This window comes from Chlamydotis macqueenii, chromosome 2, assembly GCF_036417535.1.
Source record: "Chlamydotis macqueenii isolate bChlMac1 chromosome 2, bChlMac1.mat, whole genome shotgun sequence".
NCBI classification, from domain to species: Eukaryota; Metazoa; Chordata; class Aves; order Otidiformes; family Otididae; genus Chlamydotis; species Chlamydotis macqueenii.
The window spans coordinates 129,749,419-129,821,179 of NC_141557.1; the positions used below are offsets into that span (position 1 = coordinate 129,749,419).

The 71,761-nt window shown below is 41.6% G+C and overlaps 2 protein-coding genes across 2 annotated transcripts; one reads left to right on the plus strand and one right to left on the minus strand.

Annotated features, from left to right (window-relative positions):
• Positions 1-11,763: 11,763 nt before the first annotated feature.
• On the minus strand, positions 11,764-18,214 carry RPL7 (ribosomal protein L7). The gene is made up of 7 exons (XM_086740930.1): positions 18,162-18,214; positions 17,133-17,235; positions 16,515-16,681; positions 15,726-15,863; positions 15,063-15,172; positions 13,720-13,930; positions 11,764-11,826 (listed from the first exon to the last, which is right to left on the minus strand). The coding sequence occupies exons 1-6, from the start codon at positions 18,173-18,175 to the stop codon at positions 13,722-13,724; spliced, it is 741 nt and encodes a 246-aa protein (XP_086597056.1). The 5' UTR covers positions 18,176-18,214; the 3' UTR covers positions 11,764-11,826; positions 13,720-13,721.
• A 1,926-nt stretch (positions 18,215-20,140) lies between these two features.
• Positions 20,141-46,652, plus strand: RDH10 (retinol dehydrogenase 10). The gene is made up of 6 exons (XM_086740931.1): positions 20,141-20,711; positions 21,223-21,461; positions 41,295-41,393; positions 42,776-42,921; positions 43,274-43,405; positions 45,337-46,652. Exons 1-6 carry the CDS (start codon positions 20,426-20,428, stop codon positions 45,458-45,460), a joined length of 1,026 nt encoding a protein of 341 aa, XP_086597057.1. The 5' UTR covers positions 20,141-20,425; the 3' UTR covers positions 45,461-46,652.
• The last annotated feature ends 25,109 nt before the right edge of the window (positions 46,653-71,761 follow it).

Sequence of the window (71,761 nt, forward strand, 5' to 3'; positions counted from 1 at the left end):
AAGAGATATGCCAACATAAAATCAAATCTAGAGGGCTACTAAGGTATTCAGGGGGATGGTACATACATGATGAGATATGGAAGGAACTGTGTTTGTTTAGCCTGGAGGAAAGAAGGCTAAAAGAGAAGAGACAGGGGAATCTAACAGCAATTTTGAAGTGCCTAAATGGAGGTTAGAGAGAATGCAGCCAGACTCCATCATCATGGAGGCACACACCAAAAGGAACAAGAGGCAAGTTCCATAAGCTGCAAGAGGGAAAATTTGTTACATGAGAGTAATCTGGTATCAGGGAGAAAGACTGTAGCATCTGCAGCCCTGAGAATTTCAAAACTCAAGGGGCAAGGCTCTGAGCAACCTGACCTAACTTTGAAGTTACTGTACTTTGAGCAGGTGATAGACTTCAAGAGCTTCCTTTCAATCTATTTTTTTTTCATGATTCATCTCTCACAAGTTCTCATTTACTTTAAAGTTAGCTCCTTGTCATTTTTCTGTTCACATAAATCACATTTCATTGTCGCTCAGAGGCTAGAGATAAAGTTCTACTATTTGACATTTCACTATTAATGCTTATATGGCTCTTGTGCTTTGCCAGGGATGAGGGAGGAATACTGTGGTAGAACTAGAGCTGCCGTATCATCTAGTGCAGTTATCCGTATTCAACCGCAGATAATGGCAAAAACGCTCTCTGCATACATTAACTGGATCTACTTCATTCTCTCTTTGCAGGTCACTACGATAGGAATAAATCACTGAAACAGTGAGTGGTTTTATTACCTTGACAAAGTTCCCATAATCGCTTTCATGTCTTCTGTCTGATGGACACCTTTCATCAGCAACAGACCAAGCAAAGGTGGCTCCTGCCCTACAACTAAGTCTGCAGAGAGACGCACTTGCAGTTCTTGCCTCAGTCACATGTTACTGATGGTTCTCAACTTGCTGCACTGGGTATTCTGCAGTATCTGTCAGCGCAGTCACCTTTGGGATCTTCTCTTTTTACCGAGGTAAAGCAATTGCAAGGCTCGGAGCACCCACCAGAGATCATGCAGTCATTCAGAGGCAGCGCAGAAAGCTGTATTTTTGAGAGCTGTAGTTTTCTCTTAATACAATATGACACAAACTCACTACACTTTGTTATAGGATTGGCTGGAAAGGTGCTGTTCTACAGTGCAGCTACCATCAGCTCCAGTGAGCAGGATAGAGGCGGTTCTGTGCCAAAAAAAAAAGGGCCTTTATGGCCCATGAAGTTGGTTTTGATCAATTTGCAGATAGTTTGATCAATTTTAACACAGATGCTTTCTGACTTTTCCACATTCAGCAGTTACCGTTGTGAGTCTGTGCAACCATGTGTTTCTGTAAGGTTGTATGAGGGGAAAAGAAAGCAAAAGCAACTTCATACAGTCTCTTTATTGCAATATGGTCTACATTATGGAAATAGCTATGAATAACATATAGAACTAATCTAGGGTTATTTTTACTCGGTGTTATATTTGCAGTATATTTTGCAATTTCTTTTCTCAAGGAAAAGAAGAATTTCAAGCATCAGTGTTTCCTAAACTACCAATAAGCACTTTGGGCAACAACAGTGTTGGGAGTCTTAAGCCTATACATGTAACATAGTTGGGAAGTGCATTTCTAAAGCAGAGGGCAAGTAAATGACTGGCAAACCAGACATTACACCATAAATACAGCACCAAAAGGGAGCATGTGTGACTAGCACTTGTCAATGCTGACAATTCAGAAAGTCATTACTGTGCAAGTAGATATTGGAGGATGCACCATGAGATGGTCATACTGCTTTTGTACATGTAATGGATGCACAGGTGCAGATTTACTCTGAGATAAGGGATTCTAGCATTCCATTAGCCATTAATGTGTAATAAAATACCCTGATAGGCAGTTGTTTAGACTATGGGCACTGCAATTCTTTAGGCTTTAAACCCTAAAAAATCCATAAGGAACCTGGTTACAAAGATCTGTTATGGAATCAGATGTTTTCTCATAGCTGTAGGCCTTCAGTAGAAAATCTTAAGGTTATTTCCTTGTTTGCAAAACTCATACATTAGATCTGTTTTGGCTCCACCTAGAGATTCATTTACAAATCGACTGCGGTACAGTCTTCTGCCACGTCCCTACAAGCTTTGTGTGAGAGACCAAAAGGTACATGAAGTTGAGTACTTACGACTACTTTTAAGGCTTAGATTACTACTGGTTGTAAACCACGTGCCTTGTCTTTCCCAGCCATTCCTAAAACGTGGACCCTCACAAAACATGCATGCTTAAAAAGAGACTCTTGGTCTAAGGGAACTTTCAGAAAGTGACCAAAATTTTCTGCAGAAGTTATAGTTTGATGTGTGCTCTGATACATTCTACTTCATAGGTATTCAGCAGCATCCAAACCCATAAATTGATTACGAACTGTACTTCACTTGTGAAGGCTCCAGCTGGGTAACAGGCAGCTTTTGAACTGAGTGCTATTTTCTCTTCCCATCCAAAGCCCGCTCTGGACGCAATTCGAATGAAATTTCATGTAACTAATAGTAGTATTGATGGATCTTGGTCTAAGCACAATTGCTTGAAATAAAACAGTTTGAAACTACTAGAGCAATTGCCTCTTTGTAGCCTTCAGTTATGTGTAGCTTTGTACAGGGGTGTTACCAGGAGGAACACTTCCACAGCGTGATACTGCAAAAGGAGCCTTTCTGTCTGAAAGAGCTGTCAGCACCATTACTTTTGGCATCTCAATACGATCCTGAAGGTCTTAAAGACCCAGAACTACTCATACTACTTCTGTACTACAAATACAAAGGTTTAAGCTCAGCACTTCAAGAGAAGACATTGCCAATAGTTAAAGAACAGGAATCCTTGGGAAAAATAATCTGGGGAGGGAGAACTTCACCACTCTGATTCCCAGCTGGAGTCCTGCTTTTTTTCAAGGATACACAGACTTTTCTTAGATTTCCTTGCATTTCCCATGTAGAACAACTGTTACCCACACACATTTATCTGTTCTGTTAAAACACATCATATAAAAAACAGGAAGAAAAGTTGAACATCTTTATTCTGATTTTTCAGAAATGACAGCTTATCATTGAAAAAAAATTACATTCACTTGGAAAGCTGAGCTTCTGAGCAAAAGTTAAGATAAGTTTATTCCCTTTGCAAAATCTTGGTTCAGGAACACTCACACTGAAAACATGGTAGGAAACTAAATACCATCAAGATTTGTGTTCTGAAAAGCTTAATTCAGGCAGAAATAGCCCCTTTTGCTCAAGTAAGCATGTTTTGTGAAAGAAGAGAAGAAAGAGACAAGGAAAAGAGCAAAACCAATAATAATCTAGGCATTTAGCAAGAAGTGCATTTAATTCTAATTACATATCAATGTTTTTAATGTAACATGCTTCACTAAGATTTATGTGCCACCACTTGATTTATAAGCTCAATTCATTTTAGTTTATAGTTTTCTCAGTACAAGAAGTCTTCCAGAAAGTGCTAGTAAAGCATCCGGAATTAAAACTCTGCAAATTTATCTCAGGTCTTGGCTTGCTACTCCAGCATAACTGATTACTATTCTAGATTACTTGTACAGCAGAGAATCAATGGGCTTGGTGAAAAGAAGCACATTAAGGGAAAGGACAGAAATTAAATTGTTATTGCATTCCCATTCCCTGTTTTTTCACAGCTTAAGTTTTTGCTGAGCCCAGCAGTAAAAACTGTAAGAAAAGAAGTCAATTTAGATAAAAAGAAGCAAGTAGTGACTTTCAAAAGAGGGCCTTGCTTATTTGAATATATGAAAAACAGCAGACCTAAGAGAGTAGTCAAAGGACATTGCCCTTCTGCTGGTCCAGCCAACCCTCACTCCAACAGAAAACGCTGCTGGCTCAGATCTGGCCCTGGACCCAGTTCTCTTTGCAGATAGGCACCTGAACTGGTATTTCAAGTGGATCTACAAGCTTAGTCCTGCAGGACTACAAGATCCAAAACTGTTTCCTAAAATAATCCTACTGTGCCTGTTCAGAGTAACAAACATTTTGGCAGGGCAAAGAATCTCTGCATTTGTATCATGTCTAAATTTATTTAACATCCACGATAGATGTCTATAGACCAAAAGACACTCACGCCAGTAGGATAACTCAGACCATACGTAATGCTGAGTTCAAAAGAAAGCATAGCCATTACTCAGAAAAACTCAATTTCTAAGAAGTGTAGGTCATTTTTGCTGCAGACTGATATATACCCATCTCAGTCACAAAAAAAAAAGTATTGAGTACACACAGACAATCTCTTCGCAGGTAAGTGTGCTAGACTAATCTGTTAAAAAGAGCACAGACTCTCACCAACTTTCCAGGCATCTTTGAAAAACTGAGTAGAGGATTTGTGTTTGAGAAGACTAAATCCAGGACAGGATTTTGGATGGTGAGTCCCAGCTCTGCTTGAAAGGATAGCTCAGCTGGGGAGTTATGGGGTGAGAGACAGCAATCACAGTTTTTTAACGGTAGTTTCTCAGCTATATCTCCCCCCATTTGTGATTGTAGCGATCTGGCTTCAGAGCCCTCCCTGGTCACAGTATGCCAGCTGGCACAAATCCCATTCCCAGCCACAGCCACTGGCTCCTGGACGCCGCTCAGGGGCTTCCTTCCAGGCTGCAGATTCCCTTCCTGTTCCCGAGGGCTGAGTGCTGGCTTGGCTACCAGCCTGCCAGGTAAACCTCGGCAAGTCATTTTGTCTGTGTAGGTCTGTTCTCCCAGCAGAAAGAAGAGCGTAATACAGTAGTTAGAAACATTAACACGTGGGAAAGCCAGGGATTATATCCAACAGAGTAGAAATGAACACCGCCACAGCAGAAAGCCAGATGTTAGGACAGAGAGGCTAAAAGGCAGTGTACTCAGTCCTTCTTCATAAGGTTTTGGAAACGAGCTAGCCTGGAAGTACTACTCAAAATACATATTCTCTGGAGTCATTCACTTCTTTCTACGTTGAGCCAGCTAATTTTAGCTTTATCTACTAAGTAAAAGCAAATAAAAGGATTAAAGGAATATTGCGGGTTTGTTTTCTCGGACTTTCGTCTACCAAGTTTCATGCTCTCAAAACACTTACTTGAGAGCAGTAGTTTCAGAGATGGCAGTGAGAAATAAAACAGGAAAGGTCATGCAGGAGCCTCAGGAACCACCAGGTTCTAAACTGATAAAGCAATCATTAAAATGAAACCATAATAACAATAATAAAAGTAACATAATCTACTAGTTAACACTGTACTCAAGTCAGAGCTAAAACTCCCTCACCTTCAATACTTTGGGTTGTAAATAAATGTAACGTTTACATCCTGGGTCCTTTAGGCTTCTAAGGTAAAGAAAGCTATAGAGCTAGACACTACCTAATTAGTTTAATTTCTTCTTGACACATAAATAATACTTCCTATGCCTAACTAAAACCAACTGAACTGTCACCCACTATTTATAGAATCATAGAATCATAGAATGGTTAGGGTTGGAAGGGACCTTCAAAGGTCATCTAGTCCAACCCCCCTGCAAGGAGCAGGGACATCCCTGACTAGGTCAGGTTGCTCAGAGCCTCATCCAGCCTGGCCTTGAACGTTTCCAGAGATGGGGCCTCCACCACCTTTCTGGGCAACCTGTTCCAGTGTTCTATAACTCGCATCGTAAAAAATTTTTTCCTAATTTCTAATCTAAATCTACCCCCCTCTATTTTAAAACCATTACCCCTCGTCCTATCGCAACAGGCCCTACTAAACAGCCTTTCCCCATCTTTCTTGTAGGCCCCCTTGAGGTACTGGAAGACCGCTATCAGGTCTCCCTGGAGCCTTCTCTTCTCCAGGCTGAACAGCCCCAACTCTCTCAGCCTGTCCTCATAAGAGAGGTGCTCCAGCCCTCTGATCATCTTCGTGGCCCTCCTCTGGACCTTCTCCAACTGGTCCATGTCCTTCTTGTGCTGGGGGCTCCAGAACTGGACACAGTACTCCAGGTGGGGTCTCAGCAGGGCAGAGTAGAGGGGGAGAATCACCTCCCTCGACCTGCTGGCCACGCTCCTCTTGATGCAGCCCAGGATGCGGTTGGCCTTCTGTGCCGCAAGGGCACATTGCCTGCTCATGTTAAGCTTCTCGTCCACCAGCACTCCCAAGTCCTTCTCCTCAGGGCTGCTCTCAATCCATTCCCTGCCCAGCCTGTACTTGTGCCTGGGATTGCCGTGACCCAGATGCAGGACCTTGCACTTGGCCTGGTTGAACTTCATGAGGTTGGCACGGGCCCACCTCTCCAGCCTGTCAAGGTCCCTCTGGATGGCATCCCTCCCTTCCAGCGTGTCGACGGCACCACACAACTTGGTGTCGTCGGCGAACTTGCAGAGGGTGCACTCTATCCCACTGTCCATATCGCCGACAAAGATGTTGAACAGGGCCGGGCCCAGCACGATCTTGATCTTGGTGGCTTCTCCCAAAAAGCCCCACCCAATTTTTCTTTAACCTTTCAGAAAAATATATTTCACTAGTAGGAGGGAACAGCAAAAAAAAAAAAAAAAAAAAAAAAAAAAAAGATTCAGGTTTAAAAAGGAGTTAAATGGTTAAATGTACAAAATTAGATCTACTAGTTAAAGTTGTTCTCTTACAGTTCAGTTGTGTTAAATAATACCTGGCAAAAGAAGTTAAAGGAAAAAAAAAAGTTTACCTGTTTTATCTGTTTTTCAAACTAAAACTAGAGATACTTAGACCCTTCCTTGAATAGCATTTTCCTACTTGTCTTGGCTTACTGTATCTTATTTTTTTCTATCTTGGAGGCCTTGTTATAATGATGTGTGATATCAGTATTAGTATCAAATATTTAAATATGCATTGTGTTGAAATTATTAGGTACTACCGTGGTATTCTATACATCAGATAGTCAGAGTGATCAGGACCCAAAAACATCTATTGAATTTTATTGTGCAATAAAAAAAAAGAGCTTAATATTGTGGATAACAGCTGCCATCAGATATGGCGGAGTGTGGTAATCCTTGCATAGCTCCTAACAAAGGGCAGTAGGAGCGGAGAAACGTGCCGTGGGTAGAGCTTCACAACAACGCTGCAGGGCCGGGGCACCACACGTTCACCAGGAGAGAGCCAGCGCTCCAGGCAGGCTCCAAAGACTGGTTCAGTTGTACAGAACGCCTCTGACTGCCAGAACAACTCAGGATGGGAAGCATGTAAAGCATGTGGCATGCTGGCTAGTTAAACTGGATTTACAGCCTCTCTGCGTTGCCAAAACAGTGCTAAGCAAGTGAAGAGCAATACTGCTGCCTACACCTCCCTCTGCTCCCTCTTCCTCCTCTACCCTAGATTTCACTTGTAGCTTCTTCCCCACATCCACCCCACAGCCCTGTGACTGTACACTCCCTTATTTCTCATTGTTTTCCTGCAGTTAAATATCTCCTCACTTAATTAAAGATATTTGGTGCAATGAGTAGTTCACATGAAGAAATACTTAGCAGATAAAAAACTGCTTTTGTGGAGTATTTTATCTTTAGAAAAATTAAACAGGGAAAATTGCTTACCACTCTGAACTTCAAAAATTTGCTCATATTTGCAATATGACCACGCTCACAACTAATTCTCATTTTCACAGGCAAAGCTAGAAGTGGCTAGTGTGTTCACCTACAGACAGGCTGAAAAACAACACGAGCTTTGTGCGGAAAATTTTTTCTGAATATCCTTGTTCTTTCTTAGCACTTGCAATTCATGAGCTCAGTACTTGGTATTTCAGACTCTTCAGTCAAGAAAAACTGCACCATGTAAGAGCCTACTTACATCTAAACTCGTATTTAGGTAGGGTAAAGGTATTTTTGGGATCCTAGATGCCTGGAGTAGGCTGGTATGGTACAAAAGCTTTCAGCAAAAACAAGTATGCACAGAAGAATGTCAATGTCACCAGAGGGAACTGGCACAGTCACATTAAAGATCCCTGAAGACAAGGAAATTCCCACTACAACTTACATCTGACTACTTGAGCAGAACATTTCGCCTGGGATTTGGGAGATGAAATTTTTGTTCCCTTCTAAGCTCAACTGTCCTATCTGTCTGCTCTGCAGTTTCCTAAAGCTAAAATCTGGACCTTCTCCCTGCCTTAGACTTTGGCACAGCTTCAATAAGGAGCAACATGGAGAGATCTTCTCACCTGCAGTCCTGTGGAAAGGACAGTCTTCTGGAAACTGGGACACAGAAGGAACGATTTGAACAGAACAAACGCATCTAGTTTCCTAGGTGTGAGCAAACCAGTTGTTACATGAAGCAGAGACACCACGTTGCTTGCTGGGGACTCAGAACTGACAGCAAGCCCTGCTTAATTGTCTCAAAAACACATGGGTCTCAGTCCTCAGGAGAGCTGTGAGATCCAGATTCCAAACGGGCAGAAGCAGCAAAGCCCATAAAGGACGTGTGAAGTCCAGCCATCCCTCTGCTGAGCGCTATTTAAGCTAAAGTTTAGTTGACTTGCCACTTTGTGTGCTGCATTATTGCAAGTTCTCTTCTGAAGTACATAACACCCACCACCCCTGTTCTGAATTTCACTCTGGGTGGCCAGACATCTTAAAACAAGGCTCTAATTTGTATCCCTCGAGTACCTGAAGAGTCTACATTTAGTAACTTCTGCTGAGTAAGAAAGAGAGGCTCTGGGACTGCCGTCAACAAATCTCTTGGAAGTATAGCATATGCTTTAAGGGAAGAAAAACCTCAAACCTCAATTTAGAAATGACCACTGACAAAGAATCTGGCACACCACTGGTTAAGTGTTCCAGTATCTAATTATGTTCCATTAAAATTGTTTGCTTAAAGCCAAAACTTATCTGGCTTCAATTTCAAGACATTTCATCCTTTTATAGCTTTGTTAGATCAAAGAATTCTCTATTATCAAGCTACTTTTCTCCATGGAGGTAATTATAGGTAGATACTCATTCTGTAACCATGTCTGCCTTTAAACTGAATAAATTAAGCTCTCCAAGTATTATAAAGCATGTGCTTGATTTTTGGCAGAAGAACTGGATACTGCATTTGGCACTAGTGTAAGCACCACTGGAACAAAAGCAGTATTACCTCCCCCATACAATTTGATATTCCCTTTTTAATGCATCCAAGAACTGCATTTGGCCAAGTGAGAGCTTATGTTCCGCTGACTATCCATCACGTCTCCCAGCTTTCTCTCAAAACACTGATTCTTGGGACGGGCTCCCACTCCGTTTCCAGATGTATGACTTTACACTTGGTGATAGTGAAATCAGGCTGTATGAGCTGGACACCAGCAAAGAAAGGAGCACCAATTAACTGTAAAGCCTATAAACCTTAACATGCCTGAAAAAAATTGTGAGTTGTTAGCATTTCAGCCTCCTGTTGCTTCTCCAATAGCTATTAGGTAAAGCTTCTGGCTTCAGTTCTAAGGGAAAAAAAGGAAGATGTTGGTCGTTCTGAAAGGGCATGAGTTCATAGAAATTTTATTCCAGAATGTGTCAGCAGCTGGCAGTTATGGACAGTGAGAGAACAGCATGTTTGCAAGAACCTGAACTTCATCACAGAATGTTGACAAAGGATGTGCATTATTTATTGCTTAGGGACCAAGTGATTGTCATCATCATCTACATTAACTCAAATTATCTCATAAATGGTTCAAAATGTACTATTCATGCATTAAGTGGATTATGCCTCATTTACAGTGCAAATTCTGAATATCAGATCATGAGCTGCTTCTGTAAAGCCCGAAGAGCAATACCAAAATTCTGAAAAGCTGTTAGTATAAAAGGTGACCAATTACAAAGATTACTGCCTTAAACACAGCTACACTTTAATGTTAGTTTCCATACTACATACTAACATTTTGCAGCTGTTATCTGAAAGCGCATTTCAGAGAAAGGCAAGAAAAATTAGTTGCTTTGAGTACCATGAAAACCAAATTAACTTTCTTCTCAATAATGGTATAGCGTATGTAGTTTTTTAAACAAAATTTGAGACCTTCAAGGCATTATCAAACAAATAAGGTCCTACAGCACTGATTAACTTTGTGAGTTAACCTTTTATTCGCCATGTGTATCACAGAAATTTTGCTGTCAAGGTGTATGACTTCATTATATCCATGAAATGCTTTTCTGTTAAGCATGTATTAGAACGTATGTATGAATCAAGGGGAAATAACTGTTGTAGCCAAATAACGGAAGAACTCTACCAATTAAAACAAACAGGGATACTGTGTTCTTAACTCAGAAAAACTTTTCTCAGGTACATCCCCCCCACTATCTGAATTTTATTGTCCATTGGTGCAGTTTTACGCTGAAAGGAGTCAGATCATACTTCTACAAGATCGAAACTGAGGTTTCCAATTAAGCTAATACTGCAAAGTGTTTGTTATTATAATTTTCACAGCAAGGTTTTTTTCCCTTCATCCAGTAACTTTACAAAAAGTTTTTCCTTGTCAATGATACTGCGTATCACTTTACAGAAATGTCTAAGTACTTCTATGGCTTTCCTCTCATTCACTCAAACTCTTTTCAAACAGAAATCAGTAATGTTTAATTACTTCCACTGAACATCTGTAAAGAACTGCTAAGCTCTTCTGATTTACTGTAGTTATTAGCTTAAATGGGCAAAGGTGTTGGTACTTTCATATTTTGATACATGAAGCTGTGCTGCTAGATTTTGCAGCTCAAATCGCAGCAGGGGAATTGTCACTTTAGCTTTTAGAATCCAGTTGCTCAAGTATCTGGAAACACTGACCCAGCTGACACTCAGCTCTTTTGCCAATGTCCTAACACATTAACAAGAAAAAAGCACGCAACTATTTTCAGATAAGCCACCATCATAATTTCCTGAACTATTTAAAAACAAATCTAGCTTTTGACAAGCTTTAATAAACTACCACTGCTGTTAAAAAGTTTTATTTAAACTGAAGGGCAGAAATAAGCTTTTGCACAAATTGGAAAAAAAAAAAATCAATGCCAGTGATATTTAAACAGACATCCCTCATTGGTGAAGTATAAATACAGCTTGCCTGTATCAGAGAGAACCATTTCACTCAGAGCAGATGTGACTTGTTGATGTGTTGTACAGAATGTGTCAGCAGGCGAAGATTCCTTCAGTGAAGTCAGTTTGAGTGACAGCTGAGCTACACATTTCCCCAGTCCCTGGGTTTCTAATCTGTACCCTGCTAGACCTACACATTATCAACAACTGTTCATATCCTCATGAATACTGTGGTCTTCACTTCTATAGTATCCAAAATAAAACACTGCAAACAAACTATGTAAAATGGAGTAGTTATCTAGAATGTGGACAATAATTTGCTATTTTGCAAAGAATTTCACATTTTCTTTGGTAAACAATACCCGAAGATGTTCAGAGCTGGAAGTAGTTATTAGGATCTTAAAATCAGGATCTTAGCATGTTAAGAACTGATTTACCCTTGCCTCCTCTTCACACAAAGATCTTCTCGCGCAGCTTTCTGATGCAGTACAACTAAGCAGGAATCCTGTCCACTCAACAGCACACAGCTCAGTTTGTCATTTACTGTACTTTTAATCACATAAGTAAGTAATCATTGCCACTCAAAAACTAATCTGTTACCTGCATGAATGCTTCCAAATTTTCTTCCTCCAAATGAAGGTGAAACACAGTATTATCTATATACTGCTAATTCAAACCATACATCACTCTTTGAAACAGGTTACTCCAAAGTTAACTTTGCAACCACCACCACTAGAGAAGAGGATCACAAAGAGACCAATCGAGGTGAGACACTGTTTTGTCCAAGATGGTTTTATTAACAGACCAGAGTTTGAAAGATTGCAGCTGGGCATCTGACTCTGAAAGGAAAATAAGAAAGGATCATTAGACATGTGTAGATCTGAAACTACTTTGGTCACCCAAAAAGTAAATACTTTTCTACAGTTTATAATTTGGGCTGAAAAAAGTGATTTTATTTCACTGGATTCAAGACTTTAGTATCTTGCACACAGTAACTAACTTCTATACTAACATCTCTTCACTCAAAACATAGATGTCAAGTATCAGAACTCACAGCATAAACATTTCTACCTTGAACTATTGGTACCAATTTTCTGGTTTGTCTAAAAGTATAGCAGAAGGGAATGTGATATTTAAAGACATACTGAGGCACCGTGTGTATCTAACTTTTGCTGCAGTAACTATTTTCAGTACACTTCAGGGATTCTTTACATACAAAAATGAAAGCGAAAAGTAGACTTGAGACCAGTTCCTGTAAAGTTTGCCTGACAGCTGATGAAATTCAGTATCTTCCCAAAACTGAACTGTCAAAACTTGGTATCAAGTACTACACTCTTTCTCCTCTATCTACATGAAGGAATCAGTACTGGAAGTCTTTTTTAAAATTTATGTGAGACTACCACTTAAGTAATAAGAAATAAAGACAAACAGCAGGAAACATCCACACAGAGGGAAGAGGAACACTCCTCTTCAGACACATGGCCCTTCAGAATGACAAAGAGTACTGACAATATCTCATCTGAACCTACTGCTGTAGCTGCCCATTACCTCAGCAGAAACAACATTCTCCTATTTTCTACGTGAAGGTTACTTGTATTTTAAACATGCACTGTACGCAGAACAGTAGGAAAACAGCAGGAACAGGAAATGCAGCAGACAAGAACAATCAATTATCTTAGCTTTACACCAGAGGTATGTTTCAAGAACAACTAACTGCTTATAAACATAAAACAAACATTAACTGCTTAAAAACAACAACAAACAAAAAAAACTTTGACTTTGGAGGAATCAGTTTGGGGAAAATTGAGTCTTTGCCTCTTAGTCTTTCCAAGCATCCTAACACAACAGTTTTCTTAAATTCCAGTGTACCTGTCACAACAAAAAGGCATTTATCAGTGTTTGAAAAAAAAATACTGACAACATTAAAGCCAATTTGTGTGTAAAAAAAAAAAAGTGGAAAAAACCAACCAGAAGTACAAGAACCCTGAAAAAATCAGTTTTGTCTTTGCATGGCAGAGACTTCTCATCAAAGCAGGAACAGAAGAGCGACAACAACAAATGACAGGACAGATAGTTTGAACCAGACACTAACTTCAGGAGCTGCATCTGTCAAACTGCTTTAAGTGTTAACAAACCTTCCCACTTCCGAAGGACAGACTATTCAAATAGACAAATTAGTCTTTCAAAATTAGTCTTTCAAGATTACCATCTTGGTCATGTTAATATGAAAGCTTAAATGGAATCATTTTGAAGCTTGAACAAGCTGAAAATTTAAACCATTAAAGTGGTCTAAAGTGATAATTTACTTTCTTCCAGTCCTAAACAGGCTTCTACAGTAAAAATAAGACAATCCCAAAAACCCCCACTGTACTTGCAATCACAAGACTTTGATCATATGAAGAATTCCTTAATAAGGACTGAAAATTTTAGCCAAGATTTCAAGGCTTCCCATCTTAAAACCCATGTAAGGTTTTAAAACAAGTTATTGGTAACGTTTATACTTCATGAACATATCAGCTATAGTGACAATTTAATTTCTTCACCAATGTTTAAGTTTTCGTAAACTTGAAAAATAAAATCAGAACCCTGTATTGTCCAAGTAGCTTTATATTGTAGGTAGCACCCAAGCACGAGTGAATATACATTAAGCATGAAAGTTCAACCAGTAACGGCAGCAACCTACATAGCAGAGATGGAAGAGTGAACACTATTAACCTCCGGTAATACCTTACCATTAGTTCATCCTCCTTATCAGTCTGTTGATTTGATCTTCTCTGTTACCAGCATCCCCACCTTCCACGAAGTGGATCGTTTTCTTCTTCATTCCACCCCGAGGAGAGGATAACTTGAAGGGCCAAAGGAAGTTGTTCACAACTTTGAAGTTCTTGCCAACAGTGTAAATTTCATGGATCACATCTTCCATGCAGATGATGCCAAGCTTCCCTAAAATGCAGAAACGTTTTCAGAATGGCTACCCTACAGAGCCACTGGTCAATGAAAAGCTAAAAATTATCAAGTTGTTACTGTCATACCTACTTATTTTGATAAGCTTCAGGAAGTCAGAAAGCACCTACTCTGTCAAGACACCCAATGACCGACTTTTCCAATAAAAATGGATGAGCTGTAGCTAACAACATTATTTAGTTGTTGAATACAAGCAGCATCAGTTTCAGCTGTTGAATATTTGTTGCTATCAATGAGGAAGAAGAGAAACCCTATTTAGTGCACCTTAGGAAAACAGACTGTGTTCTTTGAAAAGCTAAATTAAATACACTTAAATCTAGTTACATGTAGCTCAGGGAAATTCACTGAACTACTTAGGCTGTTGAATAATGCAACAGCATGCTTACTTAATGCCTTTCCAGAGTCTTCAGTGACATGTTATGAGTTAACTGCTCATAAAATATAATGCTAAAAAGCAAAGTGATAATAGCATAATACTTGTACTTTTAGAATCTGATTAACTATTGCATTGGAAAAGGAACAAACATGACACAGTCTAATTTGAAGTGACATAAACATCAAGCACCAAAATTGGGAGAGACATCAGCGTTTGCTTTCATTCCCAGCAAGACTGGGAAAGGAGGAGCCTCCTAGAGCAACTACTGACAACTGACCACCATGCTTTGTTTTTGCTAAATACACTAATGGCTTTTACTAGCCAGTTCTTCCGACAAGTTTAACAAGTCTGTTTACCAGACCACGAAGGTCTAAGACACAAGCAATGTCTAATATTAAACCTGACATTTCAGAGCTATGTATGGTAAACTTCTTTCCTGCTGCAGCATCTTTTCAGTGCTGAAAGATCTACTGACCTATTAAAGGTGAAGAGGTTTACATTTAAAAATCACAAATTTAAAATGCCAAAATTTGATTCTTTACACTGGTTTTCAATACTGTATAATAAGAATTACTTCCAGCTTGCTTTGTATTAAGCTATTAAGACAGAAGTAGAGATTATTAACCAATCATTACTATTATCCAGAGACAAATAAGGGTAGTTGTCCAGCTTAGCATTAATCATCCAAATGCAACAAGCTCGTTTTTTGTTTCATTAAGCCCAACCAGTATTTACCAAGGCGTTTCTGAATCAGGGAATTATCAGTAAGAGCAATGCGCTGCTTGTTGATCTTGCCATAGCCACGCTTGTAGATCAATTCATGCACAGACTTCAGATTGGGATAACTGAAACAATCAAGTTAAAAAAAACAAAACAAAACCAAAACTGTTAGTCTTTGCAAGCCTCATTCCATGTCAACATCCCTGACTGAAACTTCTGTAACAAACAATTTAAGATATTTCAGCCTGCACCAATTGTAAATACAAAAGCAACAGAGAAGCAAATCTTACACTGAGTCCCAACAACACTAACATGGTATGAGAGCACAATCATATCTCGCAAGCGCTGCCTTTTAAAGCACTGCCTTAACCATGTTCATAGAATCATAGAATGGTTAGAGTTGGAAGGGACCTTCGAAGGTCATCTAGTCCAACCCCCCTGCAAGGAGCAGGGACATCTCCAACCAGATCAGGTTGCTACAGGTGTTCTACAACTCGCATTGTAAAAAATTTTTTCCTAATATCCAATCTAAATGTTTTCAATTCAAAGCTGGGAAAGCATACAGAAGATAATAAAAACATTTTGAACACAAGGGAAACCTGCAAGTCTAGTGTAGCAAAATGCAAGAGGCAGTCAACATTTGCACCCCGATTTGACAAAACCGGCCATTTCACTCACCCCCATGCAATATAGGGTTCAACAATCCGCAACATGTTGATAGAAGCTTTGTTGAGTTTTACAAACGTGCCATTGAAAATCTGACGCAGGCGAAGAAGCTGCAGCACCTTGCGGACCTTAGGGCTGACACCATTGGTACTAGAAAATACAGGAAAAAAGCCCCAGTAATCTACACCTCAGAAAACACTAAGTATCAGGTTAAAAAAAACCCAACACATTAGTATTCTTTCCATATGAAATGCATCGCTATTTTAACAATTACACAAAAGCAGCTTAGTAAATTATTTACCACCTCTATATATTTAAATTAAAACACATCTATTTCCACAAAAAAAATTGAGATAAGCATTATACTGAAATAATTTAGAACCATCCTTGCGCTCTCATGAACACAATTCTTCCAATCACAACTTCTGTTAGTTTTCTGTATCACTTTACCAAAGGAGAGTTAACCACTTAAAGCAAAGCTTAGTAAAATGTTAGGGAACATCGGTACGTAATTTTGTCGAGATTAAGGTGAACACAACAACTGTCTGCCCGTATTTGTAGCCTTGCTGCCTTCTTAAAAGTCAGGGATTCCTAAAGACAGTAGGCATAACCAACACAATGGTTTTGCACTTAATTAATTAAGCCTTTGGTACATGTAAAACACTACTGCCAACAATGTTTCAAGTCATCAGCAGGCGGCTTGATTTTATTAATGTATTTAAGCCCTCAAACCAGACATGCAACAGGAAAGCCCATTTTAGTGCTCTTAAATATAAAATTTACATCTGTATTCAATCTTACCCTCTTATCCTGATCACAAATGCCAGTTTTGGTTCTGCTGGAACATAGTAATTGCCAGCTTTTCGGGCCATTCTGGCCATACGGATCTCCTGCCTATACATGTGCCTGTACTCCTTGTGGTAAGCTTGGGCTCTTGCATAGATGAGTTTTCTTTGCGCCTTACGGTACTGAAATAAATTGAAAATTACTCAAGATTATATAATACCTTTTAACACATGACAATCACCTTCAAATAATGGAGCATATTCTCGAACTTCCCACAAATAACACAAGATTAAGGGAACATTTGCCTGTATCGTGAAGTTTGGAATAACTGTCAGTGATATTCTAGAGAATCTGGAAAACTGTTACATAGCAGTGCTGCTTTACCTGGAACAATGTCATCATGCATCAGGCTTACCTCACAAAGGCTATGCCCTCTTGCCTTGTAGAAAACTAACTTTAATCTTATAGACTTAACTGGTTTGTTATTGACCGGCCCCCCAAAAGCATCTTTTAGTCAAAAACATTAAGGAAATAGCAAATAATACTGTAAACTTTTGTACCGCATTACATCAGCGGTAGCAGCTGATATTGTAACAGATAAGCAATTCAGATTAAAAGTCACAAAATATTCACCTTTTTTATAGCCAATATCTTCTTCTGACGTTTGGCTTTTATAGCTGCATAAGCCTGCCGCCTTTTCAGCAGGCTTTCCGGTACAGATGGCACCTTCTTTGCTCTAAACAAAGATACAAAAAAACCACTTCTTTTAGCTGATATGAAGAAACTGAGCTTTAAAGTTACACATGACAAATGTAAATGCAAACTCTTAACGCAATATGTACGCGGGCCTCACTCCCTTGAGCCAGTTCACTGAGGCATCTTCCTTCTTACCTCTGTCACCAGGCCTCAACACAGCCTGGAGAGATCACCTTTTCCATCAGGCAAGGCAACCTGACAGACTGGCTGTTGAGCTGCACACAACTTATTTACACAACCATAAAGAATGACACCACTCGAGTGACAAGCTTTTTACTCTACTTTGCTAAAATTCAGTTCGTAATAAAGGAAAGTCTGTTTCCAGCACACCTCTCAGATTAATAACATTTCAACAAGTACTTTAAAAGAAAAACTAGTTTGGCAGTTTCTAAAATTTATTTCATAGGACTTTAAACTTACTCAGACTTTAGACTCTTAGATGGGACAAAACTTGCAAGATCAGTGTTTACAGAGCCATAATTACCCGGACGAGCTCCTACCCTAAAGCGTACCCGGCTATAACTCCCTACTCCAGCCGCACACCGCTTCGCCCACCCTAGTGCGGCATCGGCCGCCCACCAAACCAGGAAAAACTGCCGCCCCAGGTCCCTCACCCACGAGCGGTGCTTGGAGGCCAGCTCTGCCTCCCCGCCTCACTGAGGGCCGGCAGGGCAGCAATCGCCGCCTGCGGAAGGGACAGGAGCGGCGGCGGCTGCATCCCCGCCGCACTGGGCCCTATCCTCCCGCCACTCCCGGCCCCAGGCCACTTGTGCCCCCTCCCGCGTCGCCAGCGGAGACCTGGCGGCTGGGAGGCGGCGAGCAGCGTCCCAGCGCTGGTGGCAGAGAGCAGGCACCGCCGCAGCCGCCGATGGCGGCGGATTATCCCGGGACGGGACCGCCACTTACTCCTTCTCCGCCATGATCAGCGCCGGAAGAGAGAGAGCACGCGCATGCGCAGGGCCGACTTAACCCTTCCGCCTGCGCGGGCAGGGCCCTGAGCGGCGGCAGGACCCCGGTTTGGATGTCCGCGCCGGTGCCTGACCGCGATGCGACAGCCGGGGTGGCCGGCGAGTGCCTGAGGTGATAGCGGGCGGGAAAGCCCGGGCTCCCAGGATGAGAGTTTCCATCCCTGCAGCTGGATGGAGCCCCCCGAGGGGCGTTTTGGGCCACCGCCCCCACTTGGAGGCCCGGGTCGCCCGGTCAGGATCGTTCACGGGAGCCGCGGGCTCCAGTGTTTGTGTCGGGCTAGGTTTTTACTAGGTTGGGTTGCTTTTCAGCTCACCCTAGAAAAATAATGATTGTGTGTACGGAGGGCGGCTGGGGAAGCTGCGCTGCCAGCAGAGCTGCTGGTGAGAGCACAGCGGCCTTTCCTTGGGGAGGCTGCTGGCTGCGGCTCTCGGGCCTGATCCTGGGCAGGACCTGTGTGCTTAAAACCACCCACGGAGGCTCTCACGCCACGCGGGAAGAGGGGAGGTTGGTAGAACCTGGAGCAGCACAGAATTATCCAGTGTAAAAAAAAAAGTGAAGGCAGCTGGACTGGGGATAGTGGAGGCTGAACTCCACCTTTGGTGGTGTTACCTGTCACCTGTTGACAGCTTGCAGAGGTGTGATTGAGAATGCTTTGGATTTCAGTCCTAGCTGTATCAATGTTGATTTTTGTAAAATAGTATTACCTTGTGCTAATACAGAAGCTGTATCACTTGATCTTGTTAAAACTGTTAAAAGGGGGTGATTAAAATCATCATGCAAACATGCAATAAAACACCTACAGTATCTGCTGAAGGAAGAGATTGTCTGCACTTTCTCCTACCCCCTTTTGGACTCAAATTTCTGCTAAATCCACCAGGCAGCATTCAGAAATACAAAGTTCCGACAACTTGTTTGAAAACTGGCGGCTGCACAGGGAAGAAAGCGCAGCACAGTGCTCTCTGGCACGCAGCAGCAGGACGAGTCCTGCCCGCCGGCACACGGGAGGCGGCCAGGGCAGCCGCTGCCCCCCATCCTCCGGCGCTGGCAGGTGCCCAGGAGCGGGGGCCGCGGGCTGCCCACCTACAGAAAGCAGCGATTGTTATCTCACAGAAGAAAATACTTTCCATATGCTGGTACTTCTGAGCTCCCATTGCGATCGGTGGTTGGTTAGGTATTAATAGCCTCTCTGTTTGGCTGACAGATCAAAACAACAACAACAAAAAAAAAACATCGGGGTTTTGTTCAGCAGCTTCTCACAGCTCAGCGGAGAAACCTGAGGCACACAGGTCTCGGGGAACCCGTGGGGATGCTTGGGGCTTTCGTGCCTCTCCAGCCGTGAGCACGAACCTTTAGCGCTCGTTCGTGCTCTTTTAACCCACGCTCCGGCACGGCCAGGGCCGCTGCAGGCCTGCCCTGACGGGCCGCTCCTCTCCGGCCAGCAACGCCCGCACCGGGCCCCTGCCAGCCGCGCTCCGCGGGGGCCGCGGCCTCAAGATGGCGGGCGCGGCGCTACGCACCCTGGGACATGTAGTCCGCGCGCCCCCTGCCGGGAGGCGGGTTGCTGCCGAACCTGGGCCGCCCCCCCTCTCCGAGGGCCGCGGAGTGCCGGCCGGGCCCGCTCCTCCCACTCCTGCTCCCGCAGGGCAAGGCCTGGCGCGGCCGTGAGACCCTCCCCCGGCGGCGGGGCGGGGCGGGGCGGGGCGAGGAGAGGCCCGCGAGCCGGGGCGGGGGTCGAGGGAATGCGGGGCGGGCTGGGCCGGCCCGGGGGAGGGCTGTGGAGCCCGGAGGAGGGGCTCGGCCGCCCGGCCCGCCCTATATAGGGGGCCGAGCAAGCAAGATGCTCACTGCCAGTAGTGGGGCCGAGGGTGTGCGGGGACGGGGAGGCGGCGGGTGGGCAGCGCCGTGTCTCGGTTCGTTCCTTGGTGTGCGTGGCTGAGGCGGGGCAGCGAGCGGCGCGGAGAGCGGGAGCCCGGGTGGCGCGACCCGCGGGAGCGGAGCCTCCCTCCCCGCAACCGGAGGTCCCGGGCAGGGGCGGCCCCAGGTGGGGGAGCTGGGCGGCCAAGAGGAGCCGCCTCCGCCGCAGGGAGGCTCAGCGCCGGCGGCGTCCGTCCCTTCGGGTTCCGCGGGCGGCCGTGCCGGGACGTGCGGGTCCGTCGTCCCGTGTCCTCCCCCCAACCCCGGCGGCGCCGGGGTCCGGCAGCATGAACATCCTGCTGGAGCTCTTCGTGGTGACCTTCAGAGTGCTGTGGGCTTTCGTGCTGGCCGCGGCCAAGTGGCTGGTGCGGCCCAAGGAGAAGAGCGTGGCGGGGCAGGTGTGCCTGATCACCGGGGCGGGCAGCGGCCTGGGCCGCCTCTTCGCCCTGGAGTTTGCCCGGCGCCGGGCGCTGCTGGTGCTGTGGGACATCAACACGCAGAGCAACGAGGAGACGGCGGGCATGGTGCGCCACATCTACCGGGAGATGGCCGAGGCGGCCGCCGCTCCCCGAGGTAAGCGGCGACCTGCCGAGCCGCGCTCCCCCGGGGCCCCGCCGCTGCCCCTCCGCCTCTCACCTGCCCCGGCCAGGGAAAAGTCAGCCGAGGCTGCGGGAACCGACCCTCTCCGGCTCGGAGCTGCTCTCACCTGCAGCGGTGAGAGCGGCTCCGGGCTGGAGACCGCTGGGCGCGGGGATGTCAAACCCCCCGTCGTTGCCGGTGCGAGCCGGGCCGGCCTTGTGCCTGCACCCCGCGGTGGGGGGCGGAAAGGGGGGGACCGACTTCGTGTAACCTCGGACCCCAACAGCACCTTTAAAACCTGCAGCTTTTAGTTTCAAGCGCTTTGGCAGTGATAGTAAATAGACGAGTCCTTGTGTACTGTGGTGACACCAAAGTAAATAGAAGTTTTACTGTAATAGAAATGTGTTTGCTGTTTCCACTCGACTACTTGTTTGAATGTCAAAATACAAGTAAGAACTTTTTTTTTTCCCCCCCTCTGTTGTCTTCTCTGTGTTCCATTCTGTAGTAGCTGGAGATGGAGAAAAAGAGGCGCTGCCTCACTGCAACTTGCAGGTTTACACATACACGTGTGATGTGGGCAAAAGAGAAAATGTCTACTTGACAGCTGAGAGGGTCCGCAAGGAGGTTGGCGAGGTGTCTGTCCTGGTTAACAATGCTGGTGTGGTCTCCGGGCACCATCTTCTGGAGTGTCCTGATGAGCTTATTGAGAGAACCATGATGGTCAACTGTCACGCACACTTCTGGGTAACTATAAACTCCTTTCTGCTGCCCTTTTTTGTTCAGTTAATTTGGGGAAATTAACTGCTGTTGCTTAACTCCTGTCTCCTTCAGTTTTGCACTTGCCTCCCTTTCATTTGCAAGCTCACTACTTTGTGGGTTTCTTATTTTTAACTTACTGTTCAGTTTAACAGGAATGGTGGGTATTAAAATTATTAACAAATCAACTATGTCCTCCTAGAATCCAGAGTTCTGAATCTTATGCCCTTTTCTGTAGCCCTGGATATGAAATCCTTTGCAAGCATAACCTCTGAATTTGCTTAAAGGTTGTTACTGTTAATGAATGACTTCTCAGCCTTCCTCCCACAGTCTTATGCCAGCGTGTTAGCAGCTTTAAGATGCTGTTTTAATGATAGTTAAAATAGCAAACTGGCACAACTCTGGAAAAAAATACTTATAAAACCCCTGCTGGAAATGTTGCTTGAATTGCCTTGGAGGCAAATTGTTCCTTTTGAAGGCTGGGAGGAAAGGCGAAAAAGATCTCTCAAGAAATCAAGCCAAGAACACTTTTTCAGGAATCCTGTGTATTTGTCCTCATAGCTTTCTCTGAGGGCTGCCAGTAGAAGTATGAAAATCTTTAATATGGTTTCCAGGGTGGTATTGTCTCCATGACTAGTAGATGCTAATCAAGGAGAACAAGCTATGTGATCTTGCTCTTTTTGTCTGTCTAAACCTTCTTTTCCTGTGTGTTTTATTTTTAAACCTACAGTAGTGTGAAGTTACATAAATTGGAGTGCCGAAGGAGGGCATGATGCACACTCGGGTTAGCATTAGCTGTCAGACTGAGCCCATTGTTGGTATTAAAACTGTTCTTTGGTCCTTCAAATAAGATTATGAAATACACTTGCATAACAATCAAAGGATTAAGCAATCTGAAATATACTTCAACTTAAGCCTTCTTTGGCTGGTTTTACCTTTTCATAATAAAACTTTGTGAAATGCCTCATCTTCAAAACTTAGAAGGCCCTCCCAAACTTAACTTTTTTAACATGGGAGTGAAATGCTGTTTCATAACCCTAAAGGAGCCCCTTCAAATCTGCACTGTGAAACACTTAATGGCAGAGCAGTCTTTTTCCAATGTATTGTAAAGCTTGCAGAGAGAGTGCTTGAACTGCAGTGCGTATGAGATAGTGTGTTTAGAAACTCTTTTAAACTCTGGAAGTATGTTTTAAGGCAATTTGAAAAGTTCTGAGAAAGCTCTCATGACTTCTTACAACTAAGAGCTCTGCATGTTCCCCTTCATAAATGTTAAATTGATGCTTAAGCAGAGATGTGCACTAGATTTAATGGCTGTTATTGATGTGGTTTAAATGCCGAATTGACAAAGTTTCCAAGAACTGTAAATTATGACATCACCATGAATTAAAATATGGGAGGATCCTAAATTCTCCAGCTGTTCTTCCTTCAGGCCTAAGTCATACACTTATTTATAACATTGTTTCAGAGACCTTTTTAAAGCACCCTCTGTGTGTTGTTCTGAGTCTCTTACAGTAATAGAAAATTAAACTTAGGATCTAGTATTGCTATGATTTGGTTTCTATAGCAGTTTAATCTCTAAATGTTAGTGTGAAGTGACTCTCTTTAGTTTTATATATACTACAAGAAGGTACAGTTAGATCTGAACTGTGGAACTCAAGATCTTAGCTTACGCTTCTAAGGAGCAGTCAACACCCTTTATATTTAATTGAGGATCTGTTCATATGTACACTTCCTGCAGATTCTGTGTCCTGCTTTGCTTTCCCTTTTATTTTTTGCTGTTGGCAAAGCTTTTTTCCTTGACTTCCACTTCATGATCCCAGAAAAGGCTGGCTTGACCAACAGTGGGTGGACTTCTGTTAGAAGTAATAGTACTTAATTCATAAGATATCATTTGAATCAGCTGATTTGAAGCCAACTTTTTTGATGCAAGTCAATGCTGACTTAAATAGAACAATGTGTCTAGATGTGTGAAGTCTTATACAGCTAGTCTTTTCCATGTCAGCTAAACTGGTGGTCCAAAAGCAAAGCTAATACTCTGGAGCATTATGTAGGCTTTTAACTATTCTTGGAGGGTGTTTTGTCCAAAAAGCTGTAAATGTATTTTATAAAGACATGGATCTTCCATGTAATATTGCTTCAGTAGTTAACTGTCTGTACTTTCTGGGTTTCTGTTTTTTGGGGGTTTTTTTTGTTTTTGTTTTTGTTTTTTTGTTTGTTTGTTTTTTTTAATGTGACAGGGAAAATTCTTCCTTACCTCTTGGTCATTAATCAAGCCTCAGCGTGCTTCTATATAAAAACCTAAAATGGAACTCCAGAACCATCCCTTTGAAACATCTGAAATAAGATTGATTGCGTGCTTGCTGTGCAGAATGCAGGTGATCTGAGCTTGCTTTATGTTAGCAGCTATGATCTGAAAGCTGCCCAACTTCTGCAGTAGGCAGTGACATGAAATTCTGTCACTGGTTTGCTGTTGTGACTCCAACTGGGCTGTGTACCATATCACAAACTGGCAGTCAAGAGAGCCTTAGCAGCATGCCACAGCCTAAACAGATGCTTTCCATTTTGCTGACATTCATGATTTGTATAATCCTTCCTATGAGTGTTCTACATAAACATGTCACCACTGCATCATGTAGCAATTTCCACAGCATAAAATCCACTGCAGTATTAAAAACCTGTTATTTCATGCTGTGATAACTTCAATGCTTCTGATATTGAAAACACAGGGACAAAATCCATTCCTCATTTGAAACATGCCAGCTCTGGTTTGCTATAATTTGCAGATGCATAAAACTGTAGCAGGAGTGTAACACTATCTTTCCTGCCAGTCTGTTGCAAGAATAATAACTTACTTGGCTGCACTTGTCAATTACTGGAACTGAACTTCTGCAGACAAGGAAATTTTCTTCCTGTGATATGTCAGGATTCAGATTTGAAAAATGTTAAATCACAGTATAAGATAAATCTGTTGCTTAATCAGTTTTAAGCAAATACAGGAATAACATTTTTTTTCTTTCTTGTGGTTTTACAATAAATCTTAAGGGAAGTATCGCAGTACTGTGTTTTTTAGATCGTGGAACTGTCTTTAATAAAACTGCTGTGCAAACTCTTATTTCAGGACAATTGGAGATTCTTGTACCTTAATCTAACCTTTTTATCTGTAAGAATAATGCTATTGCTAGATAGGTAGATATTAATATCGAACATCAGCATAGTACCTGGGAAATCCTTGTAGATTTGGTCATTGAATGGGACTCAATGGGACAGGGCAATGACCAAGGTCCATGAAGTTCTGTGACATGAAGGTCCTTCTGTCCTTCCGTATTCAGCTCTGAGAGAACAGCGATCAGCGTTTCCCTGTGGATCTTCCAAAACTTTCAGCTTAAAGCTTTCCTCCTAGAGGAGTTCTCTTCAACTTGCCAAAAGGGGGAAGCAAAAGCATTCAGCTCCAGCTCTGTCATGATTAAAAAAAAAAAAAAAAATCCATGTACTGAGAGACTAGGGCCCAGACTTTGAAGATTTGTACTGCTGTCTTAACTGGAGTAGTAATGTTAATTCACTTACAAACTACTTGATTTTTTTTTAAGTTATGCAGGTATATTTTTCTTTGTAGGAATTGAACAAATCTTTTAGGTGACCTGACAGATAAATACTGAGTAAAGAGGGAAATACTACTCAAGTAATTAAGGCATTCATAAATAATCTAAAAATTCTAAAACTGAAGTGTGCCTTGGGAAGAAAGTTAATACAGAGTTACTAAATCAAATACCTGTTTATGCAGCTGCTCTAGCTGTCAGTCTAATTAGACTGACAGGATTGCTAAACCCCTGGAAAATAAGTGGTTATAATTACCTGTATTGTATCAATACTTATGTATTGTTATTCTAGTCTCTTTGAGATCCCTGGTGTTAAATAAAGCTCACTTATGCCTGTAGTTTGAGTTTAAATATGGAGTTATTGCACTTAGTGTGCACGCTGAATCTTCTACAGGAAAAAAAAGACAGCTTAAGTTATGTTATTTGAAACTATACCAGGCTGTCTTTTGTGTCCCGTTGGCATAGCAGTTTGATTTTTGTCTTCATCTCTAGGATTTTAGTGTCCAAGATCAAATATAGATGGAGTATTCCACTGGCAGGCCAGCGAGCTATATTTATCATTTTGAATGAGTGGAATTAGCTGCCTTAATTGATTTGTTTGTATTGTTTTATTTCATTATAATGTATCCCAAGATGCGTAAGTTTACTTGTAAAGTTTAATCTACAAGTTCTTGGCTTTTTCTTTGAAAAATGAGTTGGATCAAGTTCAAGCAAAACATGTGCATGTGATCCAAAAGCATCGTCAAAACTAACTCTTCCGTTGCAAAGTTATTCCAACTACATGCCACCAGTAAATTAGCCTGGACAGCACATGTTTCGTATACTGTGGTAGCATGCTGGGCAGGGAATATGAAGCAAAAAGCAGGCAGACTTTTAGCTATGGAAATAGTCGTATCAGTCGTACTTAAAACTTCCAAGTGCTTCAGTATGGTTCTGCAGTTCATATATTCTTGGGTTTATTTCTCAAGAAAATAGAGGGAATCTACCAGTTGAGGAAATACTGTATTCTGAATGCATGCTCTAGAAAACTGCACTTTCCCATTTTGTAGAGATGTACTTAGCACAAGCTGTAGAAAATAAATGGATGTATATATTTTTCTGAAGCTTGGGTGGGCACAAGACTACTGCCTCAGAGCTTTTCTCACAGATTTGTTTTATGATCTACCAGGAGCTTATCTAGTGTTGTATCAAGCACAGTTGTCACCTGCATGCAATCTTCTAATTTTGTAACCTGTATCTTGCAATCTGTATGTATCTGTAATCTAGCCTTGTAATCATGTTTTAGTTGGAGTGATAACTGTAAAAAAAAAAGAAGTCTTTTATTGAAAATTTTAAATTTTCTTATCCTTTTGGGAGGAAAAAAAAAAAAGAAAAAAAACAAACCAACAACCAAAAAACTCCAAATCATTTAGTTAGGTACCTAGATGTCTACCCTTTGCCTGTAGAAGGGATCTTGCATCAGTTTCAGAGTAGACATGACAGGCTAAAACTGACTCTTCAAACAATGTATTCATCTGAAGAGTCTGTAAACAAAATTAAGCATGTCAGGATGGAGTGGTAGGTAGGTCTTAGTTTTGTGCAAAAAAAAAAAAAAAAAAAACAACCCTTCATTTGTAGGAATCGTATGAATTCAAGCACCCATAACTGGGATTCCAGAGTGCTGCCCACCAAACTGTAGCTGTTCCACAAGTTACTCACTCAGCTGTAGTCTTTGAAGTCTATTCAGGCTGTTCAGACATGGTTCCTATTGCCTACTGTATCCTGTTGATAAACAAGAATTACATATCAAGGAGTGTGAACAAAACGGCTTATATCTCTATTGACTTGTTTGATTAGCACCGCTTCCATCAGGGCAGTGGGAAGTGTATCAAAGATTCTTTGAACATGTTGCTTACAAGACCAACTTTCTTACATGTACTTTGTGTGCTAGATCATCTTCCTTGCATGGTGGAGAACACTGACCTCTTGTTAAAACATCAGCTGAATTCATATGTTTGCCTTCCTTCTCTTTAATGACATGAAGTATTTGATTTTCATCCTAGTCAATTAACTGAAAAAAAAATATTCAGAAAATTTACCTTGAACTGCTTCAGTTACGCCTGCACCTGTACTTTTGCCTCAGGCATACTTTGGAAATGAATTTGCTGCATCATTTGAAAGGTGCATGGAACTTGGACTCTCAAATGACAGAAAACAGAGATTCTCAGATCAAGACCCATGGATTGTTTGTTGCCTGTAGATCGGTGCCTAACACGGTAACATAAAATGTGATTAGCCAGTTACTTCTGTACACTAAACCATCTGAAGCTTGAAGAGATTAGGTGAAAACGGTAATATATTTCACAGGAAAGCAATATGAAAGTTCCATAAGGAAAGGGAAAGTTGTCCTTAAGAGAACATGCCAAGATTTCTCAAACTACTTGAAACATATTTGAAGTATTAATTAATTATTAGTGGCTTGCAATTCTACAGCCTTCTAAAATAAAGCTGGAGTTGCAGCAGAGCTTGCAGAGGTAAGGCACGTGGGATAATCTCCTATGACTTTTTCTGAGGGTCAGAGACTTGTCGGCAATCCCTATGAGTGCTTTCAGAATCGCTAATCTACTCTGAAGGAACGGGCCTGGATGAGCGATCAGAGTGATGATTAAATTCCTGCTTCTTAGGGAATGAGGTAGATCGGATCAGCTTATTCAGCAAAAACTTTTGCACTGGCTTTGGTCTGATGTTGTGGTGTTACTTGTGAAAGATTTGGGGCAAGAGGAAAACCTTCAAATGAAATGATAGTCTTTGCCGGGTTGGTGCCTAACCTCTCTTAGAAGTGGAGAGAGTGGGTCTTCACTGTTTCAGTGAAATACTTGATCTGAAAGATTATATGTATGCCTTTCCTGTCCTGTGGAGGTTAGCAAAGCAGCAGAGCTTAAAGTTCTAGATACTTTCTATTTACAAGTAACATCTGCTTTTATTTTATGGAAAGCAGCTAAGTTAATGAGATCTTATTATGTTATTACCTTTCTGTAATAACCAAGTGACTCTAGCACACTTCTAGAAGACAGGGATGTTCATGTGCGCAGCTGTGGAGAAAAGCAATCCTAATTATGATGTGGCTAAGTGTCCTGCTAACCCAGCGTTTACATCACTGCCTAAGACTTGTCTTAACTGATCTGTGTGGGTGAGCGGTCCTTTCCTGTAGCTCTCGGTGTCATCAATTACTCTGACTAGACAGGTTGAGGAAAGATGAATGTTGTGTTTTCTAGCACCATCCCTGCCACTTTAGCACTGCACTTTTTAAACCTTTTCTACTTTTATCTTTATCAGCTGTGAAGTATTATTCTTTCCCAGTGCTTCTCATGCTTTGATTTCTCTTCTGGGGTTGTTGTATTTTTTTTGGTTTTTTTTTTTTGGGGGGGGGGGCGGTTTGTTATGTGTCTCTTCTCCTAAACCTTTCCACAGTCCTCGCTATGTAAAAGCCAGAGCATCACTCTTCCGATAAACCTTGCTCCCTGACCTTTGGGGTTTTCTGGCTATTCACACTGATGGTAAAACTGAGTTATTGATACCCGCCTGTCTTTTGTGAAATATAGTAGAGGTCTTTCTGCAAAGGTAAACTGAAGCTGATTTATGTGCAGTGCTATATTCTTTTACCTGTGGTCTTAGGCTTCTTAGTCTGTTAAAAAAAAAGACACTCTTTCAAAATATTGTTACAGTGTAGACAAGTAGGCATAGACTAGTAGAATCTCAATTTCTGAGGTTTTAGTTTGTAATAAGATATGTCACAAAGCAGGGAAAGATTTACATCTGTGCTTACACTTCTAAATGAACACTTTGTTCTTGTAAATAATTATATTAGTATAATGATTTATACACCAGTCAAATTAACACTTGACGCGAGTGAGTTATCACAACTGGAGTGGGAGGGCATGGTAGGCCAAGGAATGCCGGGAACAGCTGCAGAGCCGAGGTGGCTGCCTTGGTGTGAGCCTTTTGAAATTCAAGTTTGTTTGGCTGTTGAATTCTGCACCTAAATGTGCCCTGGTGCTGGTCACTTCTGCCATCTGTTTGAACTTGTGTGACAGCTTCTTGAGGACTCCTCTTTTGGTGTTGGTTTGGAAATGCGCTTGAGTGTATGCTTAAAAGTAACTTGTCCAAAATTTCTGTTGACTTAGGATGAACCTTCAAGGCAGCTTAGTGGTTGCAAGCTGGCACGTGAGACCGCCCCTTCAATCTGCATCCTACCTTGCCATAATTTTGATAGTAATTTGATCCTTGAGTGACCAGTCCAGCTCACTAACCTGTCTGGAGGGCAGGGAGGAAAGCCATTTCTTTTCTTGGCTATGTTGATTAGTCTTTCTGTTTAGAGACTAGAATCACCTCATCAACATTTCAGACTTGCATTACCTGGTGTGTATGGGGTGTGTGTTGGGAAAAGGGTGAGGAGGAACAGGATAAAACCACATAGCTCTGAACAGGACCTCTGTGTCTGTCTAATGAAGCTTCATTCTTGGAGAGATTTTCTGGAATAGAATTTACAGGCTGTAAATAGTTAAGGAGCCATAAAAGGTTCCTATAGCAAATCCACCACTGGCATAACAGTCTGAGTATAACAACTGGACTTCTAAAGAGATTGCAGTATTTTAATTACGCACTATTAAAAATGCATAGATAAGGGTAAGTTAGTTTTCTGAACACATAAAATAATGTTGTGTTAACAGTACTAGCGTATTTGCCTTGCACAGAAAATATAATGGCTGTTGTGTACCATTGAGAGCAATGATCTCTGTGCCTACTGCACTCTTTGCCTTCTCTGGAAATCAGTTGTACTAACGCTGTTTGAATGTGGAAAAACAGGCCAGAGCCATGTTTCAGCTTGTGGGGAACAAGCATAGTTTCCACAGGCAGGCAAAGGAAGGACCTCTTCTCTCTGTCTTTGAAAATTCACTCTCAAGAAAGTGAGTAGTTTGCTGGTGCTTGGTTATAATGCTTGTGCAAGTAGAATCTTTGAAAATTGTAGGAGGCGCTGTTTTAGTCACTGTATTAGCTGGGGGGTTTTTTGTCATTTTAGCCTTTGTTGACTTATGAAGCAAAAGTTTACCTGCTAAGACTATTTATTTTCTGCAGACCCTTTTTTTTTGGGAGCGTGGGAAGAAGTATAAAGCAGGAACACCTTCTGTTTTTTAAAAACCTCTGATCTCCATGCATTGTAAAAATGTTACTTCTCACTCATTGAGTTACTTCATAAGCAGTTGGAGTCTTCTAGGGTCTTACTGTTTCCTCAACAAACTTTGAAGCTAGATTTCCATTCAACTAAAATATTTTTCCATTTCCACTAAGTAAGGCTGCTGTGTGAAAAGGGAAGCTTTCCTTCTAATCTTGTTCCTCTTGTGAGATACTCGGTTATGGCATAATCACTTTCCTATTTATAAAGTAGTTGATTCAAAACAATGGCGTAGCGACTGAGTTCTGGAGGATGAGTAAAGTGACTCAGCTTTCATCTGCATACAAGTATTATAGTAATTGCAGTGCTATGGAGGCACTGACCTTAAGGTACTTATAAAATGTAAGACATTCTTTTTCTGGTTAGCCACTTCTTGAAAAGTCTCTTACCTAAATTCTAAAGAATGAATGATGACTTCATTTTTTCCGTATGTAGTTCTGACAGTACTGTTCTCTAGTAATTTTTTTGGAAATACTCAGACTAAAATTCCAAGTTTTGCTAAATATTCCAGAGGATGACTAAGCTTATGGCAAGCTGGATAAAAATGTGTATTTAAAAGTTGGATTGTGTTCTTGTTCACTGAACAGAATATTCTGAGCTCTTATCTAATAGTTGTTCTAAAATGAATTTGTTATGTGGATTTTTCACTGAGTCATAGGGGCATGTTTTCATTTTTGTCAAGATTATCAAATAGCTGGCAATAAATAACTGCTCTCCAAATGGTTAGACATTTGCTGCAAACTTGTGCTAATGAAGGTGAGGGACTAATGTGTTTGTTACACTAATGTCAACATAGCTCTGAAACACTACAAATCCTTTGACGCGGCCATTTGTCAGTATATAAACAAAGTAGAATTTCTAGTCACTTGACTTCAACAGGTCTTAAACCAGCTGTTGTGGAAAGGAGTAGCCAAGTGTTAACTTCTTATATCACTTGACCAGCAAACTCTAAAGTAAATTCAAATTCAACATTTGAATAAATGCAAGTTAGGTCTTCTTTTTTGGCAGATCTGCCTGTGGAAGAATATGAAGTTGGTGGTGCTACCTACTGGGATTGTAAGTTAAGTTCCTGAATTTGCAGGAATATAGCTGGGCTGTCACAGCCGTGTTGGAGCTCTACGTTAGTCTTGGGTGTATGGAAAGCTCAAATACTGACCTGGTAGATCTTAGTAGAAGGATTCATTTTCTTTAAAATGTGTGTTACATTGCTGCTGCCAACCGTGTAATACTTGTTTTAAATTGAATAGTAATTGTGGTTTGGTAGCTATGATAATCTGAGAGTATAATGAGATTAATATTTGTAGAGAATAAATATCAACTTGTCTAATAAGATGCCTTTGGGTGGAAGGGAAGAGGTCAGCTTTTGAGCATGAATACATTGAAAGCTTCAGTTCTCATGCTTGGTTATTCCTTAAATTTGTGCTGGCTGGAGAAGTCTGCACGGATACATTTGTTCCCAAGTTCCACTTCAGTCTAGACTTCTATGTTGCTTATTTTGCAGCGTAAGGCAGACTAAACACATAGCTAGGCCTCCCAGAGCCCTCTTACTATGCCATCTTACCTACTACTAATCCTTCTCAGCTTTTAGATTAGTTTGGCATTTGAAATCCACAAAAAACCCCATCATTGACAACTTATATTCTGCACTTCTACACTGCTTAAGCAGAGATAGTCTTTCTCCCTGTTCACTGCTAGGTGTCGAGAATCTAATATTCTAAACTCTGTCCAAGCCTTAAAAACTATTAAAATTCAAAGCAGACAGAATTGTCTATGAGGGCTCAGAATACCCCTAAGAAGCTGGCAAGAGAGTGTAGTTACTGGAGAGCATCTAATAGCCCAGGAGGCCTCATTAGTTTTTGAAGACAGTATGGTATGTATGTGTTCTGAATTCAGCTGAAAATATGTTAATTCCACAATAAATTCATCTAGGTGCTCTGCACTGCTTCATTAGACCCTCTCTCAGGCTGAAAGGACTTGAGACCAAAGGAGAAGGAGAAATGGAAGTAGTACAGACACTGTTTCAGATAGCAGGATAATTTATTACAGGCAAGAGCCCCCATAGGGGAGATACGGGAGAGAGATGGCAGGGGAATTAGCATCCTTTCCAGTTAGTTAAGATTCTGTGTTGATAAACTTGCAGTTAACATAGAGACAAAGAGTGAAAGGTCTCTGCTGGCTTGTGAACTTCTTCCTCTGTGAGAGGAAGAGGAATGGGCTGTTGAGCAGGGAGTTCATATACTTGACTTAAGTGGAGAATCACAGAATGGTTGAGGTGGGAAGGGACTTCTAGAGGCCATCAGGACCAACCCTCCTGCTCTAGTAGGGCTACATAGAGATAGTGGTCCAGGTCCATGTCCAGGCGGCTTTTGAATAGCTCCAAGCGTGGAGATTTCCACAGCCTCTCCGGGCAACCTGTGAGAAGGTGCTTCATTATTAATAGCCATATGAAATCAAAGATTTGCAAAAACTGGAGGGAAGAGGTCTAAATATGCAATCAGTGATTTAAACAATGATATATACTGCTGCGTCTATATGAAGCGGTTATACATCACCAAAGTGATATCTGCAGGTACAGGTGCAAGTAGACAAGTTGGTGTGCATGTATGGTAGTATGCCATTAAAGGCAGCTAGATATTTCCACAGAAATGGTTGGTGGCATATAGTCATTAGCGAGATCAGACACTTTACAGGACAGGCCTGGCATCTGAAGGTGGAAATAAATTTAAAAGCATGTAAATCTAAAATCTCTTTCCTCTTAGGAAGCAAGTTCTCAGGAGCAGAAAGATGAAGGCTGCATACCAGTAACATAAAGGCTCTAACTTCCGCTCGCTAGTATGGAGATAATAAGGGTAGTTCAGCTTGAACACTTGAACTTCTTCATGTTCAGAAAGCATATAAAATAGTGGTCTCTAAACAGGAATGAAATGTTCTTAAGGAGAAATCAGGGCCACCTTTGGCTGTTATATGTTATACCCTGCCCTCAGTAAAGGTGCACTCAAAATCTAGAGTGATGCAATGGTGGGGAATGCAGAAAAGCTTTATGTAAGGCAACTGGGAGTTTGATAAGCAGCAGAACACCATAAACCATTAGGTAATGATACTTTTTCCATCTTGACTTTCAAGAAGAAAGTTTCTGAAGCAGGAATTGTATTATTTAGGTAGCGTTCTTGAGTACTTAACCTACACTTCAGACGAGAGGGAGAACAAAGCTGTTTTCTACTCCAGCCTTAGTTGCCGGTTTCGGTGTAAGATCACAGGAAATGAAGCCCTTAAAAGAAAGCAGAGGGTGAGACAATGTAGTGACATGATAAGGCAACAGTAACAAAAGTTTCTGTTGCAATGTCCTTCCCTAAGCACTTTTCACATCCCTCTCTCTGTAGACACAACTCTTTTTCAGCTAAGCCATGCTAACAAACTATACAAAAGGCAATTTAGCTAGGCAGTGTTCGGTCGCCCTAGGCATGGCATAATTAGTTCTAGTAGTAAAGAGTGGAAATCAATGATTAATGTTTGAAAGATAACTAGTGGTATTAGTTTCCTGCGTTTTTTTTTTTTAATAGCATTACTTATCTTATCTTTACTGTCTACCCATAGTAAACAGCTTTGTGGCTCTAAGTTCTGATTAAGGAAACTACTTAATTCAGTTTCAGCTTTGTTCTGATATACTCAACGTGAGTTGACTCCATGCAAGAGGAACCACTATAATAACTGAACCGTTCACAGGAAACAGTGGTAACTATTGGTGCTGAAAATTGAATAAATTTTGTAACTGGACCCTAAACACCACAAATGTTAAACAAGGTAGTAATGTAAATATGGACTGTAGCATACTTGCTCTTTAGCAAATGGCATGACAGATGTTTGTTACTGCTAACAAACCCGGTTACAAACTTCAGTATATAAGGTTTAACCTAGTTTTGTACAACTTTGATGCTTCTCAGCTGGTTAAGTATGTCACTTGAGAGGCAGGGGACTTTACATGTATGGATCAGTCATGAAGGTGGAGAAAACAGGAACATTAATTACTAACATGAATTAATGAATTAAAAACCAAACAAGTGATGCAAGTAATAGTTTATGTTTTTACTAAGCTAAGACTTCATGTACTTCAAAGCAGTATTTCATGCAGAGTTGGAGAGAGGAAAAAAGATGCTTATTTCTCTGTAAATCAAACACAGTTTTAAATTAACTGATGTTACTTTTCATTGTGACTTGATTCTTCAGATTTTTTACTTTATTTTGTTACCTTCACCTCTTTGGCTGGGTAGATCTTATCTGTAGTTTCACTCTGTCTGCAAATGTGAGATATCCAAAGTATTGGGAGGTGTGTGTGTGGCTTGGTTCCTTGTTACTTCTCATCGTTATAGACTCCTGTTTAAGTCTATCTTATTCTTTCATGAGCTTCTGGTTGCAAGGCAACTGTAACATTATTACTGTGCATGTATGTTAAGCATTAACCACTGTTGCAGTTCAATATTAAAGGAATCCCCATGGCCCCAAAACAGTGGGTTTTTATGTGAAGGACAAATAAAGCTTTAGTGAGAAATTGAATGTTGTGTTGCCTGCCAGGAGCTAAATAACTAAGGGACTCCTTTTGAAATGAAATATTGGAAGGTCTAGCTTTTTTGTTTTGAACATAGGGCCTGTTCAAGGCACACTTGAGGGCAATCCTTGAATAATTTCCTGCCATGCTTTTAATACAGCTGTCTATGGAAGCTTAGTTTGAGGACGTCACATGAATCTCCTGATCCTTTTTGCTCTGAAAGGATCTGGGTAGATCCATCAACAATCTAGAGAAATCTGTGACTTTCTTTTTTTAGTTCATTACTTTAGGAAGACTGGGTAAGTCTGGCCTATTTTTCATTATAATTTCTTGAGAACAGAAACTCAAAAATAGAACTAATTTCCACAGCTATTTAAATATTTACCTAGACAATGGCTAATTATCCAGAAGGGGCCCAGCACTTCTTGAAGACAGTCAGCAGAGATGTCTGAGCTTCTTTAAGGCACAGCTTTGGTCCCTTATGTTAGCAAGGTCAACAGTAGTTGCAGACTTGTGTCTACCTTCTGTATTTAGCCTGTTACTGGAAGAGCCATGTCCTTTGTACTGTGCGGTCTCTCTAGTGTTCAACTCAGTACTTGGTATTTTCATGTAGTCTTAACACAGTTACTAGTATTACTCTAACCTTTCAGAGATGCTTGTATAGTGGAAATTAAGAAAGATGTGGAGATAATATGGGAAAAATAATTGAGATGATAGTGCAAATGACAAGTAATTACTCTCAGTTCTCATTGGAACCAAATAAGGAGCTAAAAGGAAAATAAATGGTTAAATCAAGGCTTGTAACTGCATGCTGTGGTGCATGAGAAGGCATTTTTGATATTATAGCCTCTAACTTGACTAAATTCTCCTTTGAGAGTTACACAGTTCTAGGGTATACTTTCAAGGCCTCTTCTGAAATGATTTGGCGATGGCTTTCACTGTAATCCTGTAAGTGAAGTTTTACCCTGTGTTTATAAAATGTATTTAAAGTGGTTATCTTCTGAAATAAGCTGGGTTGTATGGCTGTAGCTGAAAATAACTTCAATCAATTTACTGATAAGCTTGCCGTGGGGTTTTTCTGCCTTTCAGGCACCTCTCTTTCCTTTTTAACATACAGTAGCGCATTAGTGCTGTACTACCCAGTTTGGACAAACCTACTTTGAGGCAAGGCTGCCACAGCCTGTCTGCAGAAGAGTTAGAGGTGCTGTTTTGGCAGACCTTTGTGCATTGCTTCTTGGTTACTGGAATGGAAAGAGAAATTGAGACACTTGTAAATCTCTGGATTTTGTTCCATGGTGGAGTCAGCAGCCACATGCTGTCCTGTGCGGGAGCAGGGAACCTGCAGTGTGTCCTGCTGTGGTCTGTGAAGAAGAATGGGAAGAAAAGAAGACTGAACATTCATGCTGAGGGGGAGAGAGGGTATAACGTGTATTTTAGACAAAACTTTGAACAACATTTTCTTGTCACCAACTCCATTGCTCCATAATAGTAGTTATAGGATTGGCTAACACACATGGCAGCAGTCTTTTACAATCTCTGGGTACTTAGTTCCCAGAGTCATCTGGATGAGTCCTTTTGCTTCTTGAGCATGGCTGAATAGTGTTTAACATGAAGACGAAACAGAACACTTGCCCAAATGTTGCACCCATTTGCACTGTTATACAGCCGTCCTGGCAGTCAGGGATAGCTGTGGCTTGGGAGGAAATATCTTCCCTGTTATACCAGTACACCACTGTTGTGGATAACTCTAGTGATGTCAAAACTTGTGTGTTTTCATCGGCCCCAGAAAAATAATGATACTCCATCCTCCTTACCTGAGGGGGCTGTGTGGAAAATGGGCATAAAGAAATTTCTGCCTTAAAGCAAAGTGGTTTGTTTATGCCATCAAAATAGTTTAAAGGGACTGTTGAACATTGATGGAAGGCAAAAGTATGAAAAAAAATACTGTATTGAAAAAATAGAAACTTAAAGGACCTTACTTGTTGGTACCTGCTTTATTTCTTTGATATAAAGACAACTCTCTAAATATGAGGTAGCACATACTTTTCCACTTCAGTGTGCTTTCTGCATTCAGCATCCATTGTCTTGAGCTTCATACAGCTAACATTGTTTTCTGTGGATGCTTTATTCTACTTTAAGAATAATTAATCCAAAATTTAATTAAAAAAATCACTTTCCCAAACACAGTATTTCTTCATATTCTCATTTGCTGTATTTAGACTAATTTGTCTTGACATTGCAGCTGTGCTGTTCTTTGTGTTGCACAATCTTTTGAGTTTTGTTTCATTAAGAATGGAACTAAAGAATTTGGGGAAGGGGAGGGAAGAAGTGCTAGACTGTTAGAAGTTAATTTGCCGTAAACCAGAATGTTGAGAACAGATTATGAAAGCTATGAAGTGCTTGTTCAGTTTCACACTTGTGAAAAATAAGTCATTAAAGCTGTGTACACATGAAATAGATGTTTGGGTACAGCTACTGGGAATAGTTTGTTCTTACTGGTATATTCAGAAGCATAGAAGAAAAACCTTAGATGATTAGGAATTGATCTCTAGGGCCCAGAAAACTTAAAGATTAAACTAGCTTGAAAAATTATCTGTAGTCCCTGTTCAGAACAGCTTCATATGTTCTATCTATCCTACCTAGTTGCTGTACCTAAACTATACTGCATATTAGAAAACATGTTTGTACCATGATTTTGGAGTTTTAAATTTTTTTTTTCTAAAAATAAAAAAAAAAAAAGAAAGGAAGAAAAAGCTAATTCTGAGTGAAGAGGATTCTTAACTTAAATTTCTTGATGTTGAACACTATATGTCTTCTCTGATTCCTCACCCTGATTCAACCCAACACAATTCCTTTCATCCACTATATTCTACTTACTGGTTTCTCCTCAGTGTTTAAAAGTGTGTTATGTTTTTCATTAATAAAAGACTCAGCTCTGACTTTAGGTACTTAAATGTTTTGGTTAAATGTCTTCCTCTGCAGCTGTGAGAGGTAAAACTGAAACCTAAAGGATCAAACCAGAAGGCAGATAGTTTGATTAAATCACTTGAGTTGATTTGAATTATTTTGGGGGCCTGGTTCGTGACCTCTAATGTCATGGACAATACCACATGTCTTGCTTGGTATCTTCTAATACTTTTTTTTTTATGGAGGATTAGCGTGTCCATGCATCACCTCGGAAAGACTAATGTGGCCTGTGCTACCTGTTCAGATAAACTCCAGATGGGAAGGCCACCCAGAAGGCATCTTGCCCCTGAACCAGTTAAACTCTTAACTAGTTTCTCAGCAACACAACAAGCACGCAGAAGACTTCAGGTCTGGTAGGCAGATGTAGCTGAAGCAAAAAGAAACTAGAAACAAGAAACTAGGTTGGTCTGGTTTGTGTAACAAGCAGAAAAACTGGGGACCAGAGTATGGAGGAAGCTGCTTTGATCAAGGAAGTGGGCTGTGCCAGAAGCTCAGTAAGAACACTGATTTATTTGGGGATTGCTTATATCACGAAAGAGAATAACTTCACTTTGGGATTGTTTTTCCCAGCAAGGGAAGGCTGGGAGGAGCAGTGGGCAAGCCTTTACTCTGAGACTGGAAATGCGTCCCCCCATAGGGTGTGTCTGCCTCTAACAGTGCTTGTTTTCAAGTACTGACTCCCAGCTGTAGCAGATGGCTGGAGGATGGCAGCAACTGAGATTACTTTCTCTGTCATCCATTTAGCTGAGATGTTGATACTTGACTGCTAAGTTTTGTCCATATGATAGTTGTGCTATCTTTATAGACTGCCTCAACTTCAGATTTTAAATGGATTTGTGGGATAATGTCCCGTGACAAAGTACAGGGATCTGCTATGAACAAGCTGTTTCAGAACACTGAGGTCTCACGCAAAGACTTCCATGAATTGCTAATCGTCTGCAGAGCAGAGTAGCTGTTTTTTTTTCTTATGTGGCCGTAAATGGCCTTTTAAGAGGTGACTTACATGAGGTGACTGCAGTTCTGCTGCTGGTAGTTGTTTGGTCTGCACTTGAATTGCTGAAGACATCACCCAAAAGTGTCCTTAATAGGGTTTATTTGTCATGTGCCAATTTCCTCTTGAGTGGAAAAGGTTACTTCAGCTACAAGTTCTGAAAACTTAGTCTTTGTAATCTTTATACTTCCAAAGAGTGTCACATGGTCAAGATTGGGCTTTCTGAAGTTTACTGCTCTGCAGTTGCTCTGGTTATTTCCCATGTCTATATATATACTTGTGAAAATTCTCCTCTTCTTCAGCCATAGATAAATACAGACATTTATGGACACCTAGTTATAGTTCATCATACTCAAAACAAAACAATATTACAGTAAAGCTGATATAAAAGCCAGTCCAGCTAAGCTTGGTGCTCTTGCCTGTTGTTTATATCTTGGAAGAAAACACTGATTCATGCCTTGAAAGTAGTAGGAAAAAAAAATAATTATTACTAGTTCTTACCATTCTTTCTCTCCCCCAAGACAAACTCCAAGGCGAATGCCTCTTCGTTTCTTTAGTTGCTGTGGTTTTCAGCCAGAGCTTCAGTCTGCATTATCAAGCTTTCTGGCAATGTGAGGTGGCAATCAGTCATTCTGATGTGATGTGGACAGATAACTGAGATGTAAGTGGAAACTGCTGATGGAGCTGACTAATGCTCCAGAGGGGAGTAAATTGTTAGCAGGACTGAGTTGGGAGCATGGATCTCTTGCAGGGATGGTGTGAGGGATCAGAGCTAACATACGCACCATCAGTGTTGGGGTGTGTAAGGCAGGCTGCAGATAAACAATACACTGTAAAACTTCAGTGCCATCCAAGTGAAGCCTCTTACCTTTTCAGGCGGCGCTGCCCTGTGATGACTGGGCTTGGTTGCTATGCAACATGGGAAGAGAGGCTGAAACTTTGTGTGCCTGGCACAGATTAGTTCAACAGAGAACTAAATTCTTTTCCAAGGCTCTATATAAGAGGTTTAGAGATCCCTGCCATGAGGAAAGAAACAAATGCAAGGCAGCTTGCTCTCAGATTATTTTTTATAATTAGCTTTGTTATGCAGTTATGACAGAATCTACGAGTTGTATGAATCAAGAGTAGAAAAGGCAAGGAGTCAGGAGGTCTGTTAATCTTCTATCATCTGCCAGCTGTCCAGTGAAAACACTCTTTTGTGTGGTGTTAGGAGGTCTGGATTAGTCATTTAACACCTGCAGGCAAAAATTGTACAAGAACATGTGAAAATCATTAGAGCAAAACTGTCCTGACGTCTGTGATTGGAAAATGCAGACAGCATAAGAATGGAATTAGATGGATTCAGCTGTAGCTTGCACGTCTTTTTAAGAATGCAGCTGACACGACTCAGACCAACAGTTAAGCAAGTAGCAAATACTTAAGGGGCATTGCAAGCTCTGAGTTTGTATCCAAATTACATGGGAAGACCAGGTTTCTGGGACGATTCAGCATTCGTGGTATTGAGTGAATTAGAATAGAATAATAGCTCTGTCATGAACAGATTTATATATTAACTAGGCATGTTTGATTAAAAAGCATTGTCTGAAGTTCTTTGGCAATTTAAAAGTGATCTCATATAGTACACTGACACCATTTTACTATTTTATTGATTTTTTTTTTAGCATATATGGTGCTCTGCTTAATACTTATTTAAAAAGGGAAAGTGTTGAGTCAGCTTCAGAAAACAGATATGACAAAGGAAGCAAAGCATAAAAAATGGATGTTAAAATCAAAGTTTCATCTTGAGACTTGCTTTTGTTTTATTTTATTTGTTTTGTTTTGTTTTGAAATTTAAAATAAAGAATTGATAATAGAAATTTATATCTTGTCTTTTTAGTTAGAGCAATGTTTATGGATGCTAATAAAGAAGGAAAGTATTTTAGACTAGTTTATGGTACTTTATATGTAAAAAGTAACATCAGCAAAAGTTCTACCTCCAGCATTTCTTTTAATGTTAAATGCTGAAGATGATAAGTTAATTGGATAAAACCAACCATATCTAACTTCCAAAACATGCTGTCAATAATTAGAACTGATAATCGTCACTGGTCTTAACACAGATGTGCTGGATGGCATAATTAAACACTTTGCATTCCTTTTTCTGTCTTAAAAAAAAAATGTGACTTCCATTTTAGGGTCAAATTATCTCCTTCTGATAACTAGTCTCTTGCAGAAAAATAAACATGTCTGAGCTCAATTGATCCTTTAACCTCAGGACTTCTGGAGATATAATCCTTGCTGCCTTGCTGTCTGAATTCACAAACAAGCTGTTGATTTTCTGTTGGCATTTTTGACAAACTCAGAAGTTCAAAACCTGTACGGTGATCTTACTTCTAAATTCTTGATAATAAGCTGAGATAGAGGTTTTGAACATGTATCACTAATGTAGTATGTTAATGGTGTTGGTTTTTTTGTTTGTTTGTTTGGTTTTTTTGTTTTTGTTGTTGTTGTGTTTTGTTTTTTTTCTTTGTAGACCACTAAAGCATTCCTTCCCAAGATGCTGGAAATGAATCACGGACACATTGTGACAGTTGCAAGTTCCTTGGGGTTGTTCAGTACTGCTGGAGTAGAGGTTTGTTATAATCAACAATAAATTTGGCACTTCTTGCTTAGGATAAGCTTTTTTTTCTATTATCAGCTAGAGAAAACAAAGTCAAATCTTCAAAGATAGTTGGAAGCTATGGTGCTGAGTACCATATCAACACATGACTCCCTGTGAATGGGATTTGCAGGACTCAGCCATCATATTCACCTACTTTGCAGGTGGACTTGCCACTTAGAGTGAAAGCCTAGGATGGTTAAGTATTTCAGAATGCTAAATGATCTTTGAATTACCTGGAAAATTTAGGAACCTTAAACGTGCCCACGTACCTTACTCCTGTCAAGATCTTCAGTGCTGAGCCTGAAGCCAAAGGCAAGGATTTTCAAAAGTAGTGCTTTCTGTTTCCTGTTTCTGTGAGGAAATGGCTGCCAGCCTTCCTTCCAGAGTGTGTGTCTCACCTGCTTTACTAGGCTCCCGGTTATAGGCATTAGGTTGCCTAGATGCTAGTAGCTGTTTCAGAGCACATCAGTTTGTGAGACTTGTTTGGTACATAAAACTAGGTAAGGATTAGAGCCTATTATCTTGCTTGTGGGGTCATTAGCACAAACGCAAGTGTGAACAAAAAGCATTCAGTTAGGGAAAATGAATTAATGTGTCTAATGGAATAATGTTCATATTACCCCATAAGCACAGGCTTCTCTGCATATAGGTAAGGCTCAATCCAGGACCTTAAGCTGCAGTGTTTCATAACAGAAATGAACAAAGCTAGTGTAACTTAAGGCTTTTTAGAGTATTTACTGTCTTGAGAAAACTACAAAGAATTTCTCAGACTGTGGGTGTGACCACCAGCAGAGGTGAACACATCCAACAGAAAACTCAAATGCTACTGCTATTATTTTTTAATGTTCCTGAACTTAGTATTTTTATGAGAGATACAAGCTATATCCTCTTAAGAAAAGTAAATAATATATTCAAATCTCCATTATATCTTCTGTTGAAACTAACCTTAAAAATAAAACATTTATGATTTTTACACCTATGCCCTGCTAACTCTCCAAGCATTTTCAAGTCTGACCCAAGGTAGTATTAGATATCTCAGTCCTTTGTTGTAACATTTAATATTAAGGAAACTGGTAATTGGAGTAACTTGCCTTGTGGGCCTGCCTGATTCAAAGACTTGAATCCAAGGTGGTATCCTCCTACCTTCAGATTTCCTGCTTTCATGATTCTGTGCTAATTGCCTCAAAAGTAAGGTGATAAATGAGTTCATGTGATGCTCTATTCAGTAAGTGTCTTTTGTTATTGCTTTGAAAATCTGTGCAGAATCACTTCAGATATGCTTGGCTTTGAACATGATTCGTATCTGTCCCGTTTAAGTTGCCCTTTTTTTGCCTTGTTCATTGCCAACGTAGGATTATTGCGCCAGCAAATTTGGAGCTGTAGGTTTCCATGAGTCTTTGAGCCATGAATTGAAGGCTGCTGAAAAGGACGGAATCAAAACAACTTTAGTCTGCCCTTATCTTGTAGATACAGGAATGTTCAGAGGGTGTAGGATCAGGTGAGTAAAATTCTTCTTCTGCCCTGTGTTTGTGGTGTTATAAAAGTACTTGAAGGTACCTAAACTGCTATCATAAAAATATTGAAATAAGTATTATCTCTGTTTTAATATAAGTTAGTGTGATCTGTAATCCTGACTCAAAAAAAAGGGATTTTCTGAATGCAGTATCTTCTGTCCTTTTGTACTTAGTCAATATGAGTTTTGAGCTATAGTCTTTTTAACTGAACAGTGACTATAAAAAAACAGAAGTCTTTATCCTTGCTTAGGCATTCCAAAGAAAATAAGTTAATCAACTTTTCACTGAGGTCTGTGGTCCTTTGTGTATCTTATTAATCTGTCTTAAATATTTCAGAAAAGAAATTGAGCCTTTCCTTCCGCCCTTGAAACCAGAATACTGTGTGAAGCAGGCTATGAGAGCTATCCTCACAGACCAGCCAATGATCTGCACACCTCGCCTCATGTATATGGTCACCTTCATGAAAAGGTAAGAGCTGAAATGCCAGTTCATTTGCAGTACGATCTGCAGAATACTAGTAAAATAAATGAGCATATAAATGGATATAAACACTTTCCCACGCACCTGGGCCGTAGGTGCTGTTTTATTAGCAATTCAGAAGTCTCCTTCTTGGCTTGCATGAGTGTAGATTGCTTGCTTGAGAAGTTCCATAAAACTGAGATCCAGTGTATTATGTATCCTTGTTTTATCCTTCTAGTATCTTCCATTCTTCTTAGATTCCTGTTTTCTTTACAGCAGGCTTTTCTTTCCATTGTTTGGGTTCCTCTTTAGGAATGGGGCATGAGACAGCTTCCAGCAAAGGAACCTCTAGCTGTTTGTCTTCAGAACCAGTGTGTAGGAGGCCCTTCCTGAAGATTCTCTAGGACTTGCACAGATATGGTAGATAAAGTGAAAATCTGCACCTTCAGAACCAGTTTTCAGAGCCTAAGTTTGGAGGAAAGACTATTTAAAGGAATTACCTTCTTTGGTCCTGTCTGTTGCACCACAGGTTTTAGTCGGAAACTCTGTTTAATCTGTAACCAGGCTGACATTTCAATGATGCAGGGTAATACAGCATTTGGCTCAATTCCACTGATGCAACATCACTTGCATTCTGGTTTATAGAGAACAGCTTCACAGATGTTTGTGGTTTTTTTTTTTTTTTTTTTTAAATCTGTAGTGTGTGGAAGGAACCTTTAAAATATAGCATTATCTTTTTTTCCCTCTGCAAGGGATGGTTGAAGCTCAGAACCGTGGTAATTTTTGTTCCACTTGCAAGGCAGTGAATCTCCTCTGCCTCAAGTCTTTTGTGGTGGACAGGATCACCAAAGACTAGAGGAGCCTTCAATGCTCACCTGTTTCCTGGAAGAGAGTGTGTGTGTGTCTCTTCTACCAACAAATCAAGGCCACTGTCAGCATCTTTAAGAACTAGCTTCTTCAACCAGAAGCTCAGAGGGTGTTTCAGTGCTCTCAGCACAAGCAGTGCCTTATGCAGCAACAGTCACATCAAAGGCTCTTTGGGTTGTCCTGTGTTCAACACTTTAGCTTCTAAGAGGGAGATCAAAGCTTCTGTGTAAGCCATGCCCCAGGCAGCAGCACTCAGATCAAAGGCCCTCCAGTGGCTACTGCACAAGCATACTACTGGCAACGAGGACACCTGTACCAGTGACATCTACTTCTCAGTGCTTCAGTGGTCATTGCTCCTGACGGCTAGATTCTGTGCATTGCTTTCCATGGAATGAGTGTCCGCCACTGTTTCCAGGGACTGAGGAAATCCTGGCTTAGTCCTTCACTAGAGCCCCTGAGTACTATACCTGAAATAAAAGTCGTATTTTGTGGATGTGGGAAGAAGGGGAGGGTCTGTAGTCACGTATTCATCACATAGTTACCCCTTGGAATTTTATCTGGAGAGGGAAAAAGGAAATTGCTCTTTGCTTCAGACCTCTCTTTTTAAGGATGGATGATTGAGTTTAGAATATAAGTCAAGGTTGTTAGACGTCTGATGATCAAAGAATGGTGTTAACTAACACTAATCCGACATTAAAGAGTATCTTAAGTGTCTTATGACCTCTGCTGATGTGGCTTTGAACAGATGCTTTGCTTTTAGTAGGCCTTCCGTGATTCCCTTGCCCCCTCTCCCCTTTAAAACAAGCTATCGCACTGCTTGTGAAGAAGCAGCACGAAATCTGGTCTAAGATGGAGGCATGTGGATAAGTAGCTTCTTCCTCCTTTCTGTGTAGTTGGGACTCTAGAATTTCAATTTTCTGTGTAAATATCCCTGTGAAATAAAAATCCTTGAAGTCTGTTAGGAAGCCTCTTCAACAGCTATTACATTGCTTTTAAGGAGCCCAAGTACATAGTGTAAGCAAAGGTTTTGTTTTACGCTGTCTTCTAACAGTTTTCTAACCTCTTTTTCACAGTATTCTGCCCTTTGAAGCAGTTGTATGCATGTACCGATTTTTGGGAGCAGACAAGTGTATGTACCCTTTCATCGCTCAAAGGAAACAGGCTACAAACAACAATGAAGCAAAAAATGGAATTTAACAGTGTTTTGGATGGACTAAAATTTAGAGGTGAATGCGATAATGTAACATGACTGAATTGCAAAGTGCACTTGCATCTAACGGATGCAAATGTCAACATCTTACTGTGGCATTCTCTTGGGTCCTAAACCTGTGTATTGAACTCTAAAAATCAATGGTTTTTTATATACTGTAAATAAAACTGACTAGAGTACTTGGAAAATGTGATAGGTAAGCAAAGTGAATTTACAATGTAGCTGCCACCATTGTCCTTTAGAATATCACTGTATGTACAGTAAACTAGTCATACTACTTCTTGTAGAGATGCACTGTGTGATCTCTCTTCCTCAGCCTGCCAAGGTTTATAGGAGCTGTCTCCAACTAGAAGATGCAATGTTTCAGAAATTGTTTGTCTTTCCCAATGTTATTTGGAAAGGGGAGGAAGGGAAATCTTAAGATTGAAGCTACTGCTCATGACCTTTTAGCAAATTCAAGGACAGTTTCTGAATGCCTCTCTTCACTTGTTCACTCAAGCTCTCTAAAGGACACATGGCCAAATTGTGGTGTAATTCTCTTGTAGCAATTTTATGTGTTCTATTTAAACAAAGATAAAAAGAAATTTGTAAATCTCTGCCAATTCAAAGGCAAGTGAATGTCTCAAATACTCTCAGAGCAAACTTGTACTGGGCATCTGGTTTTCTAGGAATGCAGTCAGTGATTTAAACTGACTTTTTTCAAGTCACTTAATTTGAAATATGCTCTGTTCTGTTTCCCCTCTATATGTCAGAGTCCAATCTAATATTATGGGCTATATGTTTCTTTTCTTCCTCCTCGTTCTTGCTTCTGACAGAGTTCTCCCACCCCCCGAGGAAGCTGTTGTATTAAATTTCTGTAACTGGACTTGTGCCTAAAAGACAAAGCAACTCAGCTGAGATACAAACTGTTTATGTAAGTGCTGGTCATATGCCAATTATTAGCAAAGGAAAAATAGAATAACGCCTGATGCAACTCTACATACGGAATATGGAAGGGTGTAAAGATTTTTTTTGAGTTGTACTCACATTGTAGAACAGCAGATGACGTTTTTACAGTATTTTTTGTAAAGCGAACAATTTTGTGCCTTGAATAATTTGGTAATCTGTATTAGTGAAGCATTGTAAAAGTGAACTTCTACCTCTGTATCTTAATGTATACCATCCACTTGTAAACTACTATCGGACAATTTGTGATTACTTTTTTAGAATGTCTTGTTAAATAGTGACCAATGCCTGTGGTTATTAAAGTGAGCCACCTTTTCCTTAAAACAGTGATTGCAATGCTTCCTTGAAAGACTAAACTAGTGCAAACTACTTGTGCTTGTTCCATAGCTCTTTAGTATCAACACAGTTCAAATATTTATTGCTCTGTTCCTGGATCCACTTTGTCAGCTACATGGTTTACAGTGTAATCTCTTAAGTCTGTTAGTAAGTACTGTGAAATTAGACTTTAGGAGCTGACAGTTTTTTCTAGTTTCTAAACTCATTGATGAAGTAACTAGTCAAAGAGCTTTTGAAGAATATTAGTTTTGGTTTTCTGTGGAGCTTCATTTAGATCTACATAAAAATGACCCAGTGTGGCTGCAGTTTTAATGAATTAGAAGGTAAATGTAGTTTCAGTACAGCTGCAGTTATTACTGCAGTGTGTATATATATATATCTCATGCACACACAAAAAAAATCAGTAATCAGTATCTGTGTGGAGAATAGTGTTGTTAACTAAGCCTGTTTAGAAATTAATCTAAAGTAGAAGAAACTCTGTTTACATTATCCCTTACTCCAAATTCCATGCTTTTTTGAAAAAGCGTCTTAATGACTTCCCCAGGGTCAAATTAACTGCCATACTCTTACAGCAAAGTCACTAAGAGCAAGTATAGCAAATTTCATTCTATTACATAGCATCATTTTAATGCACATTTGTTTTTCTTAGGTGTCTCAATCTGTATTATTGTCTCAGATTAAGAAGCAACTTTTAAAATTTAATATATTGATTCTCAAGACACTTACTAGTCTGACAGAAAAGGAAAAATAAGAACCTGACCAGCAATATCAAGTTTCTGTAGAGCATCATGCCAATTTACAATGGTTATAGACTTCCTCAAAAAGCAAGCTTCAGGGCTTATAGAGTTCTACTTCAATTATTGAATATGTTGTCATCCTGGTTTCTCTGAATTTACTACCATTCCACAAATACCATGGTCTGTCTGTTAGAGCGAGTCCAGAGGAGGGCCACAAAGATGATCAGAGGGCTGGAATACCTCTCCTATGAGCACAGGCTGAGAGAGTTGGGGCTGTTCACCCTGGAGAAGAGGAGGCTCTGGGGACACCTTATAGCAGCCTTCCAGTACCTAAAGGGGGCCTACAGGAAAGATGGGGAGGGACTTTTCACAAGGAGTAATGACTTTAAACTGGAAGAGGGTGGATTTAGATTAGACATAAGGAAGAAATTCTTTACTATGAGGGTGGTGAGGCACTGGAACAGGTTGCCCAGAGAGGTGGTGGATGCCCCATCCCTGGAAATGTTAAAGGCCAGGTCGGATGGGGCTTTGAGTGACCTGATCTCATTGAAGATGTCCTTTCTTCTTGCAGGGGGATTGGACTAGATGACCTTTAAAGGCCCCTTCCAACCCAAACCATTCTATGATTCTATGATCTCAGTTCTTGAACTGTGCAGCTGAGGGGTGGCTTGTGACTGGTGTGCTCTGTGAACATTTTTCTAAAATTTGTTCAGACCCTTAACTTTTAATCTTCTATTCAAAAGTTAGTTAGATACATATGGAGAAAGAGGATACCAGATACCTTGTAGATCTGGTGAGAATTGCTGAAGTGCTTGCGGGGAGGATCTTTGAGGCTAATTTTATATTATTCTCGTTTTCAAGTAATATAAAAGTTATTGCACACAACATCCCTAGAAACAGTCATGGCTCCAAACTTAACAAAATGGATAGTGCTTGTCTTGCAGAATGCAAGACTGAGCTTAAATTTCGTTCAAGCCTCCAGAGAAATGAATTCAAAGTGTAAATTTTTCCTGATACAAGGAAGCAGTTTTAGAAACCATCCTGAAACTTCTGTCACCTCTAGTCACACCTTATAAAAACAGCATGTAAAGAAGCTGGTCACCGATCCAAGAGGGTTTTTTGTTGATGTGGTGGCTTCCCAGTTGCATGGGTGACTCCTGCAAAGCAGGAAGGGAAGACTTGTGACTGAGAATGGAGTGGGAACTGGGGTTTCCTCTGTTTAGATTACCCTAAACTGCTGCAAGTATTATGTCACGTTGAGAGGTTCCTTTAACACTGTGATCAGAAATGATAGGAATTACTGTGTCTCTTCAGGGTTATGACTACACACTAATTAACTGATAGACTACATTATTTCAGCATAAAGCCAGTGCAGTTTGAGTAGCTCAGGTTAAAGTTTTAAATTAATACTTTGATAACTTGATGTAGGGACATTTTCCTTCATTCTGTAAGATGCTGCTGCAGTTTACTGTTACACTCAGATGAGCCAATATGGTTGCACCTCTTGGTATCTTCCTGGCTTTGTCTTGCTGTGACAACCAGATGGGATAGGCAGCTGATGGAAGGTTTCTCAGAAAGCTCTTGTCCTAATGGTGCTGAGCTTACAGCCATGTAAACGAGGTGTTTGAAGATCATTCTAGAACACTGTACATCGCAGTAAGCAGGACAAATCACAGCCTTATCTTGGCACATCTACAGTGGTGCTCTAGGGTTAACAGTCAGTGGAGAGAAATTGGTGCTACCTGATTTAGGACCAGGGTTTTTTTGGCATGTTTTAATTGTGTTTCTATCTGATGATTAGATACTTTCACAACACAGGATCTGGTTGTTTTCTCGCTACAGGAGATGTCTGGATGACTAGTTCAGACATTATTATCTGCGTTTGGTCAGAGCAGTGGTACCTTAAGCATTTGTATGTGTTCTGTTCAAACTAAAGCTCAGAAGGTGTGAGATAACTTTTCCCTCTCTGAGGAATAAACTTCCTCACATTTGCTTGCTCTGTGGTAAGTATATGTGCATAGACACTTGCTGCAATATAACTGGTATGTCAGAAGTGTGTTCACAACCAGGCTTACCTTGTGGTAGCTTACTCCTGGGCTTACGCTTTGAGAATTTTTCTGGGTAGTTGCCATGTAAATGTCTACACAAATAGTTCTTTAGCACCAGGTGGTTCTTTCCAGTGGTGCCCTTGCCTTGCAAGGCAAGAGGCAATTAGCACAAACTGAAACACAGGAGGTTCCTTCTGAACATCAGGAAACACTTTTTCACTGTGAGGGTGACAACGCACTGGCACAGGTTCCCCAGAGAGATTGTGGAGTCTCTGTGTAGATATTCAAAAGTCATCTGGATGTGGTCTTGGGCAACTAGCTCTGGGTGGCCCTGCTTGAGCAGGAGGCAGGGCAGTTGGATCAGATGGTCCTCCCCCTGAGCCACCTCAGCTATTCTGTGATCCTTCTAGAAAAAAGGGAACCTGGTTTCTGGTTAGTAGACATGCTATGAACATGAATTAGCATTTCTTCTGATTTTGACCTTGTAGAAAGAAAACGTAGAGTAATCTGAATTCACATCTCCTGTACCCGCCTCCTATATGGGCAGTCCTAATGGCTAGTAGAGCCTGGATTAATCTTATTAACTTTATATAGCTAAATGGGAGCCCGTAAACCTAGACTTTCCCTCTATCCATATGACAAAGGTGTCTGGTAGAGCAAACTTAACCCTGTAAAATCTGAGCTGTTCTCAAAGTGAGTCTTCCTTCTCTTCCATTCCCTAGTCTTTAAAAGGAATCTACGGTCTCCAGGTTTCTAAACTGGGTGTACTCATTAAGTAATTGGACTGAGATAAGAGAAGTTTGGCCTTCAAATATTCTTGCTTTTAGTGTTAGTAGTTTCTCATACCATGTACTTGTTGGCAATTTTACATATTAATTTAGTTGCAGCTTTGAGCACGTGAGCTAGATGCCCAATATAGTGTAAACTGTTCTTTCCCCCACACCCCATTAGGCTGTTCAGGTGGTGTACATAGAGCTGTTAACACACACTTAGTATGTACTTTAGCTTACATTATATCAGCTTGCGCAGGAGACTTCTAAGTGAGGTAAGCTAGTCAGGAACAGTACCCTTACTTCATAATGAATAAATAATTCACAAGCAACCATTATTCTTTACATTCAAACACCATCATCATCTGTCATAACTTTGTGTGTAAACAAAATCTGACAAACCTTGTCTTCAGGAGCAACTTGAGAAAATTCAGAGAAATCAAAGCTGTGTAGTGAACACACGTAAATTAAAGGATTGCATTATGGACCACTATGGTTCTAAAAGTGTATGTCTGCACAAGAGTTTAACGTGTATAAAAGCATTAACTTAACCTCTGAATTTGATTCCTACTTTTTCTCCATGTCTCCTAGTAGACAAGTCATAGGCATCTGTTCAACAAAACCAGATCATAACACAAATAGTAATCCAATAACTATTTAGCCTTGGAGTCTGTTTCTGTTCATTAATGCTTTAAACCCAAGTTTTCCAAGTACAGAAACTTCAGGGCTTTGCTGAGTTTTCCATTGCTACCAACTTCATATCCCACGAAGAGGACATAACACTGCGTATCACAGAGATAAGGTCTTCTGATAGCCCCCAAAAAAGGGAGTTAGGCAGAACTAGGTAATGAGGACACCCAATTTAAGGTTGACTTTGTCATTAAACTCCTAACCCTGAATTCCAGATATTTAGTCACAGAACTGCTCCTCTCCCTTGCAAAAAAAAAAAAAAGCTGGGAAGTCTAGGGATGGTCTCCAACAAAGTGTATGTTTTATGTAGTTGCATAAAACCCAAAAACCTGGTATGGTAATTAGCCTGTCATGTTTCACTCTGGCCATTAAATGCTGATGTGTGTAATGACAGAAAGTATGGCTTTATCGTGCCATCAAAGAAATGAATAAATTCATACTAACTTTATTTAAACATAATTTAAGTGGACAACCCAAATATTTAAAATAACTTTAGAAGTAACATTCCAGCTGACATACTTATCTCTCTGCTTAATGCTGACAATACACAAACAATTAATTTCTTCCACAAAAAAAAAACTTTTGAGCTAAATGATTAATGTCATGGATCAAGTGTGTGTGCGTGTGTTTGTGTGAAAGTTATATTGGCAAGATGTTTGTTTCCCTTTTCCTAAGCAGGACAATCGTAGCTCTTAGCCAAGGAGATGCAATGTATTTTGAAAAAATGAAACCTTCAAACACATCCCTGTGTGTACAGGCTGACCAAACTGCCTTCAAAATATTAGCATGTTCTGACTGTAAACACTTCGGCAAAAAATGTGCCTGGGCCAGTGTCTATGGCACAGATAACTGGAGCCTTTCCTTCCTAATCCAATTATCAATAAAAGCTGCTGTGGCAGTGACACACAGGGAATAGCTAGTGCTGAGCCACTAGGAAACCTAGCAGTTGTATCTGTGGACAAGTTTTTAGTGGGAGAGAAAGACTGGGGTGCTAAGATGGCTCTAGGGATCTCCCCTCCACTCCCTGCGTTAGCAGCTTCTGTTGCAGAGTGTGTGCATGCAGCAGGCACAGCATCCTGCTCGTGTGCTGACATCCAAGCCTCCCTTCTCACCACAGCTGCAGGCAGCCGTGGTCCTGAGCTCATCTACCACTCCTTGTCTACACACATCCCTGCTCAGAAGTTATTCTGGAATAACTACGCTTAAGTGTGTGCCTGTGTTTGTACCTGTGTGTGTACCCTTACGTTCTGCAATAAGCATAAACTACTCCAGCCTAACTTAAACAAGAACAGTGCTCTGGAGTAAGAAGTTTTGTACTCTGGGACTTATTCAGGACTAACCAGTGCATTTTGAACTCCTGTTGTACTCTCATCTGCATCAACTGTCACTTCCAAACAAGTCTTTAGAAGATAATTATGAACTTTGATTGGGATGCGTCCACTTAAGCTACGGATAAGCAAAGTTCACTTAAACTTGTTCTGTTTTCTTAACAGGCAAGAACATTTTGATCCAGTGTTTAGAACAAACCTTACTCGATAGAAATAGTAGTAGATAATGGACAGGCGGAAGCGGGCCAGGGTGATTCGGATGTTAGGTTTTCCTGCCAGGCTGAGAGCCAGGAATATTGACCTTTCCAGCTGTTTTAGACAGGAGCTCCTGGCTAGTTAAACCTCTGTAACCCTCATGCTAGTTAACTCTGCATGTAAGGTGAGGAGTTTCATGTCAACAGCAGGATGGGAGGAGAGGGTGGAATGAAGGTCTCTCAGGTATCCCAAAATCAAGCTAGTGCCAGTGCTCACCATTTTATGGGTGTCGGCACAGAGGTTTCATCACCGGTTCTTATCTTGTTACTCCTGCTAGTTCATCCTTGTTTCTGGTAGCAACAGTGGGAGCCCTAATGCAGACACGACTCCAAGGGAACAGTGTTTCCTCAAGGCCTCCACTTTCCCAGGGCTTGCCTGTGAACCGCAATGCTTGAAATGCCGAGAACTGCCAGCTTCTTGTCCAGCAAGTGCTCACAGTGGTGGGAAATAAGCGTGAGGCAGATGAGACCAAGGCTTCCAGTGGAGGGATCATAAACTAGAACAGTCCAGCAAAAACAGTAATACATGGATTTTCTCATCTCTCACTTGTATCTGTAATCCAAACAACCTGATAAGAAATGCCAGCTTTTCTCTGCTTGCAGTGACTCAAAATAAAAATCATTTAAACAATTTCTCTCTATATTTTAATTCTGAACTTACAGAAGTGACCACTTCTCTCGTTGTTTAACTAACAGCTTTGACATTTAAAAATAACATGTGGCTGACACAATACATCATCTGTTAGCACGTGCAGAATAAGGCACTTTGGTAGTCCCAGGGCTAAACTGGGAATTTCTGGGGAATACTAGGGTAGTTCTGAAAATGCAGGTTGTTCAAGTGATAGTTCGGTCTGGTCTAGCATTCTTTCACATCTTTATTTTGTGTAGGAAACTGGAACAAACGGAGCAGTTAGAAGACGTGTAAGTGTCCTTACTAGACGGGGGAATAAACTAAGCTCTCTGCAGTAATGACAGATCTATGAAGAGGTTATAAACTTTGGGAATAAGTTTTCAAAAATAATTTGAAGTGTATTTTACTATGGAAACTTTATTTATAGGCAGAGCACTTCTGTGCCACATCTGTTGGTGAGATGGTGTTTTCTCAAGGAAATAACTAATTTCTCCTTTACTAAAAGAGAACAGTAGTAACTTTCACCAAGCCACTGTCTAACTCAGATTGGGGCTGGGACTGGGACAGGGACTGGAAGAAAAGTTGTGCCCAAGTTCTCCATTCCTGGAAAAGATGCAAGATTTTAGCTGAAATGAACAAGTACAATAGACGTGGAGGTAAGCGTTCCCAGAGTCTCCAACAAGCAGCTTTTAACTTTCTCTGGCTTTTTGGTATTATAAATATTTGCAGTCCCCTGTGAAGGTTCTCCTCTGAAGACCTAGAGCATCTAATAAGAACGATCAGGTCAGCCAAGGCAGCCCATTTTTATTGAAGGGGCAAAATTGCACATGAAATTCCATGACCCTTGAGCTTGTGAAACCCAAGTTTCTTGTTTTCTCAAAAAAAATGTATATTTTCATTTTTGCCTTCCTCCTGATGCTTGAATGATCAGATGTGGAGATTCTCTGAGTGTTCCTGGGATTCACCTTGGAAAGCCGAGCCTTTGTTACTAAATATTTGGAATCGGACCTAAAATTATTCTCTCACTGGGGACTCATAACACAATCTGCTGTCTTGAAAATTCTTACACGAAACAGCTTGTGGGACCAGGATGGCTGGGAAGCGGAGAAACTAATACAGCACTCTGCGCCAGAGGGAGTAAGGCAGAGCAAAAGCTAAAGCCCCACTGGGAAATTCATTAACCACAGCTCCTACAGCTGCTGTAACTTCCTGTTCTGTCACTGTCTGGAGTTTTTCCTCAAGTCCCACTCCCTGAAGACAATCCCAGTGTCATGGTCAGGACGCTGAGGTTTCTCACCTGCCGAGGTGCTGCATTCTCACCTCGTCTCCCTACTGGGGGTGATGGTTCTGACCCCGGGGAGGTGCCAGGAAGCAAACCACATGGGCAACACAAGAGCTCTCCTTCTGTCGTGTCATTCTCATGTAGGGAAATGGGAAGTTATTTACCATCATATTAGTGCTTTTGCTTCTCTCCCAACCTACACCGGGAAGTTTCAAGTGCCCACAATGAAATAAGAGAGATAGTTACGACTTGCAGTCTGGCGCATGGACGGGGATGATTTTTCTAGCCCAACCTTTTGGGCTGGAGAAGTTGCCCCTTGAGCTGTTGTGCTGCATGGTCCACCTACAGCTTTATGAAAGCATCTCTAGCGCTGGAAAAATAAAACACAAGGCCATAGACAGAGAGCACATATCCTAACACTCATTTCACCTGGCAGAAGGCGAGAGTGTGAGAATATATGTGCATGATCAGGAGTGTACATAGATGGCTAGGAATCTCTGACCCTCAGGCAGAGCAGTGCCCACAGGTAGCTCCAGTGCCCCTGTATGCAGTCATTTTCTGTCAAGCACCTTTGACTTCTCCCCGAGGTGGGAGCCAGTTGCACATGCAGCTTTTTTAAACAGAAAGGCACCACACATGGGAGAACCCTTAAAAAAGACAAAGCCACGCATCAGTTGTTGAAACATGGAGACAACTCCTTCCTGACCTTGCCAGTACCCTGGTCTCTGAATGGCATGTTGTGCCCACTGGTGCTATCAGCCATGTGCAGCGGTACCCTCCAACCAGACAAGCTCCAGCTCAAGTTAAGCTGTTCCACACAGCAACTGTGGTTGAACTGCTTACTTTTCAAGGATCAAGGTTGTTAGGCCAGATCTGTCACTTGAAGTCATCCAGACAGGCTCCTATTAAAATTAGTTGGACTCATGGGGAGGTGGAGACTTTCTCTACTGAAACAGCCACTGCTTGTGTCCCAGCAGCAGCAGAAGAAACTCAAAGGATTTCTCTTTTACTCTGGAAATAGCCATCTTTTCATTAGATGGCCTGTCAGTAGCCTGGACTAGATAAATTGTTGACTTTCCACCTAGTATCCCTGAAAAGGGTCCTACTGCCATCCTGCTGCATGGCTTTGTCTGTCCTGTGCCAGTGCTGAAGTCCCTGGCTCATGGTAACCCAGCCATGCGTTCAGGCTGCAGCTGCCCAGCCGAGCAGAAGAGCTGGAGAAGGACATCTGAGGTGCAAAGGGGAGAAAGGCATAAAGACTTGCAGGAGACCCTCCTCAAACAGTCCTGTGTAGCAGTACTGTGTCTCCAGTCATTAAATCAGCCCCTGCTGTACCTTTGAGCATTCCACTGCATTATTTAAGCTACAAATTCCTGGTAAAAATTGTTATTTGGATCTCATATTATTAAAAACAAGAAATTATTTGCATGTCATCCCAAATACTGGATCATTTGCTTTTTTTTTTGCAAATTCTTGTTGCATGAGTACCTCTGCCTTCTTCCCTAGGTAGTCATGCTGTGTTAGGTGAAACCACAGATTTTCATCCTGGTCTAAGTCTTTGAGTTTGCAGTTTACCTCACTTGGACACTTCACTTAACTACTAAATCTGCTTCACATGTCAGATCTATAGATGTCTAAGCAGGGAATGCACTTGCAAAGAGCAGTGGTTGTTAGCAAGCGTACACGCAAGGCAGACTGGCATTTGAAAACAAAGCTCAAACACAGAGAAACAGAATTTTATAGCTGTCTACCACACATGAAAAGCAGATCCAGCACACGAAAATAGCCCTCTAGTTCTTAAATCTGTATTTTGAACTGACTTTCAACCAGGTGTTTCCACTTTAATTTGATCCCAGGCATTCCTAGAGGTGATGTAAGATCCAGATCCACAAGGTAATAATGAAGTCAAGAGTTGAAAAATTATCAAGGCCTAATCTGGCAATTTAGTCCCTTGTAAATCATTGCGGTTAGTTATTGCAGGGCCATTCTTACCCACCAGGTTCTCTTGAGACTTCGCATTAACTTCGCCACCTGTTTGACTGTCAAAGAGATAAATTTCCTTGAAGGGAATCTTCCACTCCTGACTTTATTTATGACTGGGGGGAAGAGGATGGATTGACTGGGAAACTTCAACAGCAAGGGTCTGCATATGCTGAATCAGGGAGTGATGCAATTCATTTAATCTGTTTGATATTACACATAAGGTCCCAAAATGAAACATACAGGATTAAGAAATTCTTCTGGCCTGTTTGCTGGATGGAAAGCTCTAATGAAATGCAGTCAATTGCTGCTTTTTTGTCTTCTTTATTTTTTTTTATAAAAATCAGACACAAAAGTCAAAAGATTCTGTAACCTAATACTGCACGTTCTTTCAGAGCACCTGTGCACTCAGCATCCCTATGGCTAATACCCAAAAAAGTGTATCAATGAGTTTAAGAAAGCTTTTCTACTGGGAGATAAACAAAAAACCAGGATAATAAAAATAGCTCAGTGGGTTGGATCCTTCAACTAACTGCCTGGGTTACAGGAGCAAACCATGTGAGAACTTGTAGGCTCTGAGCTGTGTCTTGAATCAAAGATAAAGCAAAATACTTTCAGAAGCTAAAGCCTGAGACTTGTACACAAAGCATAAGCTCAAATTGCTACTTAAGCTTTTCTTTCTTTCTTTTTTTTTTTTTTTCTTTTAGGAAAGTCCTTTGAAACAACTGAAACTTGATTGGACTATAAGTAAAGAATAAAAAAGATATTTCAGGTTATAAAACTGCTCTTTCCTGCACACACCAGTTGCTTCTGATGATATTTTCTCGAGTTTCTTCAGTTTGAAATTATACAGCTTATAGTGTGGGGTTTGTAGAGAGAGATACTGGATATGGACACACACATGCACACTACAATACTCTCAGCCTTGCCTCCCCCCATTCAGTATCCTGAATCTGCATCCAAACCACACAGCTTACTCTGCGTAAAATCTGTCCACATAACATGCAATTTTGTACTTCTTGCAGCAGTTTTGCATGTATTCGTCATAAGTGGTACTATATTAAACCCAGCCAATTGATGCTGCCTCTGCCGAAAGGAAAGTAAAAGGCTTCCACCTTGTCTCTACCTCATCAGTGTTCCTGACTGCACAAAGCAACTACTGTAAAGAAACCTTTTACCTGAATTTACACAGAGTGTTTCACTTCCTAGGCTTTTTAGAGGCACTTGTTTGGTTGTTCTGTACTCTTGGAGACTGTTGGCAGCAGTGGAGGGAAGGCTGTGATTCCACTGGCATGAGGGCAGAAAGCTCCTTGTTCCTCCAGGCTGATTTACCTGCCAATGCAGCGAGAATAACCAACAAGCTGCTCTTTGTCATCAGGGGTTTTTTTTAAAAGATTTATGAGAAGGTACAGGGTTGAGGGGGAGGGGATATCCTTTCAGCCAAGGAGAATAGCTGTATTGAGAGACGTAAACTAAGGAACAGATTGATGGAGAAGAACTGGCAAAGATCTGGAAGATGCTGTGAGCAAAGCTGGGAATATAAGTGCATCTTAAGGAACTGGTCAAAGTGAGTAAGGTGATGCAGAGTTAAGGGAATACTCAAGATTTGATTCAGAGGTGTGAATCCCACATGCTCTTTGTGTTTGGCTGTACAAGGGGCAATGCCAGGGCTGTGGCCTTCAGCACTGCTCCCATGCTCCCTGCTGGGAAATGGGGAACCAAAGCAGAAGCCCTCATGCACTTTTGACGGCACTAGAAATGTCTCCATGTGGGTGGAAGCCTTTCTGGGCACCCTGGGGACACAGGGTCAATCAAGCTGTTGGTGAGGATAAACTCAGTATCCTTTCTGATGCCCACGGGCATTCTGGAAAAGACTGACAAGCTTTCAGGCCCAGAATCCCAACAGTCCTCAGCCCAAAAGACCTTGGGTTGTTTAGAAAGCATTCACTCAGTTAAATTCATTACATTACTTTTGATTATATTAACGTTACCCTTTTTTTGACCCAAACTTTAGCCAAATTTGTGGAGCTGCAGGTGTTGCATGGGAAACCGAAGATGGAGTCAGCTGTTTCTCTAAGGCAATCCTGTTTACTTACAAAAAAATTCAGAAACTATGCTTTCCCTGGAGGTCTCAAGCTGCAGGTGACAGTCCTTTTGCTCTCCATTTCACATCGCCGTCAGCCAGAGCTCTGCTCAGGATACTGCCCCTCCGCAGGCTTTTCTCAGAGTCACATTTCTGGACAAATTTAGTAATACAGGAGTCGCCCAGGCAGCAGAGGAAGAGGCATGACACTGCAGCTCATTTTTGAGGAGGCTTGGTAATACATTTTTAACCTGTTTGGTCACTGAGTTAAAACAGAAAACACAGAAGAAGGGATTAGAATTCAGCTGCTTTCCAGACAGGTCCCACAACGTTCAGCTGCGGAGCCATGCTCCTGTCCATGCTGCCTTGCAGACCTGAGAGCCTTGCTCGCTTCTGTCCCAGCTTCAGCGAAGGCAGGCTCTGGCGAGCTGTGTGGTGGGAAAGGCCCTTTCGCATGCAGGGGTGGCATAGCTTTGGCTACTGCTTCCTTCTTTAGTCAAAATGTTTCAGCTTTGTTTCCTTTTTGTCAGGGAGCCAGTTTACTTCTTTCTTTTCTTGGCCTACCAGCCAAATGAACATTCAAAGCGAGCTGGGAAGGCATAAGTGCATTTTGAGACCCGAGGGATAAAGTGGCTGGGGAGAGAGGCTTGCCATTTCAATTTCTTGCATTTTGCCTGTCAGGCCATGTAGACCTGTAAGCCTTTTCCTCCATGTGTCCAGAGATCTTCCAATTTGCCGATGCTGAGCAGCTCAGGCAGAGATGTCCACAGCTCCCCGACAAATGGCTGCAGCACATCAGCCCCACTTGCTGGGCACGAGCAGTCAGGTCCTTGTGTGCATAGGGTGTCCTATGTGTCCAGGCTGCTCAGCTCAAAACAAATGTCCTATACTGCCAGGTTGGCTTTGAACTATCTCTCATCTCTTGTCTTCTGCCCCTGTGTGCTTCCTTTGCCTCCATCTGCAAACTGGGGCTACCTGTGTCCTCTACCAGCCGGGGCAGATGAAGCATGTGGGAGGCCTGCTGATAGAAGGTATATTTCTGTACATGCAAAATAATTGCATGACCTACAGCCAATTTCCCTCCACTGTGATGTGCCAGAGTCTTCAGTAAGAACCATGTTTTGATAGCAGAGCTGGAAGATAGCTCTGGCTTTTGCGGGAGTAGGGTGGAAAAACAGGGTAAGAGGGGTGAGAGGCCATGATCTGATGAGCGCTTTGGAGGATGGGGCTTGGCTGGCCAAAGTGACAGGGACCCAGGAGGACAGGGAGGGCAGAGGGAGCTGATAAGGGCAAGCACCAGAGTGAATGGGGATTGACCCTAGGTGGAAGCCATCTCCCGGTACATCAGCGTAAGAGAAGTACATGGGCTTGTGGAAGCAATTTATGCTGGCATTTCTTAACTGTTGAGTCCTTGGATCACTTATTTACAATATTTTTCACTGTGTTGGTAAGAACATATAAAACATACACATGCTTAAGATATATTAAAATGAAAAAAATATACCCAAGCACTTCCAAAATAACATCGGTCTTATAGAAAACTGATTAATCCTTTCCCAATTCCACTTTCTAAGTGTCATCTTTTGAAAAATGAGCAAGAAAGGCTGTAAAAGATAAGGCTGAAAAATGAAGAGCCAGTATAATCAGAGCTAAGCAGAAATTTCGGGTTAAGTCCCACTGGCTATTTTTAAAATATAGCCCTATAGAGAGAAGAGTTTGTGTTTTTAAAGGTATGAATTAAGGTCATGTGAGTCCAAACTCTGAATTCCCTGGTTCATGTCAATCTAAGCCATTATAAAAATGTGTGTATAGGGGTTTGAGTACTTGTAATTCATGCCTTTCATCTATCTGGGATACACTTTTGTGTTGCTTATGTATTAAATTTAACAAAGAGCTTGCAAGAACAAAGCCTGAAGAAGTAAATCTTCAATTATAATTTGAATACACATTCTTAATTATGAGAAAACAGCCAAATTAGCCATTAAGTTTCCAAACATGTGAGTTTAAGATGATTTACTGGCAACTGGGTGTGCACACATGTACACACACAGAGTTGCTTTCATCCAGCTTTACAAGAAATCTCGGAAAATATCCCAGTCTGCTTTTACAGAATTACAGTAAGAAGAATGTGACACCCTTTGCCATTATGTTTGCTGCCAGTGATTCAGGCGGGGGTGGTGGGGGAAGGGGAAAGCTTTTGGCAGAACAGCTCAAGGTCCCCCTACACTTGAACTTTGAATAAGCAGTGACTGTATCTTCAGGAGAAATGTGGGTGTTAGAGCAGGACAGTGAGATAGAGTGAGAGTAAAAATACCTCAGCAGGGGTTTTCCTTCTGCTTTATGGAAAATGATGCAAAACGATTTGTGAGTTCCTTGTAATGGAAGTGAAAAGGGACACAGGGTTTGTTGTTTTCTTTTTTTATTAAGGCAGATGGCGAGTTTGTGAGGTCATCATTCTTAGTCACAGCTATCTCACGGCAGCTGAGCAGCTTTTCTGTCTTCACCTGGCTGCATTGCTCATCCAGTGCCCTGGGAAACTCTCCTCCCGACCAGGTTTGAGAGGGCTGTTTGGATGAGAGGAGCTTTTAAAAACAAACTGTACTTCCTTGTGACTAATCCCTTTCTGATTTCTTTTTTGGTAATGCAGAGCCATCTCCAGCCAAAAGTGTGGCTGATACTGTGTGTACCGATTTCTCCAGGGACTTGCCCATTTGTCTTTGCCCTGGAGGAACACCTCAAGAAATGTCTGAGAGGATTTGAGCCTATCTCATTATCCTCACACATGTAGGACTACCAGAAAGTGAGGGTTAAAGGGCAGTGTGACCTTGCCACAATTCCGGGATCCCAACACTTCTGGCATCCTGGGGCTGGGAGACGCAAGCCCAGCCCTCCTGAGGTTTTGCTGGGGGCAGAGCTTCCTGCTCTGTCTGCCCATCCCCACAGTTGGGGGGCTTCACTGCAGTGAGGCTCCTTAGCAGTGTTTCTCCCCAGCCAAGCTCCTGAGAGGAGGTGGTGAACAGCAGAACCCCATGCTGCATTGGTACCATGCTTGCTTCCACCCATGCTTGGGGCACTGAGAAGACCCCATTATCACAGTCCCCAAGGGTTTGAAATGAGGGATGAGGAACCCCAGTGCAAAATAAGATGCATTCATATCTTAATAATTAGAGAAAAAGCTGCATTGCAGTCAATAGCCTGTGAGAAAGACATGTTGCCCACTGAAAAACCATAAATGCATTTACGTACGCACAGAGGAATACACCCCATTTACACTGCCAGCACCCACTGGGCTCTCCATCTTCCTACCTGAACTTAACTAAAAATATAAGCTTATTTTCCACATAGCTTTTGACAAGGATATGGCACTTAAAGTGTATCTATCTCATGTATTATGATTAAAATCCATGTTAGGCCAACCCATATAACCAGGTTAAGTCTTCTTTCACTTCAATGGTCATTGGATCAGATCTGCAACTAGTATCTCAGAGCTTCCTGACTGTTTGTAATTAAACTATATCCCTGAAAATATCACTAAATCCTGTCAAATTCTTCTCATATTTCCTTCCAAAACAACTCTACCCTTATGAGTTGAGAATTATGTACTATGCCTCATGGCAGGTTTTTAAATAACATACCAGGACTATGTTTGCCACTTGCTAGCCCTAGTAAATTTGATATTTACACTGTCATCAGCTAAAGCATGTTGGGCTCCTGTTGTGTGACTTTGGGGATTTGCTGGGTTTTCTATAAAACATAGGCCAGCTGCAACAGTGAAGGCAGTTCAGTTTAATAAGCTAATAAATATGTTTAATGACCCTCATTATGTCTCACAGTGATATCTGGTATTAAAGTGCAAGTGTTAGCCTGAGTAGAATGTAAAATAGAAAGTCCCCTGCTGAAATGATGCAGTCTGAGTGTGCATGTATGTGTACATAAACACACACACACACGCATATAAGCCTATTGGAAGTTTCCTACAGAAGAATGCTATGGCATTTATTTTTCATTAATTCTTGAGAGTTTTCAGCTGTCTTTGCAGCTCAGAAAGAGGAAATCATTTTAAGTTGCAAGAGAGTAGGGTAGATAGGAGTCATGGGATAGATCTGTCCCAGTATGAAGGTAAGCGGATGCTCACTGGGTAGCAGACACACTGTGCCCATGGCTGTGCCACTGGTGAGTAGCCAAAATAATTCCCCATGGGGCGGGGTCCTTGTGCTTTCTAATGGATTGAGGGAGGGGAGTCTGAAATCTCCACGACTTTCATAGAATCATTTAGGTTGGAAAAGACCTTTAGGATTGAGTCCAACCATAAACCTATCACTGCCAAGTCCACCTCTAAACCACATCCCTAAACGCCACGTCGACACATCTTTTAAATACCTCCAGGGATGATGATTCAACTACTTCCCTGGGCAGCGTGTTCCAGTGCTTGATGAAATTTTTCCTAATACCCAATTGAAACCTTCCCTGGTGCAACTTGAGGCCATTTCCTCTCATCCTATCACTTGTTACCTGGGAGAAGAGATTGACACCCACCTCACTACAACCTCCTTTCAGGAAGTTGTAGAGAGCAATAAGGTCTCCTCTCAGCTTCTTTTTCTCCAGACAGAACAAACTCAGTTCCCTCAGTTTTTTCTCATAAGACTTATTCTTTAGGCCCTTCACCAGCTTCATTGCTCTTCTTTGGACTCACTCCAGCACCTCAATGTCTCTCTTGTAGGGAAGGGCCCAAAACTGAACATGGTATTTGAGATGTGGCCTCACCAGAGCTGCAGTGGTAACAAAGCACACATTCAGTGTGCACCAATGGGCGTCCCTTGAGGCTGACAAAGGGGAAAACGAATCAGTTACCTTCATTAACACAGCTTGGAGACACAACTCCTGAGGAGCTGTGGGCATTCTGGGTACTTTCCTAAGAAGGCATCATAGATTATCCTCTGGGCCAAGATCCTAGAGTGATCCTCCCGCTGCCTGTGAGACCGTCCTTCTTTGATGCAAGGGAAGGAACCACGCTAAGGAGGTCCATGTATAAGCTTGCTTAGCCTAACATGGATTTGCAGCAGAAAAAGCTGAGCAGGAGCCATGATCATGAAGAAAGGCAAAAGCTTGCGCATGACTGCACATCATGCCACGCAAGTCACAGCACACAGGTAGATACCCAAGCCAGCTGAAATGAGTTACCTCTGGGATTGGAGCTGGCTGAGCCAAGACAGCGCAGCTCAGGGTGGACACCATTGTCCCTGAGGGGTGTCTCCACTGCTCAGATTGCTTCGGGCTCTGACCTTGCTCAGGCATGGCACCAGGACTGCTCCTGGGAGAGCACAGAGGTTTGACATTTCAGGCTAAGTGGAGACTACAGGAGATTTTTTAATAATACCCTACCTGATCAGGTTCATGAATTTGGATAAGCAAAGAAAAAGGGAGATGCTGTACAGGAAAAAAAAAAAAAGTGAAGTAATTAAGTCAAAAAAGACCAGTTTTGTATTTCAAAATAAATCTTCCAGCAAACTATTCAGCAGGTAGTTGCTGAATCAGAACATGCCAATCACTAGATCATCTGGGCCCAAATGTCAGCACGTACTCTAGGCATAGACATCTTTTTAAAGCACAACACATATAAACTCATTAATTAACTGGCTAGTATGAATTTGAGCGCTACAGAAAGCAGAGGAGAGAGGCATGAGTGGTTTCTATTGTCACTAGAAAAGCGAGATTATCCTAGAATTCCAAATATGTACGATCTTTATTTTTAGTTAATATATTAATCTGCTTAACAGAACTCCCCCTCTTGCAATGCCCTGCTGCTTTCCTGCTTGTGGGATAGAAAATTATCTTCATTATAAAAAAATCCTCTCAGGCCTTGTTTTTGGTCATATTTTGCCACAAATACCGAAACTTTTCTGTGCCAGGCAGGCAATCCACTAGCACCGTGACTTTCCAAGCCAGGCAAAGTTTCTGCCACCCGCACGCTGTAAGCAGATCAGAGGGAGCACTGTGTGCGTGCTCTGGGCTCTTCTCAGAGGCTTCAGAAGTGCTGCGGTCAACTCTGTGTTCATTCACTCTCCACGCAAGGTCAGTCTTTTGCCCTAATAGGGACCCCAGCTAGCTTGCTAGCCCCAGCCAAGCCCTTTTTTTTGGAGGCAATAGGCAGTGAATCACAATTCCAGTTAGCTCAGCTGCTGTGAAGATGGGTGCTCACATCAGATATGCTGTGGGGTCTCTGGTACCAGCCAAGTACAACAAGCCACATTTTTGCTTTGATCAACTACTCTCATCAGGAACAAACTGAGGAGTGATAAATTTCAGAGAGAGATTTTGCAGCAGGTCAGGGAGGTGTGGGACAGGCTGTAAGAACACTGGACCACGGGGTTTCAGAGACAAGGAGAGCATTCAGACAACAGACTGCAAGCAGGGAGAGCCAGAGACAAGGCTGGAACCTGTAAAACAAGCTGGTCACCCACAGACAGAAAGACTGTCCTCCTTGGAGTTCAATAACACTGTTAGTCACCATGAAAATATTGGAAAATGTAAACTATGGGGGAACTTCTCATGGGCTAGAAAGCTAAGCTGACTCCTGGTGCATCCCCTCTGAACTGGAGATGGGAACAGTATGCAACTGCAGGCTCTGAAGTCAGTGACCCATGTTCAGTGACAAGGCCAGAGCTCCTGCGTCCGCAGGCAGAGGCGGAGGGTTAGAGTTAAGTGTCTCTAACCAGTGTTGCTGTGTTTTCCTTCATCTCACCATAGAATTCAGTGTGGCTGTGCACAGTGACTTGTCCTGGGAGATACAATACTGTATTTCCTAGAAGCCCCTGTGGTAGAGAGAAGCTGTGAGAAGCACAAGCCTTGGAGGATCACAGCCTCAGAAAGCAACAGAGGAAGAGACCAGTCAATTGTAACAATGGTTTAAATCTCAGAGGGGAGTGGAAGTGTGATTTTATGAAGCCCTGCAACAACAGTAGACACACTGGCTTTGTTGCTTGTTTCTGAGGTGGTCCTTTCTGTAGGTGGCCATGAATATTTACAAAGAGCTTATTTTCTCACTTACAAATGCCATGTGCATGCCCCCACAGTGCAGCGATGACATCTGAGGGGCTGGTGCTGTGGCAGTCTGGCCGCTCTTTGACAAAGGGTTCAGGTGACTGGTTACCTGCTAAGAGACAAACCTTGTAAGCAAGGGCAGCTGGGGAGCAACAACCCAAACGTTATTTTTTTCTTCTCACCTATTACCAGGTAATATTCCAAAATCTTGCAGACTGCACAATGGCCCTGACAATTCACCACTGCTTTGGCGACTTGCGTGCTGAGCTGTGTATGAACTTGTCCCTGGTGTTACAATCCCCATAATACTGCTGTGATTCATGTGATAGCTGTTGTGTTCTTTAAACACCCTGACTGCTGCAGCACATTACTCTGTTATTCTTGCTATTTGGTTTTGTTGCCTTTTTTTTTTCAAGGGTGAGTTTCCCTTCCTAATGGACCATTACAAGATAAGGATGGGTGTGGAAGTGGGCTGAAATGTGACCTGGTGATGTTAGCATCAGCAGACCTGCCAGCTCACTGCCTTCTACAGTGGGTGTTTCAGATTATTTAAGGACTTCCCAAACCAGCATAGCCACACTGCTAGTCACAGGAGAGACTGTAATGGCCTTTGAGCCTACTACTGCCCCAGGAACCACATGCTGTCAACAGGTAAAAGCTCACCATCTCTGTTAAATACAATAGGTTCAATGCAGAGAATTTTGTTCACGTGCCATGAGAGGTTCACTTGCATTTTCCCAAACAGAAATGTTCTTCCAGCAAGTCCCAGGGGAGCGTGACTTACCTTCAAAGGAGAGGGTTGCATTTAAAGAGATCTGGAAGACACTGCATCCCGCAGCAGCACCGCAAAGCCACTGTGCCTGTTGTAGCCTCAGGAGGAAGCAGATGTGTGTCGGTGAACTCGCCCAGGGTTGGTGTGGCCTGCCAGTGCCCTTTAGTAGGAAAATCACAAACCAGCCTCCTATTCCACAGAAACGTTGAGAGTTTTCTACTGTTCTGTGGGTTCATGGAAAAGTGTAATACCTTTTTTTTTTAATAAATTTTCTTGTTTCGGATTTTGATGATGATAGTCCAGAAATTTGAGCCTCTGTCTGGCTCCTGAATTCCCCACTGGCTTTACTTTGGCAATAGCTGCTCATTTGCTTTGACAAAAACAAACAAATTTTGCTGTGACACTTCCTAGTGTTTTAAAACCAAAAGGTGCTTTTTCAAGCACTTTGCAAGACAGAAGTCCTGCAACTGCTGAGAGAGCTAGAAGGGAGCTGAGCAGGCAGCTGGCTGGGCAAGCAAGCAGAAATGGGGTCAGCAGTGGTACATTTCCATTTAGCATTTCAATATTTTCAACAGAAATCTGTTTCAATCTATTCATATTTTCAGCAAAAAGGAAAAAAAAAACATTTATCTAGAAAACCTTTAACTAGCTGTGGTAGAAGGGATAGTGCCACTCTCTGGGCCATAGGAACCATAGGAAATATTTCTTTTGTTCTGAATCAGCTCTGAAAGAAGCTCTTGTAGATCTTCAGGAGGAGGACACATGGTTCCCTGTACAGTCACTAAATTGCCCCTTATGGACTTATTATGCGTTGCACCATTGGCAGTGGTTTAGCCTCAACAATCTGATCTTTAAAATGAGGTAACTGGTGTTTCTGGTGACTAAGAACTGAAGAAAAAAAAGAGCTTTTCATTACCACTGCTCACAATGCCTTCCCCAATTTTTATTCATCTTGATAACCTCATCCATTCTCTGCTCTCGGGTGAAAAAGGATTGGGCGAGTCTGGTCGAAACTGCGCTCTTTGTGCCTGGACAAAGAGCTGCACCACACCATTACAATGATGAGAATATTCAGACTGGGGATGTATCTAGGGCTGGGAGCCCATTCTTTCACGTGAAATGGAAGAGAGGTATTTCATTTCTTTATATTCCTTTGAAAATGCCCACTGAGATGACACAGACACAAAGCAGACTCAGCCTACACAACCCTCAACGACAAGCTCCTGTGTGGGATAAGCAATGAAACCTTTCTGCTCAGTGAAACCGAGGTTATTTGAGAGAAGCACCTCTGGAAAGAAAATTGAATGTTGCGACAGGCACGAAAATCAAGGTGCCTGATTTATTAATGTCTGGCCCACTTGCCCAGTGCTCTTACCCCACCTTAATTCTTCCTTGTATGCTTTCTGTCTTAGAATTGTAAGCCCAAGGTGTTGAGGGAGAAGAACGCTGACTGAACATTCATTTCCTGCAAGGGTTTCCTGTATGATGTAAGAATGAGAGTGGGAGCAGCAAACAGCTCCTCAAACATTAACTGTGTTGGGGTGTTTGAGACTCTGCAAACCGTAATCAGAGGCTCGAAGGAAAGTTTTTTTCTTCAGTGAGTTTAATCATTAGGGGATCATTTTTTTTTCAAGTTTTTCTTCTCTCCAGCTCTAATAGGAATTTGAAGGTTAAAAAGGGGCCCAACTAGCTAAAAGGAAATGTCCTCTCTCTTCAAGTTTATTATTGAAAGTGGCCAGATGTCATTTGTTTGTGACTAGAAAAGGGAAGTTATATTACAGAATGTGACACTTCAAACCCCATGGTAAATCAAAAGCAAAAATGGAAAAGTGTTCAGCTGCAGTCATTCACATTTGTGGTCCACAGCCTGGGGCACTTTGACACGGAGATAAGAACTGAATTTTGTCACATTTAGATACACTGTGAGTGTTGCATGTCCTGTACATTCGATTGAGTGTTGATGAGATGAATCTGAAGCCAGCTGGGATGGTGGGTGGTGGAGCACTAGTGAAGGAAATGCACTACATGAACTGAAGTAATCTAGTGTTAATGCTTTTTTCTTTCTCAGTCCCAGCTGGAATGCCCACTTGTACTTGCACACAGAGCTGTGAATCGGTGCTTGTATGGGATATGAAATCTGCTAAGAAAAGCGATATGAAGTTCTTCAGCAACTAATTATTCTGGCACTTGATACTGCGCAATAATTGGTGTGGAGGAGGTAGAGACTCCGTAGCTTACAGATATCCTACTAACTTTAATAAAGAAGACGCACCAGGCAAAAACCTCTGCTACCATTCACCGATTTGTATTAGCATTGAGGATCTTCTGCCATTGCCAAAGAATGAGATGGCTTATACTACCCCATAGTGCTTACACAAGCAAGGCTTCAACATGCACACTCAAAATTACTTAAGTTGTTGGGTTTTTTTTCAAGACATGTGAAAGAGATAAATCCACCGGTGAACTCATAGGTTACAGTAGAAATTATATAGGCAGCATGACATCAGATTCAGGCTCCCTAGACCAAACGTATTGCTATGAACTTCTCCGGTGAAAGAACATCCTGGAATAAAAAGACACATTCACGCTACAAGTATGATTCACCCTACATTCTCCGTAAGTCTGCCACCAGCCAGTCACAATTCCTGTGCTGTGAATAGCCGCAGAGTATGAACGAGAGGCGAGACCAGCAATTCCTGTCCCATAGGCTTCCAAACATGAGCAGAATGTCATGACTTCCAGCCATACCACTAAGTGCTGGATGGGCCCTGAAAAACAAACAAAAATCTCTGTGCAGTCACTTAAATTCTCTGCCAATTCTTTCTCACATATGGTCACTTTCTGTGTGCCTACATGAGACCAAATGTTGCTAACACAAGTGCCCACAGAAGTGCTGTCCAGAAGTCATTTTTGACCAACCAGGAATTACTCCTCTAGAGTAGTTACACCTTGAATGTAACTAGGAGATCTTAGACCAGAAACTGTAACTAGGAGATCTTAGACCAGAAAAGGTGCTCAAGCTTCTTTGAGTAATACAGTGGAAAGATTAACATGAGACCCGTACAGGACATGCTGGCTATTCCTGTGTTAGTAAATTCAATATGACCAAATAAAATTCCCAGGCATCAAAATGTGTTGATGTTGTTAAACTCTTGTTGGGGTCCCTGGCACATTTCTAGCTAATGCCAAGTAGCATTCTCCTAAAATCTTCCCAGTATGTGTTTGCAGATGGCACAGGCCATAGGCCACATCCATTAGGTGGAGTAAATGTGCCTATCACATACTTTGGTGGGCACAAAAGTGCAGGAGTATGCATTTGATATGCCTAGAACATGCCTCTAGGTCTCAGAGTTGGCAGAGTTTGAGTTACAAATACAGATATAGCTCCTGGTCCCAGAAAAAAAAAAGATTTTTTTTTTTCTCCCACTTCATTAGTTGTACAACCAACATGTTTTGGAAGATTACAGGAGATAAACCAGAGAACTACTGGAGACAAACTCCACACATTCTGGTGGAACAAAAAAAAAAAAAAAAAGACAAGGAAGAGGGACAAAAACCATACCCAAGCACTCAACAGAGAAAGTAGCCTGTCTGGGATGGGCAAAGATTGCTCTGAGCCTGAGGGTGACCAGGTGCCACCAAAGAGCAGCTGCTAGCTGTGTGCCAGGCCACCTGGAGACAGAAGCATTCAGCTGTTCAGGCTGTATTTGAGTACCATTTTGAAGAGATTTGACTATTGCTAGTGACACCTGTGCCACAGGATAGAGCTCCTCCTGCTCCAAGGTAACTCTCCATGAAAAGAAGCTACCTGAAAAAAGAAGAGAGGAGGACTCAGAAGGCCACCTAATGGGTATCTTTCTGGTCATACTAGGACCATGTGAGTTCCACCATAATGGGATATACATCAGCATTCACAAACCAATTAATGAGATAACCTTTGAGAAAGAAGCAATTGCTTGTTCTCAAGGAGATCTGCAAAGTAGCAGTGAAGAAGCTGGGTGCTCACCGCAGTATCAGAGTGAACAATGCTGCCTGAGCTAAAGGAACAAGGCACGCTCCTTATGGTGTCCATGTGTGATTGTCCAGGCACTGCAATGGGGATGAAGAATAACTCAAAGAGCCTACAAACTTATCACTTGCACAATTAGCACCTACTACTTGCAGCAATCAGAGGTCTACAGTCAATGTGGATGCAAACTAAACTGGTAGGATCTAGTGGAATGATCCATTTTAAACTAGAGTGGGATCATTCAAAGCCTCTGAAACAACACAACACCTGCTAGTTGCACTGAGTGCCGTTTCTGCCTCTGTGAGATACAACTGTTGGCTCTGTCTCACGTGTGTCAGCATTATCCGTCCCAGCTGGTTGAAATATTCTGGATTGCTTCACAGATCTGGTACAGATAGGCTGTCTGTGAGTCAGTGAACTGCCAGGTCACACTGAAAACATGTTTTTCCTCTGCGCTGTCTTTCTTCACTAGTAATAGCTTAATTGATTTGGAATTTGACATATACAGGTTATGAGTGATTTTGTACATTTTAATCTGATCAATTGCTCACAGTAATTCATCATTTTCCAAAAGTGAAGAAATAAAGATATTTCAAAACGGAAGTCCAATTCTTAAGTCTTCCCTTTAGGCTGTGCAAAATATAGGAACTAAACCCTTGCCTTAAATGTGCAATTACAGAACAAATACAAGTGGTGGACCTGACACAAATCAGAGTGGACTTGATCTAGTTTGGGCATTGAAAGAATTTGTTTTCATTTACCATGCAGCCTAAAGTCAGACTGTCCCAACTGCAGATAATACAAAACCCTACTATATATGAGGGGTAAAACTCTGATAGGCTCATTTGGCTTATTTTGCCATAATAAAACCACCAAACAAACAGCTGACACAGGACTCAGAGGGCATCATCCTGCAGGCAAACTGGAGGACCAGCTGTGATTGTGGTGTGGAGTTCAACTCTCCTCCCATTCCAAGTGTGATTTATGCCTAGACAGGGCAACTCTTTGGTATACTGTGTGGAACAGTCATCAGTCTTAGCTGGTCAGGACAAACCTGAAAGGTAAATGAAGTACGTAAGAAGAAGCCATTTCATTGAAAAGAGGATCTCAGAGATTTGTGTTCCTGGCATATTCCTATATTCAGCTGAGCTTTCCAGCACAAATTAGCAATGGACCAATTTATATGTGCTCAGTGGATTTGGGCTCAGCCAGAGGATTCCAAGAACATTCTTAGAGGAGCAGTATTTACCCTGGAACTGAACGCCATCCATCCAGAAATACACCAGATGAAGAAGCAGCTGCTAGAAAGGAGGCAGAAAGCTGACTGCTGTGAACCCTGTACATACTACTCTGTGTCTAATATCCATGAGGAAAGCGGGATT

What these genes read in the sequence shown, in the direction of transcription:
- RDH10 (XM_086740931.1), top strand. Translation starts at nt 20,426, where the DNA reads ATGAACATCCTGCTGGAGCTCTTCGTGGTGACCTTCAGAGTGCTGTGG. An exon ending in TCAGTACTGCTGGAGTAGAG is followed by an intron (nt 41,394 to 42,775) that starts GTTTGTTATAAT and finishes TTGCCAACGTAG; the next exon opens with GATTATTGCGCCAGCAAATT. An exon ending in TTCAGAGGGTGTAGGATCAG is followed by an intron (nt 42,922 to 43,273) that starts GTGAGTAAAATT and finishes TAAATATTTCAG; the next exon opens with AAAAGAAATTGAGCCTTTCC.
- RPL7 (XM_086740930.1), bottom strand. An exon ending in AGATATTGGCTATAAAAAAG is followed by an intron (nt 16,682 to 17,132) that starts GTGAATATTTTG and finishes AATTTATTTCAG; the next exon opens with TACCGTAAGGCGCAAAGAAA. An exon ending in GAACCCTATATTGCATGGGG is followed by an intron (nt 15,173 to 15,725) that starts GTGAGTGAAATG and finishes TGATTGTTTCAG; the next exon opens with TTATCCCAATCTGAAGTCTG.